We start from the raw sequence: 72,089 nt of genomic DNA, 5'->3' as shown, positions 1-72,089 counted from the left end.
TCTTGACTCCATCCTACAAGATCGTTCTTGAGATAAATAGAATGTTAGAAAACCATCTGATGGAATCTAAAGGGCTCTGCAAATGTTAACGTGTTAAAGATTATTATGACAGATGAAAACCAAGGCTAGAGGCAAGTCACACATAACCCTTGGGTTTTTAAAAATTATTATTCTTTCCTCTTCAAGCCTCCATCTGATTCTAATTTTAATCATTGTGCCCTATAAAGAACGAATGGAACATATGGTATGTTTGCTCTAGGCCCCACAGCTCTATACAAGGGTCCTCAGCTCTTGCAACAGTAGATAAATACCATCCTCCTCCTCCTGCTCAAACGAACCCTGATCCCAGCCATAAGATTGCATCCAGCTGTTTCTGCCTTGCTCTCTCAGATTTCTTGATCTGGGGGAAAACCACCCAACGTGTTCTGAGAACATTTGAGCGGCCCTGTGTAAAAGCCCAGGTGGCAAAATAGGGCCACCTGCCAAGTGCCAGCGCCAGCTTGCCCGCCACGTAGCCGAGCCACCTCGGAAATGGGTCTTCCAACACCGGTCAAGCCTTTAGGTGACCAAAGCCCAACCGACAGCTTGATTTCAACTTCATCAGAGACTCTGAGGCAGAACCACCAGCGAAGCCACTCCTAAAATCCAGATCCACGGTAACCGAGCAAGGTAACTGTGATTTAAGCTGCTGCATTTTGGGTAACTGGGCAATTCGTTATGCAGCCCACAACCTACTCCAAATTGTTGGCTGAGGCCGATTTGCGAAGCATTTCTGCCACTTTCCACCGAAGACATTTTGAATAATACATCCGAATCACTTGAGATGAGTCCCGGGCGTCTGTAGGTTTTAAAGCTCTGGTAGATGAATTTGAGGTGCAGTTGAAAACCTCTGTTTTATTGGGAAATATAAATATTTAACGTGTAATTATAACCCACTGGCTTTGCATCAGCTAAACTGCATTCTTCCCTCCGTGATGCACTGTAAGAGCCCTCGCTTTTAGGCCATTGGAAGTTCGGATGGGCATCCCCATCATTAGGAAAATCTGGTTTTCTTCTCCTAACATAGAAATGAGCAAGAAAGATTCATCTTCACTGCTTTCTCTTGAATTTTCCTCTTGGCTTCATTGCTCTGACTGAAGACCAAAACCGGTTCATATGAAACACTCCTTGGCCATGGGACAATTTGCAGTGGCTCCCATCACGCTCTGTTGCAAATCCTCCTTTGCCCCTGACTCAGACGCACTGACTCCTTCATTCCACAAATATTTGTCAAGTACATATGAAAATTCTATTTGGCCCAGAGAAAATGAGGGTCATGATGAGAGGCTGACACTCTGTCTCACTCAAACATACGCACCCAAGATGCTGAATTTCCAAACCTAAAAGTTGAAAACAAGAGTAAATGCATGGCTGAGCATCTCCTTCTTATTTCTGTGTCTTTTTTCACAGACACTCAAACATCCTCTTAGAGCTGCCACAGACTGGCAAAGTATTACTTTTTTTTTTATCTTCAGAAATCTGAATTGCAATGACCTTGGCCACCAACTGATCACAGAGTCAACCATCTACCTGTTATCCTAATATCCTAGTAATTATCCTCGGTTCCTCTCCTCACTTCATGAATGGAAATAGCCCCCACGTCCTGTTAGCTTCTCTTCAGGAATCCCATATTCAGACTTTGATCCCCACCCCTAAGAGCCACAGCCTTTGCTCAGATTACCTTCATCCCCAGTCTCTTCACGAGGGCCTTGAGCACAAGCTTCCTCCACTCCCAACGCATTCTGCACCCATCTGCCAGAGTTATCATTCCAAATTGTAAATTGTATCATGGCACCCTTTTGATTAAAAACACTCCGTGATCTCACGTAATCCCTAATATGATACACGGGGAAGCGCACATCACTTCTGTGGTATTCTTGCCAGAGATACAGAGCCCCACTCTAATTGTGAGAAAACACTAGATAAACCCGGCTCAGGGACATTCTATGAAACAAATGGTTAGTATTCTTCCACGGCGTCAAGGTTATGACAGAAAAAGACTAAGGAGCTGTCACACACTGGTGAAGACAAAGGAGACCCGATGACTAAATGCAATGCCAGATCCTGGATTGGTTTCTGGAACGATAAAAAGACATTAGTAGGAAAACTGGTGAAGTGCAAATAAATTTTGTCGTTAATGCGGTCATGTCAGCTTCTTAGTTTTGACCATTTTGCAAGATGTAGAAATTAGAGAAAGCTGAGTGAAAAGTATTTGAAATGTCTCTACCACTCCTGAAACCTTTCTGGAGTCTAAAATTATTTCAAAAGATAGACTAAAAGGATGGGGGGTGGGGGGGGGGGGGGGGAAGTGCCATTGCATCAAATTCCAATCACCTCTATAGGCTAAATGAAGGAGAGATTGGGATGGAGGTGATATCAATGCACATCAGGCTGGTACCATGGGATGAGATGTGAATCTATAAGAGCTCTCACAAGCCCTCCAAAGACACATATGGTTGGACCATCCCACGGGGCTAAATGTCATTTGACTCTTTAGAAAATGCAATCCCTAGGGGCGTCTGGGTGGCTCAGTTAGTTAAGCATCTGACTCTTGATTCCGGTTCAAGTCATGATCTCACAGTTCATGAGTTGGAGCCTGGCGTTCGGCTCTGTGCTGAGGGTGCAGAGCCTGCTTGGGATTTTCTCTCTCCCTCTCTCTACCTCTTCTCTGCTTGCATGGTCTACTCTCTCTCTCTCTCTGTCAAAATAAATGAACTTAAAAAAAAATTTTTTTAAAGAAAAAAAGAATATGCAGTCCCTAAATGCAAGCCAGTCACTTCATCTGGTGCTCAGCTGAAGAAACAGTGGTTTGCTCCAGTACTAGGAAAGACTGGCTGTGCTGTTTGATTGAATGTGGCAGAGAATGCCTCCCAGTTTCCATCTGCTCCTTCTTCTTCAATAAAATTCCTGGTCTTCCGGTTGGAACGTTGTCACCTGGCTAAAAGGAATTGAAGAGTTTCTCTGTTTATTTGGAAAAGAGCATAATGTGGTAATGAAAACCAGAGCTTTGGTGTCCATGATATAGAGCAGAACCACATCTAGCTGTGTGACCTCCAGCAAATTATTATCGTCTATCTTGAGGCTTGATCTCCTTGTCTGTGGAACAGAGAGATAATGTTAAACTTACTTTATAACATTGCTGTGAATATTAAATTTTTAACCCATGCAAGTGCTTCATATTTAGCGCAGTATTCTGGCACAGGATATGTGCTCATTAAATATTAGCTGTTATTCAAAGGCATAAGGAAAAAAATCTAAAATTTGCAGTAGCAGAAGGTCAGTGATGAGGCATTCAAGTATAACTCCGATTGTATGGCCCCGTTAATCCCGTACTCAGTATACTGTTTTGAAGTGGTGAACTTGTACTCGGCTTTCTTTTTCCATTTTAGACTTCGCTCCTGTGGGAATTCTCACATTCTCTGTATTCTGTTAACCGAATCACTGAATCTCTCCAGTTTCCCTCCATGAAGGAGAATCCAGCCTCTGATCTAGTGAGCAGGAAAAGGAACCTGGAGAGGAAAGATGGCTCCCATCGCCTGAGTGCTGCTGTCAGTCGGCTCCCTGTCCATGAGAGGACTCTACCTGAGGCACGTTTCATCTTTCCGCCTCCCTCTTCTTTTCCTCGTGTGTATGTATAATTGCTGCCTCTATCAAATAGCCTAAGATGAGATAGATACGCTTTTATTTTTGAACATTTGGAAATTATTGGGGCACCTGGGTGGCTCAGTCGGTTGAGTGTGGGAGTCTTGGTTTCAGCTCAGGTCATGATCTCGTGGTTCCTGAGATCGAGCCCCACGACGGGTTCTGCACTGACAGCACGGAGCCTGCTTGGGATTCTCTGTCTCCCTCTCTCTCTGCCCATCCTCACTCACACTCACTCACTCTCTCAAAATAAGTAAGATAAAATAAAATAACATGGTCAGAAATTATAAATAAGAATTTCAGAATTCACATATATATTCATGTGTATTTACAGGACTTTATATATATATATATATATTATTTTATATATAAATACAATTATATATATTATTTTATATATAAATACAAATATACATATATGTGTGTGTGTGTGTGTATATATATATATATATATATATATATATATATATAGATAGATAAAATTTTATCCATTCATCCATTGAAGCACATTTAGGTTGTTTTCTTATCTTTCTTGCTACAATGAACATAAGAGTGTAGATATCTCTTCAATATCCTGTTTTCATTTCCTTTGGGGAAAAAGAGGAATTTCAACTGTATTAGAGCACCACTATAAAAGTTGCCTTTGAAAAAAAATCCAAAGAACATGTAGTCTAAGAATATGCGTTTTCTTTTTTTTTTTTTTAATGTTTATTTTCATTTATCTCTTCAGAGAGAGACAGAGCGTGCGCACGCATGTAAGAGGGGGAGGAGCAGAGAGTGAGCGGGAGAGAGAGAATCCCAGGCAGGCTCCACACTCAGCCCAGAGCCTGATGTGGGGCTCGATCCCACAACCATGAGATCACAACCTGAGCCAAAATCGAGAGTCGGACGCTTAACTGACTGAGCCAGCCAGGCGCCCCTAAGAATGTGTGTTTTCAACCTGAGGTGAAGAGTAAGGACACTAAGAAGCAGTGCTGGCTTATATAAACTAAACATGAATTGGGGCCTCAGCAAGTCAAGTTCTAATGAGGAAAAATCGTAAAATGATATTTGTGATTGTAAACAAACATCACAGCAGCATCATGTGACAAATCATGCTGTTGGATTTCCTGTGCTTTTATTATTATTTATTATTATTATTATTATTATTATTTTGATATTCATTTTTGAGAGAGAGAGAGAGGGCGAGCAGGACAGGGGCAGAAAGACAGGGGGACGGAGGATCCGAAGTGGACCCTGCACTGACAGCAGAGACCCATATGGGAGGCTTGAACTCACAAACCTTGTGATCATGACCTGAGCCAAAGTCAGACGCTCAACTGACTGAGCCACCCAGGCGCCCCTGAACTTGTGCTTATTTTATCATTTATTGTTTCTACGTGGAATTGCATGTGATAGTGGAGGTGGGGCACCATGATCTTCCAGAACTTAGAATCTCTAGCAGTTTTTATCTAGCCTGCTGATAGAAATCACAGGATATGAGAGCAGGCTTGTGTGGCAGGGACACTGGGAGAAGGAGAAATCCACTCTCCTTATAAATTTCTATTAGTGATGTTTTTATAACACTAGCTACAAACATTGTCCTCCCTTTTGACTCTTCTCTTTATTCATCCCCTATATTCAACCCCACCTTTTTTTCCTTTGAAATTATGATCTGGATTTACCTTCATCTCTTTCCTTCACTATGACCGTCTAGCATAACTCTTTATCACATCATTTCAGGATTATTCGAACAATCTCATCTGGTCTTCTTGACGGCATTTTATCCCCTGGCTCTTGCCAGATTGATTAATCCTTCTATAATACTCCTTTCATCACATCACTCTATTGCTTCAGAACCTAAAATGAATCTCCGTTGCTAAGTGACTCGTCCAAACTCTTCTGTCGGACTTTGAAAGTTTCTAATAATTTTATACCGCCTGAATTATTGAAATTTATTTCCCTCTGTTTCTTTATATGGGTTATTATAGTAAGACTGGTCTTTGTCTTCCTCTCCACCTTGCTCATGCTGTTATTCCCCTGCCACACCAACGATTTTTATACATTCCCATCCAGAAGTGATCTTCCTTTTTGGGAACATCACCCAGAATTTCCTTTGGGAACCATCAAACCCATCAAGTCCACAGTTTTGGATGTAGCTGACTCCACAACCAGCTCTGGGGTGGACATGTGACACCGACTGATCAGAAAACTACAATCCCTTGGTCATAGCAGTTGATTCAGTATAGAACAGATGACCCAAGCTGTCCATTGAGACCCCTGCCCATATCTTTTGTCGGAAACTTTAAAAAGGAGTAGTGCTTGGCAAAGCCAAGAAACAACAAATGATAGATTCCTGAGGATATAATTTGAGCTTCTAGATCTACCTATGCCTGATCTTTTCAGTAATAAGAAATAATAAACCCCTTTATCCCTTTGGCTTAAACCTTCTTGAATTAGTTTGCAAAGAGTATTCCATCCTCTTTACCTCTTCAAGTTAAATTTATCCTTCGAGATGTAGCTCTCATACTACTTTTGAACTATTCTTCCCTTTCCTTAATTCCCATTACACCTTACCTCATCTATACTGCGTTAACACTAGATCACCTCAATTGTTCAATATTTGCTGGTGTTGCTTCCCTGCTGTACCATACGCTTCTTGAAAGCTTGGACCATTAATTACATTCCTCTTGTGCCCACGACACTTAAGAGTTTTTCACATGTAAGATGCAGATTGACTCATAAAGTCTTGGTTAGGTTACTTTTCTTTAAGAAGTCAATCAGTGGTCAGAATCTCAAGAGTAAATGAAAAAGTGGGCAAATTGTTGCTAATCAGAGCCCTGCTCTGTTGGATAATTCTGTTCCCACCTTCCTGATTAAAAACAAGTATGGGAGGAAAGAAGGGGAAATGAGATCAGTGACAGTGGTATAAAGTCGCACTTTGCATCACCTTCTGAAGCTATCTGTTCAGTTCAGGCCTTTGGAGGGGCCCAATGACAACTACCTGTTTAGAATGTAGAATTTATTAAAAAAAATTTTTTTTAATGTTTTATTTACTTGAGAGAGAGAATGAGAGGCAGAGTATGGGGAGGGAGGGGCAGAGAGAGAGGGAGACACAGAATCCGAAGCAGGCTCCAGGTTCTGAGCTGTCAGCACAGAGCCGACACAGGGCTTGAACCCACGAGCTATGAGATCATGACCTGAGCTGAAGTCGGATGCTTAACTGACTGAGCCACCCAGGTGCCCCAATGTAGGTGTTATTTTTATTCAGGTATGGTGAAGCCAATAAGTCAGGAGACGACTGCCATTGAAAAGATAGTTCTTTACTCACAGTCCGCAAGAGGAGAGGGCACACCACAGCCCGCAGGACCACGTGGGGAAGCACAGGGCTGTTCCGCAGATAGAAGGAACAAGGGGAAAGTCTTTATTATGGTTTCCACAGGAAAGGCCAGGCAAGGCAGAGTGAGCAGGTTTAGGATGGGCCAGTTTGAATAATTTCAGGAGGCTCTAGGGTGTAGGGGCTGTCCCAGATTGTCTGGTTCCTGAGCCTGGATTGATTAGAACAGGGGAATATTGGTGTAGTGTGTGAGAATTTGGTAAAGGAGGTGGTTGGGGGGACGTAGGTTCTGCATTGGTCAGTTTACATAGGAAAGGTTCTGGGGAGTTATTTGCTATCTCAGGAATTAGCTAGTCTGGGTCGGGGGGTGCGGGGAGGGCAGTCTATCCCCAGTCAGTGAGACTCTGGTGGCAGAGTATCACAAATAGCGAAAATAAGAACATACAGTTAACACGCTGTCCTCTTTCCCACCTGGGTTCAGAACAAATTGAACAATAAGACAAAGGAGAAGCAGATGGTGGACAAAATATCCCCTCTGTTACCGAGGAAGCCTACATTTGAGAATGTGTCTGAATGTGAGGTCTTCTAACTCCATCTGGAATTAGACGTACTCATGTTGTCATAGGCAGCATTGGACCAGGACAAGTTTCCCAGCTGGGAAGGACTTTTTAGTATGAGCAACAGACAAGAAATTGTGCTCACCGCAAGCACACTTACTTCCAAGAAGGGGGGAGAAAATAAGGTCGAGAGATGAGTCAAGCATGCCCAGTGTATTCTTCCCAAATGTATCAATCAGATAAGACATCTCACCTCCCCCCAGGCGGAGTGAGTGGAGTAGAGAATGTCAAGATGGTAATGCTTGAGTAAATTCCCTTTTCGTGGAAAGAAACATCAAGAGTGGGTAAGAAACATTACCTCCCACCAAAAACCCGATTTTCCTAGAGATTTTAGGAAGATAGTGAAATTCTGGCACCTGTCATGATTCCAGCTTCATGTTTTACATTTTATTTTAAATTTTATTTATTTATTTTGAGAGACACAGAGACTGCACGAGTGGGGGAGGGGCAGAGAAAGGGAGAAAAAGAATCCCAAGCAGTCTCCCGCACTGCCAGTGCAGAGCCTGACACAGGGCTCGAACTCATGAACTGTGAGATCATGACCTGAGCCAAAACCAAGTCAGCTGCTTAACTGACTGAGCCACCCAGGCACCCTCACGTTTTACACTTTAAATCCAGAATTTCAACTGATACTAAAAGGTTGATTCAATCCCCCCCACCTCCCACCCCAGGGGTTCCTGGGTGGCTAAATCTATAAAATATAGGGTCACCTCTCAGATGCCTGGTGTCTGAGAAATATCCTACTTACGGCTCTTGGTTGTATTCTGTCTCACCTATTTCTGCTCTTTATAATGGGACCAGGGAAAGGGCCAACAGGTCCAGACGCTTGGAAACTGTCATCTAGTAGATACAGCACTAAAGAAGGACAGAGAGATAATGTTTGAGGCCACCAAGGGCCTTCAAATGGTATGGAAAAAAAAAGGAAAAAGTCATTATGGCAACACAAATGTTTATTAACATTTATTCATCTATAACAGGGTCAGCAAATTATGTTCCACTTGCTAAATCCAGCTAGTCACCTGTTTTTTTTCTTTTAATAAAGTTTTATTAGAACACAGCAACACCCATCCCCTTAGGTACTGTGTGGTTGTGTGCATGCTATAACAGCAGAGCTGAGTAGTTGTGATAGACCCCATGGCCTGCAAAGTCAAAAATATTTACTATCTGGTTCTCTGTAGAAGTTTGCCAACCTTTGCTCCGTATCTGCTCATGGAGTGCTTATGGATTACCTACACGGTGCTACGAACAGGAACAGTCTGGGCCTTAAATGAGCTCACAGCCTGCTGGGGAACCAAATATTTTTTAACAACTACTTACAAAGCAGTGTGAGAAAGACAGACACAGAGGAAGGAGAACTCTGAAGTTGTAAAAGCAGGAGTGCCTTTTGGGAGTGATAAGGTGAGGGAGGGGAGGTCCCAGCTGGGACATGACAGGATAGGTGGCCTACTGCTCACTGGGAAGGGTGTAATGTTATGCTGTGTAACTTAGACTTTATCGAAGAGCAGCAAAACACCAGTAAGGGATTTGAATCAGAAGAGGAACGTTATCCATTTGCTTCCGAAAAAGAAAATTATTTCTTGAAAAGCAATCGTATGAAATCTCTCCTGTATCTGATACACAGGAAAGAAGTCTGAAATCAGATCTTTTACCTAGGCCAAGCTCTGCCCCAAATAATTTTTATGTAAGCCTGTTTACTAGCCAGTAAAACACATATCAGGGCTTCATTTGGCATGGAGCATAGAGTGCAATAAACTGAAGCCAAACATTAATTAGATGCACATAGTTATGCTTACAGCCTGGGTATATATTAAATCAGAGGGGATTCATTTCTTAAAGAGGATTTCTGTCATCCCTACTTTATTCTTTTTTTCTGTTTACACATGAAGGTAAAGTTATTATCAGTTACCGTCCCTGCAAGCTCACCCTCCCCCCTCATATCTACCCCACCCTTCTTCACTTTTCTTCTTGACAAGAGATAAGAGGCCTGGTTTTTGGATCAGGTATGTGTTTCAGGATTATGAAGAGGATATTAATGAATCTAAGACTGTCAAGGTAATCATATATACTCTGCCTTCCATTATCTTAGATGTGGGCCCCGTGTTGCAGAAAGGGGAAGTTGGCTGAGAGGCTTCCGGGAAAGGTGTACCTACTGAATAAAAGGAACACATATGGGAGGAAGTGGACTTTCTTCTTTGCTAGATTTGTTGGATCTGTTTGTGATGCTTGGACTGTAGCAACCATCTGCAATTTTGAGGGACTACACTAACACACTGAAAATAGCAGAGCCGAAGGCTGGGGGGCCTGGGTGGGTGATATGGATGACTCAACCTGAAGCTGCCTACCTTGGGGCTTCATGTTGCTTAAGATAGTAAATGTCCTTATTACTGAAGCTTGTGTCAGTTGGCTGTTCTGTTCTTTTTGACATAGGCTCTCAGAATGATACATGTGAGCTTTCAATCAGTGAAAGGATTCATGGATGTGTGTTCTGTGTTGCTTCTAAAGTAGTGCTTTTCAAATTTTAATGTGCCTATGAATCACCTGGGGACCTCCTTTAAATGCAGATTCAGATTCAGGTTCAGTAGGTGAGATACTGCATTTCTTAGAAATGCCCAGGAGATGTTGATGAGACCATGGATACAGCTCATTCAATTCAAGGTTTGACAATGCGGAGATCTCTCAAAAACTGATAGGACTTTTTTTTTTTTTTTTAATGTTTAACTTTTATTTATTTTTGAGAGACTTTTTTTCTAATGTTTATTTTTGAGAGACAGAGAGAGAGAGAGACAGAGTGCAAATGGGGGAGGGACAGAGAGAGAGGAAGACACAGAATCCTACGCAGGCTCCAGGCTCTGAGCTGTCAGCACAGAGCCCGACACAGGGCTCGAATTCACGAACTGGAGATCATGACGTGAGCTGAAGTTGGTCACTCAACTAACTGAGCCACCCAGGTGCCCTGATAGGACTTTTAAAGGGAAAGACAGGAGTCATGGTGGGGTGTAATGGTGATTCTGATCATTCAAATAGAATAGCCAATATTATGTCTTCTTTAAGTTAAAGGACAAATGGTGGAATATGGACAAGCTCTGCAGAAAGTGTCTTTTTTCCCTGTGTGAGATCCCCAGACAAAGCACAAATCCATGGTTCTTTCAGTGCTTTCAGATGACCATATAGACCTTTTGCCCTGAAAATCTGGTGGTATGCCTATCCTCGTCACTGTGGGTGATGTCAACCAACAGCAAAAAAGGAATCTGTAAAGTAAGGAAGCCCAAACAAATTCTGATTTTTTTCCTATGATTACTGCTTAGATGCTTTTTGCCCCCTAGGATTTTTTTTTAAGAGGTAATAGTTATATAATTCCTTCCAATTTTTTTTTTGCGGGGGGTACATTTGCTTGCCTGGTACCCTAATCATGGAAAAGCATGCTTATAGGGTAACTTGCCCTGGATTTCAGAATGGGAAGTCTTGGAATAATGTCAGTTCAAAGTATCTCTTTAATCTGAAATGTTCAACAATGACAACAACAAAAAAAGATTTAGAACTTACAGGATGTGAAGGTAACTTTGTAAGGACTATTTTAGTGTTCCTGTAAAGAAACAGTGATTCCTAGCAGTAGATAATCTATGATATATTTTGTAAACCAACTTCCACTTATAATTTACACAAAAATCCATTTTATTTCACTTTTTATTTTAAAAAATTAGTAATAGTAATAGAGTTTTCATCCCAGATTGGAGAATAACTATTGAGAACATTAAAACAATGTGCATACAAAGATTGCAAGTGGCTATTGTCTCCCACTGTGATTAAGACTATAAAGAATTGGGGCACCTGGGTGGCTCCGTCGGTTAAGTGGCCGACTTCGGCTCGGGTCATGATCTCACCGTTCGTGAGTTTGAGCCCCGCATCGGGCTCTGTGCTGACAGCTCAGAGCCTGGAGCCTGCTTCAGACTCTGTGTCTCCCTGTCTCTCTGCCCCTGCCCCACTCATGCTCTGTCTCTCTCTGTCTTTCAAAAATAAATAAACATTAAAAAAAATTAAAAGAAAAAAGAATATAAAGAGTCACAAAAAGTACACGGAAACCATTTCTAGGAGTCATATCTCTATTTTTATAGGGGAGAGCATGCTTGTTATCTTAAGACCAAATGATGGTCTCCTTCATCTAGATCCAGCTACTGCCAACAAAGAATACAAAGGCAAAACAAGCTAGTTCTAAGACAAACACTAGACTCATAAAGAGCAGAATTAGTAGAGGAATTCCAAGAATAAAATCATAAATCCTAGAACGATGATGATGATCATATAGGAACTCTGTTAGTGAGCCAAGGAAGTCCCAAGTGGCCTTTTCCCTTTTCTGTGAGATCCTTAGGTCAATAGCAGTTGGGGTCTGTGTTGACAGAAAATCAAGATATTTCACATAAAGCCTAAGAAGTAGTTTGTCTCTGCAGACCTATTATTTGAGCAATCTATTCTCTCAGTTTTGGTTAGCAAAATCTCTAGCCCTTCTTGTCCACCTGGAATGTTAAGTCTCTGTGAATAATAATTATTTGCAAGTTAATAAGGTTTCCCAAAGTAAAAGGACTTCATGAATCTTATTTAAGGGTAAACAAGACCAACTTCAATAGGCAGTAGATTCAGTGGTTAATAGTTTTTTTCTGGGTTTTGTAGACTTGCTTCCACTTCAGGGCTTTCCCATTTAATAGCTGTATGACTTTGACAGGGTCACTGAAAGTCTTCTTAGTGTTCTTATCTGTTAAAAAAAAAAACAGGATGACAATACTATTGTATTAAATTATATGCAATTATATATCTACAGTGTTTTGTACGGTGCCTGGCACTTATGGATTCACTTATTTATTTCACAAAATGGTTTTAGAAAATCTGTACGTGCGAGACACAGGGCTGGATGTTGGGGATATGGGCACGAACAAAACGAATACGCCTCCCACCCTCAAAGAAGTTTTACTTCAAAATGGGTAAAGCAGCCAATTAAAAGGCAAAGCAACATAATATGTAAATGTGAACTTCCAATGAGATGTCTTCTCATTGTATAAGTATAATCTGTAGATGAGCAGGCCCGCAGATTTCTAACATTTAATCATTATGAAACCAACTTGAGAATAATGAGGGAGTAACTTCGTTGGCACACTAAGAAAACCAAGGGATGCTTTTGTTAACCATTCTACCCAAAGCAAGAAAACAGGTTTGGACTTCTTGTTCAGACAATAAAACGTGGAGTTTCCTTCTTTCAATTCATCGTGTTTATCCAGTCTATACCTGAGTGAGAGATCAGCTTTGGAAATGGTATGCAGGAATCTCATCCTGGATACCAAGGTACATACATATGTGTGTATGTATGTATGTATTTATAAAGTTTATTTATGTATTTTTCAGAGAGAGAGAGAGAGCAGGTGGAGGAGAGGCAGAGAAAGAGGGAGAGAGAGAATCCTAAGCAGGCTCCTTGCTGTCAGCCTGGAAGCTGAAGCAAGGCTCGATCTCACAAACCTCAAGATCATGACCTGAGCCAAAATCAAGCGTTGGACACTAAATCGACTGAGCCACCCGGGCATCCCTGGATACCAAGGTATTTAAAAAAATAATAGGCAAACTGAGAGCAGGGGAAAAAAAACAAAAAACAAAAAACTAAACATAGAAAACTACAGATATAAAACTCACTGACCAACAGCATTTTTTTTTAAGAAGACTGCTTGAAATCGAAGGATTTTGCCTCTAAAATGATTTTTTAATCATAGAATGTTAGAGCTACAAAGATCTTTTAAGAACCGTTGTCCAGCGGTTTCATTTTATAGATGAGAACATAGTCCAGGGAGATTAGTTGACTTCCCTAAGGTCATATGCCTACTTGTATCAATGTCAACATCCTAGCCTAGACCTCCTAAGCCAGATCCGGTGTTGTTGCTCTGTACTGTTCTGTTCCTTGTCACCTGGACCCAGTCAACCAGTGTTGACGACAGTGCTCATTAGTAACACACAAATAGTCATCCTGGCAGTGACATAGATTAGCTCTCTGAATATCCCCTCCTTCCACTTTCCTGAATGCCTTCCTCTACTTTAGAGGTTAGAAAGCGAAAACACACATTCCTCACACTTCTTTGTAACTAAGGTTCTCACTTGGAAGGCAGAAGCGAGCGTGATAAAATGATGGCCACGTATGGGAAACCGTGATCTTATGGCAGAAGCATTTGGTGTTTTCAGGGTAGTTATAGCCCAGGTTTTATTATCTGGTCCTTAACATTATAAGTGATGAATGGTGGGCAGGGGTGGAATTGGTGTCCAATAAAACACTTTCCTTTGGAAAAACAGGCATTGAGCCACATTATTTCTGTGTAGCAGATCAAGCTCAATTCCCAAGGCTTCCTAAAAATTTTGTGTGCCAGCATTTCAATAAATTATTTTCTGCTTAAAGTAGCTAGAATGGATTCTCTTGTCTGCAGCTGAGAAATCTGACTTGGGTTGAGTGGTTTCCAAGTGAATCTTAGTGATGAAGGAAAGGCCCTTATGTCACTATTGAGAAGAAAATTGAAATTAGGCAACTTGAGTCTGAGGCCTGAGAATAGGGGGCTGAAGGTGTAAGTCCAGGTCTGAATCTGAAAGCTTGAGAACCCAAAGCTCTGCTGTCCAAGAGCAGAGGAAGCTGATTGTTTCAGCCCAAGCAAATTCACCCTTCCTCTGCTTTTTTTGTTCTACTCAGGCCCCCAGAGGATTGGATGGTGCCCACCTGCACTGATGAGAATGCTCTTTACTCAGTCTACTGACTCATATGGTAATCTCTTTTTGGAGACACGCTGACAGACACACCCAGAAATCGTGTTTTAACAGCTATCTGGGCATCTCTCAACTCAGTCAAGTTGACACATAAAATTAACCATTACAGGACTGCAATGTCAGGTAGTGCTAAGTGCTCTGAAGAAAAAAATGGATAAAGGAGCTGGGGTGTACGTGAAAAAAAGTAAGATGTCTTCTAATAAAAAATCAATTGTGCTATGTTCACCCAAGGAATACCTTATGGTGTGAAAACGAACAAACTATAGCTCTACACACAACGTAGATAAAACTTTGAAACATAGTATTGAGTAAAAGAAGCAAGAAATGATGCCATGAGAAAACAATCAGACTAAATCCAGAATATGGGATATTCTGCAGGTCCAACGATCCAGCTTTCTAAAAAAACAAAAACAAAAACAGAACAAAACAGAGCAAAAAAATGCCATGATAACAAGAAAGGAAGAGGGAAAGAAGCAGGGTCTTGAGGAATAGAAGAGATACAAGAGTCATGATGTTCTGAGTTGTAACAGCTAACCACAAAAAGACATCTTTGAGGCGATTAGGGAAATTTGAATAAGAACTGGGTATTAGAAGTTAATAAGATTGATTACTAATTTTTGTCGATAGACACAATAATGACATGATGGTTATCTTTTCAAAGTTCCTCTCAGACATGCACACTGAAGTTTGCATGGGGGAAAAACAATATAATGTCTGGGAACACCCTTGTAAAACAGCAAGAGGAGGTTAGGTAAAACAAGGTTACAAACTTTGGAGAATTGGTGACATTATTGGGTGAAGGATTGTAATAATATAGTAGATTGCTTATGTTATTGCCTCTACTTTTATTTTACTTTGAAAATGTCCATAATTCAAGTTTTTAAAATGAGAAACTTATTTAATTTACTTAGAAGCTTCTTCTGGGCTTATATGTAAAAATGTATCTAGAATTAAGTAGAAGTCACAGGTTTACGTGTGATTCTGAAGACCTTTTGTTTTGAGATTATTGTAGATTCGTATGCAGTTGCAAGAAATAAGTCAGAAAGATTTCATATACTCTCGACCCAATGGCATTATCTTGCATAACCATAGCACAATATCACAGTCTGGAAGTTGACATTGATACAACCAATTGACCTTATTCAATTTCACCAGTTTGGTACGTATCGATTTATGTATATATGGCATATATATTAATTTCTATGCAATTTTACCAAAGCATAGATTTGTGTGACCTCTACCACAGTCAAGATACAGAACAGTTCTATCACAAGATTCTTTTGTACTCCCTTTTATCACAACAGACACCCCTTTTACTCCTACCACCTCTGACCTCTGGCAGCCACGAATCTGTTTTCTAGCTCTATAGTTTTGTCACTTGAAGACAAAATATATAAATGGAATCATACAGTATGTGTAACCCTTTGTGATTTTCTTCTCACTCACCATAATTCTTTTGAGATTCACCTAAGTTATATTTTTAAGTTATTTGTTTTTAAAATAATCTCTACATCCATTGTGGGGCTCGAACTCACAACCCCAAGATCAAGAGTTGCATGCTCCACTGACTGAGCCAGCCAGGCGCCCCTCATCTAAGTTACCGAGTGTATAAATAGATGATTCCTTTTCTCATTGCTGAGTAAGGATCTCATGGTATGGATGTGCTCCACTGTGTTTAACCATTCATCTACTAACACTCATTTGGGTGGTTACTAAATTTTGGCTTCTACCATGAGCTTTCGTGTAAATTAGGTTTTTGTGTGAACACATTTTTTCATTTCTCTGGGATAAATGTCCAAGAGTGCAATGACTGGATTGTATAGTATGCACAGGTTCAGTTTTGTAAGAAAGTGCTATACTCTTTCCCACAGTGGCTTTTCTATTTCCCATTCCCATTAGCAATGTATGAACATATGAGTGTGTGAGCTTTAACTGCTTAACTAATAGTTCTTCAGAATAACCGAAGAAAGGATGATCTGATGAAAATATTTCTGCCCAAATGGCCCCATGGTTTGCGAAGATTTCTATAGGAGGTACTCGTTGTAAAGAAGTTAGGTCAAGGAAGTCCTAAAAGTGCTTTGAAACAAGGCCAAAAATGTATCCTAGATACATCTGAAAGGAAGAGAGGAAATTAACATTTACAGAGCAGAAATACCAGGCATTTCTCATTCTTTATCTCATTTATTCGTCAGATGACCCTGTAAGAAGGGTACTAGGCTCATTTTAGAAATAATGTAATCAAGGTCTCAAGTAACTTTTCAAACAGTCACGGTTACCAACCGGCAAAGTGAGACTAAAAAGCCCAGCTTCTAGCTGCCTTTAGCTCAGTGCAGGAAACATAGGAGGCAATCAACACATTTGTTGAGAAGACTGAATGAATAGATGAATGTCAGTTCTGCTATTTATGTACTCCTTGGCAAGACAATTAAATTCTCTGAGTCTTTCTTCTTTTGTTGAAGGAAGACAATAATAACACCTCCTTCACAATGTCGCAAACAAATGAGGTGATGTGAAAAAAAAATTGAAAAATGTTAAATGTTACATAATATTCTAAAAGTACAGTCAGAGTCATAACCAAATACCAATAAAATGCAGGCACAAGAGTTGGGTGGGTGGGTGGGTGTAGTGCCAGTAAGGTACTGCGCCCCATGGATTATTTAATATCGAGTTTCCTTATCTGTGAAATCACAAGTGAGATTAAGGTGGAGCGCCTTAATGACATAGACCCTAAGATTCTCACCGAATAATGAGACAGAACCAAGCAAACCTCTACATAGATTAATTTGAAAATGTTTATTATCCTTCCCAGGATGATGAAATGTTGCTGATTATCATTATCCATGGCATTCTGGCCAATATCAATTAGGTCATTGAGACCTATATCAGTGCATCAAAATTATTACACAGGTAATTTGCATATTTGTATGTGCAATTATATATGAAGACAGTATTGGTTAACAGTTAATAATATGAGAATATATATATAACTTCAAATACAAGTTTCTAAGAAAAATATGCACTGGATAGAAGTGGAAGAATGGGCAAGGAATTGATATATTGTGTCTGGGTAGGGGATAAGACTGGCTAGAAAGGTAAAGAAGCTTCACATTTGTAACTCTTTGTATTTTCCTTTTGAATTTTGGAGCATATATTACTGCATTACTATTCAATAAATACTTTAACCTTTTATAAAAATCTTGTATAAAAATGTAACATTAACATAGACTAACCACAGGACTTTTTATTTTTTTTTAATTTTTTTTAATGTTTTACTATTTTTGAGAGAGAAGAGCAAGCAGGAGGGGGACAGAGAGAGAGGGAGACATAGAATCAGAAGCAGGCCCCAAGCTCTGAGCTGTCGGCACAGAGCCCGACGTGGGGCTCGAACCCACGAAGGGTGGGATCGTGACCCGAGCCGAAGCTGGACGCTTAACCGACTGAGCCACCCGGGCGCCCCACCACAGGACTTTGTAAAGCATTGCTTTTAAATTATTAAATTCTGAAAATATGAAGCCACTTCCTTTTCAATATCATTATATGTTTTTACTGTATTTGTGGTCTCTGGGCATATTTAACTCTTCTGAAAAAAGCACTCTTTCCCCTTTAGCACTTTTTTGTAAGACTGACATGCTGAGTGACAGATAAAATTGAATAAAATCAGTTATTTTCTAAGAATAGTATTAAGTGTGAATGTGGGGGCACCTGTTTTAACTATGAGCTCAGAAGCAATGAGGCAAAAAACGTATAGAGACGAAAAAGAGAAAGAAGTTAAGGCTGGCATTGGTAAGGACCACGGTTGGAGGCTACTGGCACCAGCGCTGAGTCATTATGGCTCATGGGCACTTTGGGGGTCTTCCAAAGCGCGGGTACTGGACTGAGTTTGGGTCCAACATGTTCTTCATCGGCTACCACCACCAGTCCCGGCGGGATTAGGATTTTCGCAAACTCCTAAACAATGAAAAGGTGATGGTGAGTCTCTCCCCGCCCTCCCCGCCCCCCCGTAATTACAAATGGAAATGTATTTAGAAAATAAATTAAGATTTAAATTAGGGTGGACGCAAGACCTTCCCTCTAGATTTTCTTCAATAAAAATTCCCAATGAAGTCATCAAAGCTGACCAGTTTTTCTGTTTTCCCTTCCTATAGACTTAGTTCAACTGCCTGTCCCCAAATCCAGCACTCGCAGGCTCTTAAACCCAACCCACGCCGTGTCTCGCAGGTGCCAGCCCCACCCCACCAGGGATTCCCCCTCCTTCGCTCCTCCCACCTGACCCTTCGCCCCGCCCATCGGGCGCGCCGTCCTTACGGCAGCGCGCGGTCGCCGAGGCCCGGCAGCAAATGAGCGCAGGCGGCCGCGGCCCTCCGTCGTACCCTCGCATGCGCATGCGCGCTCGTGCCGGGCGCTCCTGAAGACCTGGCGGAGCCGGGCGCGGATGGAGGCCTGAGGGCGGCGGGGGCGGAGCGCACCGCGAGCTGGGGGCATGTCCGCGGCGGGCGCCGTCTAGAGGAAGGCCGAGCAGCCGCCACCACGCTCTCAGTCGCGGCGAGACGCAAGCGAGCCAGGCCTAGGGCCGCGGCGGCGATGCAGCGACGGCGGCGCCCTCCGCCGCCCGCTTCTCAGCTGCCCGAGGGCTGCGGGGGAGGCGGCGGCGGCCGCGGCGGGAGCGAGGAGGTGGAAGTGCAGTTCTCCGCCGGGCGTTTGGCCTCAGCCGCGGCGGTTTCGGCGGCGGCGGCGGCCGCGCGCAGCACCGAGGAGGAGGAGGAGCGGCTCGAGCGCGAGCACTTCTGGAAGATCATTAATGCCTTCCGCTACTACGGGTAAGAAGCCCGTGGCGGACCCCGGCGCAGCCCATCGAGGTGCCCGCTGGTTGCGGCGGACCCGCCGGAACGGGGGCGCCCGCCGCGCTCGCCCTCGGCCGCCACGCCTCCGGGGCACCCGGACCGGGCCGCCAGATCTGACCTCCGGGCCCCTGAGTCACCTCGTACCACGTTAGCCCTTCCCGGCCCTGCACAGCCGCGTGTCTGCCGCGCCGTCTGCTGCTCAGCCTCGTGTCTTCCAACCTCAGGATCAGATTAGCTCTCTTGCCTTTCATCCCTCGTTAAAGGTTTGGCTTTGAGGCCGGTGGGGGTGACCGGAAAAGTGCTGTTAACAATTGCAGATAGAAGATGATGGTGGTAAAATCGTCCAGTGCTGGGCATGATCTGTATGTGTTGTCGATGTCCTCCAAACTGAACACACGGAGAACCCAAGTTCACCTACACGTGGGATGCCGTAGGACGAATTTTCCCAAACTGTTGGCCAGTTCTTGTGAGAGCTGCGTAAGATTTCCACCCCAACCCCCTTGGCGCTTTGAATGTACAGGCACATTAGTGGTGAATGATGGCGCTCAATGTCTTTAACTGGTGGGTGAAATTAAGGTCGGAGGTGGTCCGGATGCTCTACAATTTAAGTATTAAAGAGGGAAATGAGAGAAGGCACAGCAAAGAACCGCTTTTACGATCTTTTCTTCGGCAAATATGTATCGAATTCTCACTGTGGGCTGGGCACGGTGGTAGGACTTTTAAACTCCCTAACTTCCACTTTTCTTTTTTAGATAGATGTTAAAATAGCTTAGTCGCAAAATTATAATTCCGAGATCTGAAAGGGACTTAGATTTTTTGGTAAATATAGCACTTTCATTCGTGTTAAGAGATGAGGCCACCGACGGCTGTGTTCTGAGTCTGCAGTTGGAAGGAGATACACGGACATGACCTGCACAAGTAAAACTTGTTCCCTTAGATGGGCTCCTGCTGTGCTTTATGCAGACTTCTTTTTTTTTTTTTTTTTTTTTTTTTTTTTTTTTTTTTTTTTTTTTTTTAATTGCTTGACTGTGACCTCTTCAAGGGCAGGGACTGATCCTTATTTATTTTTGTGTCACCAGAGCTTGGCATATGTTGTTGAAGCTCTATTTTTAACAAATAAGACAAGTAGTAGCAAAGAAATGCGTTTGTCATTCCCAAGTAGTCTGAATTTGTGACAGGTCGGTAGTTTGTTACTTTTTTGAATTGGGAAACTTGCTTAATAAAAACTTAAAGTTATTTAGAATCTGACTACATTTGTAACATGAAATTTTGAAATGCAAAGATCTTGGTGAAATAATTTACTGATTAAACCCAAGCACAGGAACCGTGGACTGCATTACTTATGGAGCCCAAAAGGGAAGTAACTCATATGGGTATTTTACTTAGTATCAACACAGGGAGGAAGGCAGAAAACCACAGAATTGAATTTGATGCAAGTATTGTGCCTTCAAGAATCACCACAGGGAGGGGAAACAACTGACCTTAGATTTAGATAGCTAGGAGAGGTAGGTACAGAAAAGTCTGGTACATTTTACTATGAAAATTCTAGAAAGAATATTGGAATATTTTCTGGAAATACAGTGAATCACAGTGGACCCAATTAGTTAAAATGTGTTTGTGCAGGTTCATATATAAAATTGATACTTATGATTAGGTATCAAATGGGCCTTTTTGTGAGAGCACAGAGACCTTTGATCTGGCACGAGGGCTCAAGTGTGGCAATATAGAGAAGAGTGCTTGTGTGAATGTTCTGGTGGTTGTGATAGATTCCTATACTCATCCCTCTTTAATGTGGGATTGAGGACAATTTCACTTTTTAAAAACAATCCTTTTTATTTGTGTGTACTTTTTTTTTTTTAAGTGTTTCTTTATTTGAGAGAGAGAGAAAGAGAGAGTCCCAAGCAGGCTCCTATCAGCGCAGAGCCCAATGCAGGGCTCTATCTCATGAAGAGTAAGATCATGATCTCAGCTGAAATCAAGAGGCTTAACTGAGCCACTCAGGTGCTCCTGGCATGTACGCTCTTGATGAAACATTGAAATAGACTGAAAATAGTATTTAAAAAATGTGTTTTAAAACATCACTTGAAGGTCTAGGGGGTATGGAAAGCATTTTGTAGCAGAAAATACTCTGAGTTGTTACAGTCCAACATTTTATGATCTTCTAGACCTCCACTGTGGTACCGTAGTTATTAATCACATCTCGCTAAATTTAAGCTTAAATTAATTAAAACTGAATAAAATGTAAAATTCATTTTCTCAGCCTCACTAGCCACATTTCAAGTGCTTTTCAAATGTGGCTGGTGGCTGCCATATTGGACAGTACAGATGTAAGCCTTTCCATCACTGCAGTACGTTCTGATGGGTGATCCTATTCTGAAGCTTTAACAAGTACTTCTAAATTGTGGAGTTTACTTTTATTGCTAAATGTCTTTTAGTTATTATATAGGGGACTTAGATTAAAAATCACAAGGCAAGAATTGTCTTGATTAATGTTTTTCCAATGGCTTCCAACTTTGTGTTTCCTATAGATTATGCATAGATCATATATTTTGATTAAGGCAAAAACGATTCGAGTATTGTAGCAAATAGCAAAAAAAAAAAAAAAAAAAAAAAAAAAAAAAAAAAATTTGTCAGTCCTAAAATGAGTGAAGATACTTGGTCATGGAGAAGATACTACAGTTAAAAAATCAAAGGTCTCATCAGAAACATCCTGCTTTTAGAAATAGTAATTAGGTGAGATTTAAAACATGGAGAGGTAAAGTTCTTTTGTACAGGTAAAGGAATAGCCATATAAAGAGGCAAACAGCTTGCCCAGGCTTACACAACCAAGTTGTGGTAGAGTCTGGCCTGAAATCCAGAATTGTTCACTAAGATTTTACCCTGCATTAGTAAGCAGTGATACTTAGTAAGACAGTTTTAACTGTGAGGTTTTTTTTTTTTTTTTTTTTTAATGTTTATTTATTTTTGAGAGAGAGACAGAGACAGAGTGTGAGCTGGGGAAGGGGCAGAGAGAGGGAGACACAGAATCCGAAGCAGGCTCCAGGCTCTGAGCTGTCCTCACAGAGCCTGACGTGGGGCTCGAACCCATGAACCACAAGATCATGACCCGAGCTGAAATCGGACACTTAACCGACTGAGCCACCCAGACGCCCCTAACTGTGAGTTTTTAATAAATATTTAAAATGGATTGAGACAGACTTTCCTTCTGAAAAGATAATGCTTTCCCGTTTGGAATTCTAGAGTAATTCAACAGGTGCAGAGGAATGGGTCTATGACCTTGGCCCTTGGCTCAGACCCAGCAGTATCAGACCCACGCTGATGAAAGGAGACTAAATCAGAGTTGGGGTCACTGCCGAGACCAGCCTTCCCGAGAGAGCTGAAGGAAATAATATCCCAGAGCTATCCCAGGAAATAATGGCTGCTCACTCTCCTTTCTCCCCTTAGCCACCAGAGGATATGGCCTCTTGCCACTGAGTTCAGAACCAAGGAGAGCCTGAAGGTTATAAAAAATTCCTTAAAAGCCGTTTGGGAAACTTTGTTTAAAGGGCCAGGCAATGAATGTTTTTAAGGTTGAAAGGCTAGGTAGTCTCTTACAGCTATTTAACTCTGCCCTGTGTGGAAACAACTGTCGGCAGTATGTGAACAATTGGGCATGGCTATGTTCCAGTAAAACTCCTTGTAAAATGGGCCTAGTAGCCAGTGGGCCATAGTTTGCCCACCCCTTTCTTAAAGTACATTGGTAGGGTAAGCATCTTTAAAACAGTAAAGCTAGCCCCGTTTAAAATAATATAGTAAGGGGGCTCCCTGGGTGGCCAAGTCAGTTGGGCGTCTGACCTGGGCTCAGGTCATGATCTCTCGGTTTGTTGGTTCGAGCCCTGCATTAGGCTCTGTGTTGACAGCTCGGAGCTGGAGGCTGCTTCAGATTCTGTGTCTCCCTCTCTCTGCTTCTCCCCCACTTATGCTCTCTCTCTCTCAAAAATAAAGCTTAAAAAAATTTAAAATAATGTAGTAAGGAGTAGACTCTTCTCAACTTCTAAGACCTCCCTTATTTCAAGAGAGACACTGTGGGTGTATGTTATGGATAGTTTGGCACACCATAGAGTAATCAAGGGTTGAAAGATATGCAGCCTCTCATCCTGTTCTGTGTTGTTAACATCACTTCTGTATCAGTAATTGACAGCAAATACGTGTGGGCTCTTCTGACCAATCTATAACTTACCTCGACTACCCTGCAAACGTGGAAATTAAGTAGTCTTCATCGAGCATCAAAAATGGCACTTAGGGAACATAACTGAACGTGTATTCACTGCTCTTTGCATATGCTGAAATCTGGAGATTCAGTGGGGACAAGACTGTATTTTAGAATTCATAGGGAGTGGTAGACTTAGGCCAGGTACAGCATTCCCAGGGAGCAGGCCTCTTAGGAATCTTTGGGAGACCTAATGAGGGCCTGGGAGAGGTAGTGATTTGCAGACAGTTTACGAAGTAGAATCAAAAGGATCTGGGGCTTGTGATTGTGGGATCTGTGAGAAGAGGCATTTTAGGATGACTCATTTGTTTCTGACCTGAGTGGATGTATGGTGTGCCATTCATCAGCCATATGGGAAGAAGTGCCAGGTTTTTTGGGGGGATGATCGTGTGCTACGTTCAGTGTGTCTGTGTTGAATTTTGAGGTGTGCTGAGAGGAATGTTGAGCGGCATCCAGTGGCCAAGAATACTAGAAATGAAGTACTGTAAGACCGTTTTCACCATTTGACTGTGAGCTGTAAACCTTCACAACTCCACTGTTTGCCTAATACAGTGTGGTCACTTTTAATTATTCTTTAGTGTCATAATCTATTTTATAGGAATGCAAACATGCAGTCCTTCTGAAAATCAGTTTGTGTTAACCTGAAAAATACTTATTCTTTTTTTTTTTTTTTTACTTTTTTTGAGTTTATTGATTTTTGAGACAGATAAGAGCATGAGTAGGGAAGGGGCAGAGAGAGAGAATCCCAAGCAGACTCCGAGCTGTCATCGCAGAGCCTCATATGGGGCTGCAACTCACAAAACTGTGAGATCATGACCTGAGCCGAAACCAAGAGTCAGATCCTTAACCGGCTGAATCACCCAGGGGCCCCTACTTACTCTTTCTAACTTGGTAATTCTTCTTTAGGGAATTTGTAGTATTTTTTTTTCCTAAAATATAGACCAATTTAGAACAGAAAGTTTATCATATAGACAAGTGAAAGTATCTAGATGTCCAGTGTTTGGGAAATATGTAAATTTTGGTTGCATAGATGGGATAATGAACAGTCATTATATAGTCTTTTGTGCTGTAGTCATTAGAGAACTTTTTTTCTGATCTGGGAAAATTCCTTTGATAAAGATGAAGGATTACAAGTGCTTCTGAAAACTTGGTGTACATGTGAATCATTTGGAGATCTCGTTAAAAGGCAGATTACATTTCGGTAGGTCTTCGGTGGGGCGTCAGATTCTTCATTTCTAGTTACCTCCAAGTGATCTGCTGTTCTGTGTATCACGTTTTGACTAGAAAAGCACTTAAGTGACTTTGTCTTAACGACAAGGAGAACTATGTCAAAAAGTTAGAAGTGATTGCCTCTAGAAGAGGAATTATTAGTAGCTTTTTTTCCTGGAGGACTTTTACTTATCTACATTTTTTTTTTTTTGCATTTTCATTATGTAAATTAGATATACCCACCATATTTGAGCTATGTTTCAGGCCCTGGGCTAAGTGATATGTGTGCATTATTTTGTTACATTTTCAGTAAAATCCATTGGGTTGGCAGAGGAGTATTACGGTAGCCACCTCATGGAATTTTATGGAGATTTTCCAGAATAATCCATGTTTAGTGACTTTTGATGTAGGGCCTGGCTTTTATTAAATCTCAATAAATGACAGCTTCTGTCATCATCATCATCATCATCATCATCATCATCACTGTTATGTATTACCTTGTTTTGTGTATGAGACAATTGGGGCGCAGAGGAAGGAAGTAGCTCTCCAAGGGTTGCACAGCAAATAGGTGGCATAACCTGAATTTCAATTCATATATGTGTTTTGACTCCAGAGCTCACTATTACACTGTCTCCAGGGGGAAGAAAGCAAACATGCATGCAGCCACTGCCAATTTCATCTATTCACGTTACCTCACCATTCTCCCCTCGCCCCTAACTACCATAGCCACCACATTAAGCTTCTAAAAGCATGGTCAGGTTATTGCTTTAGTCAAGAGCTTCCTCAGAACGTCTTTATTACTATTCAGAAATTAGTGATGTGGCATAAAAATGAGAATTATTTGGATGAATAAAAAGGTTCAGTCAATCAAATGAAAAAGTGCTTTTCATTTTTATTTAGTATGGAGTAAATGCCAAAGAGTGTTTAGAAGAAACATAAACATTGACTTACTTGTTTGTGTGTATAAAATGTAAAGAACGATACAGTGAATACCCAGAAATCTAACACCTGGGTTAAAAAAAAAAAACCAAAAAAACATCCTTTCCCTTTCCCTTCAAAGAACATCACTTTATTGAATTTTCATTTACTTGCTTTCCTTATAGTTTTTCTACTTGTATTCAGTCCCTGTAATGTATTGTTTATTTTTATAAAAGGTGGAATTGTACATTACGCATTTTTCTGCAACTTGCTTTTTTCGACAAATACTTACATTCGTGAGTTTTATCCATATTATTGTGTCTAGTTGTAGTTTATTAATTTAATTACCTTCCATTGTATGATTATACGGTACTTTCTTCATTCATTTTACTGGTGATGGACCTTTAGGTTGTTTGTTGTTTATAACAGTGCTATTAAGAAGATAGTTTCTTGGTGCCCATTTGCGAGAGTTTCTTGAGTATGTGTCTAGGACTATAATTGCTACGACATAGGGAGTGTGTGTATTAAGATTTACTGCGAAATGCTAAATTATTTTCCAGAGTGGTTGTACCAATTTATGCACCTACCATCAATCAGTATATATATGTATACATATTTATATATTCCTATAGTCAGGCTTTTAGATTTTGCCCATCTGATTGATATAAAATGGCACTCATTGCAAATGTAATATTTTACTTTTTTAAATGATGGTTTGTTTTTTTTTTTTTCAGATTTTATAAATAGATAATCCCCAAAGTGACCTTTAGAGTTATCTGGAAACTTCTGGATTGCAAATTATGAATAATATCATGTAAATTTCATTTTTTTTTTTTGTTTACTACTTTTGTAGTGCATAAGATCTTTTGTGATTTTTAAAAATTTAGCTTGGTTGGCTGTTAGTTAATTTCAAAACACATTTTGTGTATTCTAAAGTAATTTCAGAGCAGAACTGATAGATTTAAAGCATTCAACTAGTTTGCTGAAAATTTTAAGCTTGGAAATTAAAATCATAAAAATAAACTCATTGTACGTTAATCCTCTTCATGTTTTCTTTTACCCCCCAAATGGTGCAGATGTTTACTTTGCTACTTATAAACTCTTTGTCTTTTGTTTGTCTAAAGAATTTGTAATAAGGTGAAAATATAAAATTTCTAAGTTGGTATCCTTTAAGAAACCAAAAGATTGTAAATAACAGGACAGTATCCAACATTATAAGGAATAATTGTACAGAAAGACAGCCTTAAAATAAGATTGGCCCTGGTGAGAATTCTTTCGCCAATTTAAAAAACACCTTTTATGTTTTAGCACCAGTATGCATGAGCGAGTGAACCGAACAGAAAGACAATTTCGATCACTTCCAGATAACCAACAGAAACTACTTCCTCAGTTTATTCTTCACTTGGACAAGATTCGGAAATGCATTGACCATAATCAAGAAATACTACTGACCATTGTGAATGATTGCATACATATGTTTGAAAATAAAGAATATGGAGAAGATGTATGTGAAAGTTTGTTCTATTTTTATTTTAGGGTTTAACCTCTGTCTTTTGAGGTCTTTATCTTTCTGGATTTCATTTTTATATTTTGCATGAGTCATTTGCTCTACTCAGAGAGTGTTTTCACTTACATGTTCAGGCATTTGATCAGGCTTAATAGGATAGTACGCCAGAAACTGGATTTGTTCACTGATTTTTTTCCCTAAAAATAGTAAGATAATTGTTGCCATATGGATATACATTTCACATAGTATTCTGACTGTTCTAGCATGTAGAGTTAGTGACTTAAATTTTTGTAAACAACTTTAGTAGCCGTGTAAAATTAATTTCCCTTGCTAAACTCATTGTCAGTATCTTGTATCTATTGATATTTATCTTTTACTTTAAGAAATTATTTTCACTTCTAAATCTCAAGGGACTGGCAGTAATAGAACCTGAAGTCCTCTTTTTGTATCCACAGGATAGATACAGTTGGGCCACTCCAGTGTGAGCCTCTCCATGCTGCCCCATCAATGACCCGGAGGGACTTTCTTCCCTCTCTTAGAGAGAGATGTTCCGTCTCCATAGGAGCTCAGTTCTGGTCCTCTCCTGAGTAAAGACTGCTTAATTATATGGTGGTTTCATGATTAGTGGACTTTAATCTATTGAGGGTAGAAGTGAGACCACCAAGCTCTTTTCATTTAGGATCTCAAGCTGCACTTGAATCCCGGTTGAGGTGAGAGGCTAGTGATTTATCCACTAGACCATCTATATGGCCCCTGAGTAGCATGTCTGTGTGACCACATCCAAAATTGATTACTTTGTCAGAAGCTAATTGATTTCTGTTTTTTAAACAGGGGAATGGAAAGATTATGCCAGCATCTACATTTGACATGGATAAATTAAAATCCACACTGAAACAGTTTGTGAGAGACTGGAGTGAAACCGGGAAAGCAGAAAGGGAAGCCTGCTACCAGCCAATCATTAAAGAAATTTTAAAAAATTTTCCAAAAGAGAGATGGTAAATAGCATCTTATTTTTAACCCATTTCTTTAAAGATAAGCACTAAGTTTTTCTGTAAGAAATGTCGCAGTCTTGATTCATTTTTATAGTTGCTGTGTGCCTGTATTTTTTCATAAATGGATGTGTGGTCTTGTGTGTGTTTTTAGATGCTTTGTGTGAAGCTGTGGTTAATATTTTGAATACTCTTTGCCGTAGCACTTAATCACTCTAGAAATTTGTAAGGTTAGATGTTCATTATCAGTGATGTTTTCCTTTTATAATTTGCTTATGGCAAAGCAAAAAGCTTCAGACTAATTTAATTTTCCTTTTACGACAAACTTGTAAGTAAATAGGGGATTTATAGCTTAGAGCAGAGATTCGTCACTTTTTTGTGCCATGAAAACCCTACGCAGGCCACTTTTCTGAATAACATTTCTGAATGGATCGGATAGAAGGCATAAGATTACCAAGAAGCCAATTTTGAAGCACAGCTATAAAAACATTTAAAAAGCTAATGTGTGCTAGAACATGCTTTGTATCCTGTATTGCACTAAATCAGATCTAGCAGCAAGTATAATTACTGTACTTTAAAAATGCCAGTGTATGTGTTATTTTGAGAATCTCAACAGCTTCAAAATAACAGATAAGTTGCGTACATTTTACACTTCTTATATATTCTCCCTAATCACCAGTTCTTAACATTTTACATTTACTTCATTATTTCTTCTTCCTACTTCCCTCCCTCCTTCCCCTGCTTTATAAGTATGTCTAAAACCACCTATATGCACAGCTACTATTTAAACCATTTGAGAGATCAATTTGTGTGTACATTACGTTTTGTTTTGTTTTGTTTTACCTCTTAATACGTCAGAGTTAATTTCTGAAGAACAAGAATATACATAAATACAGTGCAGTTATCAGGTGGAGGAAAATTTAATACTGTCTTCTAATCTACAGTCTGTATTCAATTTTTATAAATTATCCTGAAAATATTCTTAATAACATTTCTTTCTAGTCTAGATCCAGCCCTGGATATCGTATTACATTTCATTATAATATTTTAGTTTTTAATCTGGAACAGTTCCTTGGCCTTTTTCTTTCATGACATTGACATTTGTGAAGAATACAAGGAAGTTATTTTATACACTGTTCCTCAGTATGAGATTATCTGTTTCTTCATGATTGAATCTGGATTATATGTCCTTTTGAAAATAATGCATAATTGATACATAATTGACGTGTTCTTTTCAGGATGTCACGTTTGGAGTAGTGCAATGTCTGTTAGTCCATCAGTAATAATTTTAATTTTGATTACCCATTCAGAATGTCATTCAGTTTCTCTACTGTTCACTTACTGTTTCTCCTCTTACAACTCATAAGCAGTTTCTGGGGAGACACTTTGACACCATGCAATTAATTTCCTGCTCCTCCTCAAACTTTCTCTGCCTTAGAATTGTCAGCCAGTGAGGATTTTTGCATGAACTAATCCATCCTGTGATGGTTATGGAATGGTGATTTTCTTTTTTTTTAAGATTTTTTTTCTTAACATTTATTCATTTTTGAGAGACAGAGCATGAGTGGAGTAGGGGCAGAGAGAGGGAGACCCAGAATCCGAAGCAGGCTCCAGGCTCCGAGCTGTCAGCACAGAGCCTGACGTGGGGTTCGAACTCACAAACTGTGAGATCATGACCTGAGCTGAAGTCGGATGCTCAACCGACTGAGCCACCCACGTGCCCTGGAATGGTGATTTTCTAACTTTGCAATTATCAGCATTCTATTATATCTGTAAACTATTCCCTGAAAGGACTGATGGTTCCTATTTTATTTAGTGAGTAATGATCCATTACTGTTGGTTTGTTGTTCAAATTGCCTCAGCTTTAGCCAGCAGGAGTGCCTTCAAGTTGGCCCCTTTGTCCTTTCAGCATGGCCCAATTGTTTTTTAGCACTTCCTTATTTCTCTGGCACAGTAAAATATTTTAGTCCCATTGTGTATCTTCCCGGCTTTAGCCTTGGAATTGGATGTTTTTCCAAGGACCCAGTTCCTTTAATGTGGAATGGTGTATAGAAACCAAGATTGGGCCATAGGCATTTTTGTTGTTACTAAGATGTCACTGCTTTTGAGCCTTTTAGTGGATAGAACACACACACACATATTAGAAATCATTAGTTCATACTAATCCCTTCATTTCCAGTCTAACCCCAAAGGTTTCCTTCTTGGCCTCCCTGTTCCCTATATCTGTCTGCCTTTTTCCACGGTAAGAACCCTGGCTTCTGACAACATCAATACATTTACTCATTCACTCAGTCCTACAGTACTCACATAAGGCTTTCAGAATTGCTGCCTCCATACCACTATGAAAAACAAACTACCCACATGACTTTAGGATTTGCTAGCAATTATTTTTTCCCCTAAACTAAGGTTATTCACAAAAATATTCTTTACAGGTTACTCAGATTCACTTCCTTTCAACCCCCTACCCTCAGTGTGGTTGTGTGTTTAATTTGAAATTCAGTGCATCATGGTTTATTTCTGTTTGCTTTCAGTTTTTAGGGTTGTTCTGTCCTCCCCCCATTCTCCATCCTTGCTGATATATATTTATTTTTTTGATTCATGAGCTGTCAGCTATCAACTTGTGATAATCAGAAAAAGTGTCATTCCCTCTCCTATTCCTTCGATAGCCATCTCTTCAATCCTCATTCTCAATCACACACCCCATGTAGGTAATCAGTATCATTGATTTCTTGTTTGTCCTTGTTTTTATTTTTTGTTTCCTATGAATGTAAGCAGATACAGGTTTTCTTCTAAATCGCCTCCTTTTTTCAAACACAAAATGTAGCAGCCTGTATATTTTATGTTGCATTCTGCTTTTTTCACTTAACAGTTTATCTTAGAAATAGCCAATTGTTGGGGCTCCTGGCTGGCTCAGTCGGTAGAGCATTGACTCTTGATCTCAGGGTTGTGAGTTTGGGCCCCACGTTGGGTGTCGAGATTACATAGTGTTACAATTAATGACCATATGCATGTGTATTTTTGTACTGTTGGAAGTGTATCTTTTTTTTTTTTTTTTTTTTTTTTTTTTTCAACGTTTTTTATTTATTTTTGGGACAGAGAGAGACAGAGCATGAATGGGGGAGGGGCAGAGAGAGAGGGAGACACAGAATCAGAAACAGGCTCCAGGCTCCGAGCCATCAGCCCAGAGCCTGACGCGGGGCTCGAACTCACGGACCGTGAGATCGTGACCTGGCTGAAGTCGGACGCTTAACCGACTGCGCCACCCAGGCGCCCCTGGAAGTGTATCTTTAGTGTAAATTCTTAGACATGGGATTACTGAATCTGAAAGGTAAATGCACGTGGGACATAAGTGTATTGGTTACCTGTTGCTATAAAAGAAATTACCACAAGTTTAAATGCCTGTTGCTGTAAAAGAAATTACCACAAATTTAACTGCTTAAAACAGACACATTTACCATTTCACGGTTTCTGTGAGTCAGAAGTCTGGACATAGCTTAATTGAGTCCTTGGTGTAGGATCTTTAAAAGGTTGCGTCAGGATGTCTGGTGGGCTGTGTTCTCATCTGGTGGCTCGACTGTGGAAATATCTGCTTCCACACACACTCATGTTGTTGGCAGAATTCATTTCATTGGGGTTGCAGGACTGAGGGCCCTAGCTTCCTGTTGCCTGCCGTGGGAGTCTGCCTCAGCGGTTTTGTCTTGTGAGCTTTCCCTAACTGGTCACTTACTTCGCCAGGCTGGCAAGGAGTCTTTAGAAGCCTTCAGTGGAGTTTTTATGATGTGATGTTATCACACGGTGACTGTTGGTTAGAAGAAGCAAGTCATAAATCCCTGCACACACTAAAGGGAGCAGATTATAAAAAGGTGTGAACACCAGTAGGTGGGGCCCTTTAGGCTCTGTGCCACAGTTATTGCCACATATCCCTATAAGGGCTGTACTGTTTCGCCTTCTTGTCAGCAATGTACAAAAGGCTGTTTCACAGCCTTGCCACACACTGTGTGTTCACAATCATTACCAAGCTTGTGAACTTTTGCCAATCTGACGGGTGGAGAATCGTATTTTGGCCTGCTTCTTATTTGCAGTTCTCTTGCTATGAAAGAAATTGACTAGTCTCGTATGTTTAAGGGCCATTCTATACCTTGTTTTGAGAAATACATATTGGTGTTTTTCCCCTCCTTTTAAAAAGTTGAGGTGAAATGCATATAAAAAATGTGACAGTTTTAAAGTGAACACTTTGATGGTAGTTAGTAAATTAACAGTATTGTGTATCCGTCGTCTCTTACAGAGTTGGAAAACGTTTCCACAACCCACAATAAATCCCATACCCATGAAGCGGTTACTCCGCATTCTCCTTACTCCACCCCTGACTTCTGTTTGTCAGAAGTTTGACGACGAGTTGCCTCGATGTGGTTTTCTTTGTATTTATCCAGTGTGGGCTTTGTTTCGCTTTGGGAGGCTTGGGTAGATATGTATCGCCAAATCAAAAATCAAAAATTGTTTGCTCTTATCTCTTTCCCTTCTGGGACTGAATCGTATGTTTATGAAACTGCTTGACATGGTCTGTAACGTGTCAGATGGCTCTTTTGCCACTAATTCTTTCTATATTTTAGTTTGGGTAGTTTCTATTGACCTTACTCGAATTTCACGAATTCTTTATTATGCCAATCTGTTGATAAACCCATTGAAAGACTTCTTTAATTCTGATACAGAATTTTTTAAAAATTTCTAGTACTTCCATATACACATACCTTTCTCTGTGTGTTCTCTCTGTGCAGACATTTCCTGTTTGTGCATGTGATCTACCTTTTCCACCTGATGTTTTAATGTATTTTTTATGTTTAGGTTTTAAATTTTTTTATTTTTTTTAGTGTTTATTTTTCACACACACACACACACACACACACACACACACACACACACAGAGTGTGAGCGGGGAGGGGCAGAGAGAGAGGGAGACACAGAATCCAAAGCAGGCTCCAGGCTCTGAGCTGTCAGCACAGAGCCCGACGCGGGGCTCAAACTCCTGAACCGCGAGATCGTGACCTGAGCTCAAGTTGGATGCTCAACCAACTGAACCACCCAGGCGCTCCTATTATGTTTATTTTTAAATCCCTGTCTGATAATTCCAACATATGTGCTGTTTGTGGGTCAGTTCTGATAATCGTTTCCTCTCATAGAGATGGGGTACATTTTCTTGCTGTTTTGCACGTCCCATAATTTTTTGATAGAATGCCAGACAGTGTATGTAAAAGAACAGTAGGAACTGAAGTATATTGACAACCAGAAAAAAGGCATTCTCCTTATTCTGGCAAGCCATGAACTTGGGAGGTTGACTGAACCTCTTAAATGTTTTTAATACTTGATATTATTGCATGTATTAGCTGCTTCAATCACTTAAGAAAAAAGGGTCTAAACCTTGCATCTAGAAATGTGGCAATGTAACCATTGTCAATTTCTAGATTGAAATACTTTCTAAGTTTTCATCTGCATCTCACCTTTTACTTCATTCTTGTACATTGATTTGTGTACATTGATTTCACGATCTTTCCTGAATTAATTGATAGGAAGGTGTTTGCAATATTAAGCACTCAGACTCTCAAGGCATGAAAATATAGTTATTTCTTCAGCAGTAAATGACCTAGTAGGTCCACAGGAAGCCATTCGTATATTGGAACTGTCCTCTGCCAAAGATAAGATTGAGGCTCTCTCATTTAGTCAGCCTTTGACATGTAATGACAGCTAATCCACCTTGTTTGAATATCTACACGTCTGTGCCATGCAGATTGTAGCTCAGTACCCTGAAAATCACCCACTGTATTTCTCCTTGTGGTCAGTTAATTTTTGACCCGCTGTGTTCTTAACATCCAGTTGAGGGGATAATAGATTGATTATATACTTGTGATTCCTGTGTCACTTAAAGCTTTCATTCTTTTATTCTATTGTTGATGACAGTTATGACACTTCACTGATTTTCAGTTCTGTAAATATTTCTTCAATCAGATTTATAGTGTTCTGGGTCTGAAACCCAGATATAGCTCAGTAAGTGAGTAACGTTGGAAGCACAGTTGAAATTATTATTCCAGCCATATTATCGCTCCTGGGGAAAAAAAAAAAAAAAAAAAAAAAAGACCAGGGCTTATTTCTACATGTTCAAATAGCCAATCTATAAGATTCAGAAGTAATATAGGTAATAATTCACTGATTGTGCCCTGCAGATATAATTTAGGAAGAAGTTTTCTAATGACATGTTTTTGTAGAAAGAAGTTTATCCATAGGCTTCAAAGCTAGGCAGATTCTGAATACTTCAACTACTAGAAATGCTTGACATGTATCCTACTCACTCACATTTTTAGTGTCCGCAGACTTGTTAATACATTTTATATTCCAAGTTTTATCAACGAGGATACAGTATACTTGGGGTGTCTAATTTTTTATAGCACTGACTCTTCATGCTTTTATATATAGTCTTTATTATGTTTGGGTTGAAGATGATTTGTCATAGATGAAATTGTGTGATCTTTGTGATACGTGGAAACCGCCCCCCCCCCTTTTTTTTCCTGCATGTATTGTTTCCTTGTTGGATCTATGACTTGCAAATATTTTCTCCAACTCTATAGGTTGTCTCTGCACTTTGTGATGTCCTTTGACATACAAAATTTTATAATTTTGGTGAAGTCCAGTTTATCTGTTTTTTTCCTTTTGCACTAGTGCTTTTCATGTCATGTTTATGAAATCACTGCCAAATCCAACGTCCTGAATACTTTCTTCTTGTTTTGTTTTTAAGTTTATTTATTTATTTTGAGAGAGAGAGAGAGAGAACGAGCAGGGGCGGGGCAGAGAGAACGGGAGATAGAATCCCAAGTAGGCTCCGTCCTGTCAGCACAGAGCCTGACGCAGTGCTCCGACTCAAGAATGGAGTCGAAACCAGGAGTCGGATGCTCAGCTGATTGAGCCACCCAGGCGCCCCTCCTCAATGCTTTCTTCTAAGAGTTTTATAGTTTTAATTCTTAAGTTTAGATCTTTGATCCGTTTTGAATTCATTTTGCATATGGTATAAGGTAAGGGTCTAACTTCATTTTTTTTTTTACATAGGGATATCCAGTTTTCCCAGCACCATTTCTTTCTTTCTTTTTTTTTTTTTTTTTAATTTTTTTTTTAACGTTTTATTTATTTTTGAGACAGAGCATGAACGGGGGAGGGTCAGAGAGAGGGAGACACAGAATCTGAAACAGGCTCCAGGCTCCGAGCTGTCAGCACAGAGCCCGACGCGGGGCTCGAACCCACGGACCGCGAGATCATGACCTGAGCCGAAGTCGGCCGCCCAACCGACTGAGCCACCCAGGCGCCCCCCCCAGCACCATTTCTTAAAAGACTAGCCTTTCTGCATCGAATTGTCTTGGTTCTGTTGTTGAAAATCAACTGACCGTATGTGTGAGGGTTTATTTCTGGGCTCTCTATTCTCTTCTATTCTGTTGGTCTATACATTGGACCTTATGTCAATGCCACAGTATTTTAATCTCTGTAGCTTTGTAAATTTTGAAGTCAGGAAGCTTAAGTCCTTCAGTTTATTATTTTTCAAGGTAGTTTTGGCTTTTTGGGACCCCTTGCAATTCCATATGAATTTCAGAATCAGCGTTTCCATTCTTGTGAAAAAAAGGTGTTGGAATTTTCTTAGGGACTGTTAAGCATGTAGATTGGTTTGGATAGTATTGACATCTTAACGGTGTTAAATCTTCCTATCCATGAACACGGGATGTCTTTCTATTTATTTAGATCTTTAATTTCTTTCAGCAGTGTTTTGTAGTTTTCAGTGTAGAAGTCTTTTTTCTTCCCCCCCTTGGTTGGATTCCTTCCTTAAGTATTTAGTTCTTTTGGATGCTATTATTATAAATGGAATTAACTTTCTTAATTTTTTCTTTTGGATTGGTCGTTGCTGGTGTATAGAAACACAGCTGATTTTTATGTGTTGATTGTGTGACCCTGCAACTTTGCTTAACTTATTAGCTCTAGGAGCTTTCTTGTGGATTGTTTGCAATTTTCTAATATACAGGCTCGTGACATCTGCAAGTAGAGATGGATTTTTACCTCTTCCTTTCCCATTTGAATAGCTCTGGCCACAACTTCTGGTACAGCATTGAATAGCAGTGATAAAAGGGAGCATCCTTATCATGTTCCGGGTCTTTCTTTCACTATTGAATTTGATGTTTTTAGCTGTAGGTTTTTCATAAATACCCCTTATCATTATGAGGAATTTTCTCTCTATTCCTAGCGTTCTGAGCGTTTTTATCAAGAAAAAGTGTTGCATTTTTCTGTGCCAAGTGAAAAAATCCTCCCTCTTTCCTTTGTTCTATTAATGGTATGTTACATTGACTGATTGTCTTATATTGAACCACTCTTGCGTTCCTGACATAAATTTGCATTTGTTCATGGTGAACAATCCTTTTAATAGTTGTTGGGTTCAATTTGCTAATATTTTGTTGAGGATTTTTACATTTATAAAAAGGGTATTCTTGATCTGTTCTCTTTTTCTTTTGTGAAAACTCTTGTGAATTTTCTTTTCCTGTGATGTTGTTACCTGATTTTGGTATCAGGATAATGTTGGTGTCGTAGAATGAGTTAGGAAGTGTTCTTTACTTCTTTGGGAGTTTGAGAGGAAACGGTGTTCATTTGTCATTAAATATTTAATGGAATTCACCTCTAAAACCATCTGGTCCATGGCTTTTCTTTATTGGGAGACATCTTTACGTCTTTGACTAGGGAATATTGAGGTGGCAATGTTGAAATATGCTTTTAATTTTTCTTTAAGATATGAAGTCTTCTTCCTCAATAACGTTTGTTTTGAAAACTGAGGGCTCAAGTTGGAATAAATAGCTAAAAATCACACAGTTGTTAAAGGCTATCTTTGTTTACTTTAATACATGCTACAGATTTTCTTATCCTACATTAGGATAACAGTCAGTTAAGCATCCAACTCTTGATTTCAGCTCAGGTCGTGATCTTGCAGTTCGTGAGTTTGAGCCCTGCATCAGGCTTCATGCTGATAGTACAGATCCGCTTGGGATTCTCTCTCTCTCCCTCTGTCTCTCTGCCTCTCCCACATGCATTCTCTCTCTCTCTCTCTCTCTCTCTCTCTCTCTCTCTCTCAAAATAAGTAAACTTAAAAAAGAATTATGATATAATCTCTCATTTCCTTATTTTTCATAAACAAGTGTTTTCAATTTTATGGACTTTTATAAACATTGATATATTGTAGATTATATTGTAGGATGTTATACTCATAGTTTCTAGTTGGTGCTGTCAGTGTATATATTCAGTGCTCTGCTCTAAAAATAATACATAATAGCTGAATAGCTTCTATAAACATAAAATCCAGGTATTTCTCAAAATTCAAATTATTTCTGTTTTTGAAAAGTAGGTTATGAAGTGAGACTCTTTATAATTGGAATGTACCAAATTTGGGGTATTTTTGGAAAGCTAAATGCCAAATGCTTATGTCAGCATCATTTCTAGCACTTTCGACATGACTTTGTTCATACTCATTTAGTCACGATCAATGAATCATGTATATTACCATGCTGTCCAGTCAGTATAACAATGTCAGCTATCAGGCGCCTGGGTGGCTCAGTTGGTTAAGCCTCCAGCTTCGGCTCAGGTCATGATCTCATGGTTTGTGGGTTCGAGCCCCGCGTCGTGCTCTGTGCCGACAGCTTAGAGCCTGGAGCCGGCTTCAGATTCTGTATCTCCCTCTCTCTCTACCCCTCCCTCGCTCATGCTCTGTCTCTCTCTCTCTGTCAAAAATAAATAAAACGGTAAAAAAAAAAAAAAAGCTTTACGATAGGGCTTGCCATTGTTAAATTTCCTGGTGAACTATACAGAACATTATTTTGCTGTTATCTATCTACTATTATTATTACTATTCCTACTGAAAGATAGAATGTGGACTGGTGAGAAAAGGATGGATTAACTCTTAATGATTGTAATCATTTATTTTAAAAATAATAATTAAATGATTTTGATTTGTTAAAACATATCACAGTATTCAAAAATTTAAAAACTTAACAGGATTTAAAGTCTCTTTCCCATAACTGTTACCCAGCCACCCATTTCCCTTCCCTGAAAGTAAATAATATTATAAAAGTAGACTGGTGTATTTAAACTTTGAATGGAGTGTGCCAAAGTATCTGTCAGCCTTCTTTTTTTTGTGCCATTCTTGGACCTGGTGAGAACCTTTCATTATCTTTTCCTATGTCATTTGTTTTTCTTTAATGTAGGTTGGTTTCCTTATAGTTGGTAAGATGAGCTGTCATAGAACCTTAAAAACATGAAGCTAATAAAACACTAAAGTCAATATCTGTATTAAAGTCATAACTTTGCCATAAAAAAGTAAACCCCTCGTCCTTGGAAGGGACATTAATACAGCCCTTCAGAATCCAGGTTGATTCTTAGCTCAGTCCTGGTCAGCGTTGAGTCTCGGATAAATTTCCAGGCCCCTATTTATGCCACAGCAAGCACATGGGAATTTGATGTCTTCATATTTCAGGCTGGATTTGACTCGAATTTACGTCTGCTTGGGTTCTTTCTTTTTTTTTTTTTACATTTCATTTCAGATATTCTACTTTTATTCAGTCTAAACAAAACTAGTATTGGTCAATAGCAAATTTATCAAGGCAAAAAATTTAGTTTTAGGTAACAAGTCTGGAGGGAAAAAAGCTCTTGTACTTCACTCTATACACTCACTATTGGTTTTACTCATGATTAAGTAATTATCACTCATGAAGAAAAACAATTTTACTGCCTCAAAGTAAAGACTAAAAGTACACTTCTTCCTCTTTTTCAATTAAAAAAAATTATTGTGGGACAACAAAGTCAAATTTGTATTTTATAGAACATAAATTACCAACAAGGTCCTGACCTAGTAATCAAAAATTAAATCTCAAAATTTAAAACCAAGAAAGAGGCTAAATTACACACATATTTTGACCAAACAAATTCTGGAACATTTCCTAAATAAAAAGTAAGCACAATTATTACATTCCAGGTTTCAGAGAAGAGGCATTAAGGATTCATGCCATAAGTTTATTTACAAACATATTGAGTATGTTGAATTCAAGAGTTTGATCCATTTTTCAGAGAGACTGCACTTCTTAAAATGCTCCTTTTCACATCTGTTTAATGGATTAATTAAAACATCCTTATTTCTTTTTTTTTTCATTTTTTTTTTTTTAACCTTTATTTATTTTTGAGACAGAGACAGAGCTTGAATGGGGGAGGGTCAGAGAGAGACGCAGAATCTGAAACAGGCTCTGGGCTCTGAGCTGTCAGCACAGAGCCCGACGCGGGGCTCGAACTCACGGACCGCAAGATCATGACCTGAGCCAAAGTCGGATGCTTAACCGACTGAGCCACCCAGGCGCCCCAGACATCCTTCTTTCTTAAGCAATTGGTGTCTTACTATAAAAAAAAAAAAAAGGCGCAGCAAATCCAGGTCCAAAGTCCGTAGTCATCATAACAAATAACCACCACTTGTTTTCCACTGAAAACGGCAAATTCTTTCCTGGGCCCTCCTCATAGTGGCTCCTACGGACCACAGAGGTGGTGAATCCCCGATGCTCTGTCCCAACATAGCGCTGTTGGAAGTTCTGCGAAAAGCACAGCACCCCCAGAGATAGAAACGACAGCACCAAACCAGGTCCTCCTCTTTTCACCACCTGGTTCCCGGTGTGTCGGGTTCTTTCTGAAATTTTAGTGGAGGCTTTTTCTAACTGAGCCGTCTCTAAAAGAGAATATATTTAAATATGTATAGAATTAACTATGCCTGTGATCATTAAAGTATTTTTTTCCTATGAAAACACACTTGTCATGAGTTGGTCCAGTTTGTCTCTGTTTAGAGTTTTTATTTTTATTTGTTTGCTTAGAGTTTTTAAATGCCTGAATTTACAAGCACAAGCAGCTTTGAAGCCACAGATTGACACATGTATTGGGGTCTCTGTTAAGGAAATGCTGTTTAATTGTGCCGGATGCCAACCATTTCAGTAATTACTAGCTTCTAGTCTGTTTAGGGTTTAAATAGACTTGGACTCTGCTTTAGTGAGCAGTTGCTCATTGAAATTAGCAATGTAATTTTAAAGCTTTTTCTTAAATACGAACATAAGCACAGTAACATTTCAGTTGGTGGTCTGAACTGAATGGATGGAGAGTTTTAATTTTTCAGGTGACTATCTAATCATTTAATCATTTGAATTTAAGAATTTTATGCTATAAAGTTTATAGCTGCTAAGGAAAGAGAGTCTTGAGTCCTGAGATGAAAAAGCACAGCCATGTGAAACTGTATTCTCTTATGAATTCTGAAAACTGTCAGACTGTATATTTAGGTCCTAATTTCATTAGCCCATCCTAGTTTAGAAGAATTTGAAGTGGTATTTTGTGTGTGTGTGGGAGAAATCTATCATGTCTTTGCAGTTCACTCCAAAGAGATAACAGGTACACAGTTGCCTAGTTGAATATATTTTTGTCTCATATAGTCGGGCATTAGGATGAGCTTTAAAGAAGCATTTTTTCTACTTAGATTAAAATAAGGACTATATAATTTATGAAAGGATTCTTTTAGCTAAAAGAAACCATTTAAAACGAGAAAATAGAGGAAATGTAGACTGCCAAATAATGCAAGAGTAGAGCCTGAAAATTTAGATATACCCCTCATGCTGAAAGCCCTCTTAGGCCAAAGACAAATATTTCAGATGTCTTTCAAACAAGATCTCAAGCTCTTAAAATTCAGGATTTCAAGTGCTTACAAATCTAGAGTAATATCTCAGTGGGAGAACAATGTATACTAATAACCCAGTAGAAAAATAGTGTAAATAGACAGTACACAGAACACGAAATACAAGGAACTCCCATCTCCTAAGAATATGCAAATGTGAAAAACACACTAAGATGCCATTTTTCACCTGTTACACTGCAAAGTTTAAAAATTACACAACTTACTGAAGACCTGAAGAAGCCTATAGCTTGCTGATGGAAGAATAAATCAGTACAGTCTTATGGAGGGCAACTTGGTAATATTTAACAAAATTTTAATGTTTATCTTTTGACTCTTGAAATTCAATTTTGGGGAAGCTTTCTACAGATATATTTATTCCTGAATGTGAAAGATCATTTATGCCAAGGGTATTAATTTTAACATTATACTAACAAAAGATGAGAAAGAATGGAAATGTCCTTAGTAGATTTTGGTACATTATGTTACAGTCATGTAGTAGAATACTTATTCAATCATAAAACAGGTTAAGGAAGCTCTGTGTAGGAGTAGGAGAGAGGTTCCAGACGTGTAGTGTTGGGATGGCAAACTTCTTAAAGGGCCAGCTAGTAAATATTTTAGGTTTTTCTCTGTTGTTGGGGGACACAGCCACAGACCATATGTCTATGTGTATGGACTGTGTTGCAATGAAGTCTTATTTACAGAAACAGGTGACTGGTCTGTGGGGCATAGAAGAACTTGGAATATAAACTATAACAGAGGTATGAAGTGCTGAGAGCACTGGGTAGTGAGTTCAAGCTTTGCCTGGGATATTTGGGAACGACTTCATCGATGAATGAGGTAGGTGATCATTTAAACTGAGTTTCTGTGGGTGTGTAGAAGCTCTGAAGATTAAGGTGAGGAGGAGGTGTTTTCTGGAATTGGTGAGGAGTTGTTTGATACGTGGAGTTCTGTGTTAAGAGTGGATGAAGAGGTAAACTGGGATCATATTTTTGAAGGGGTTAGACAGTAATGGGGTTTCTAACCCATTTTCTACTTCGAATAAAAAATATTTGAATGCCTATCTCTGTTAGACCTTTAAATTTTGCATATGTACTTCAGGGCTTTGTTTTTTTTTTTTTTTTTTTTTTTTATTTGCGTGGGTTTTTTGGCATATATTTTGTAAAAGAAACATTATAGACACAATTGAAACCATGCCCTGCAAACCATGCTGAGTATATATTCTTATCTCTTTCCAGAGATAATAGCTAATATGAATTTGTTACTGTAGCCTTCCGACATTAACTACGTGTTCATATACCTTTATAAACAATATATTTTATTGTTCTTTTTATTGTAAAAGTTCAAAGAATGGTTTGTGGTGTCATTTCACAATTGGCTTTTGCTCAAAATTGTGTTTTTACTATTTCTGTGTGTGGATCAGCCCTGGTCAATAGAAATAAAATGCAAGCTGTATATGTTATTTTAGCTTCTGTAATAGCCACATAAAAAGTCACAGGTGAAATTAATAATATACTTTAATAGCCCAGTGTATCTGAAATATTATTTCAGCATATAATCAGTATGTGAGATTATTAATGAGGTATTTTACATTCCTTTTTTATACTAGATCTTTGAAATCTGGCATCTGTTTCACACTTGCAACACCTCTCAACTTGGACTAGCCATGTTTTAAGTGTTCAGTAGTCGCAAGTGGTTAGTGGCTTTTACTGTATTGAACAGAGAACTGCTACAGTTCAAGCAGGACGGAACACTCCCAAGTGCTTGAAAGTTGCGCGCGCTCCTGACCTCCAGGGGTCATGTTGACCCAAGAGAAAGTCTTTTGTGTTTTGGAACTTGCTAATCCTGCAGCCGCAGCACAGAAATCATTCTGTGTGCGATAAAGGAAACCTCTCTCAAGAAGAGCAATTACTGCTGATGATGGTTGGAACACGGAGCGTGGGACAGGCATGATGCACGGCCTCTTTAGACACGCAGGGGCCCCTGCCCTGTCCTTACAGGAGTACGCTCTTCATTCTTGCTTGTCTGGGGTAAACTGTTGAAACTTTTCCTGCTCTTCTCAGGGGTGCCACATTGGTAGCAAACATACTGCTTGTCCATAGTCGGACCTTAATAAGTAGGTAGACCTGTTAGCTTACATTTCTTTGCGAAGAATCTCCAGCAGCATCATTTGATTGTTGAGCCCCATGTAATATGCCTCTATGCCTGGTTTTCTAAGTTTTAGGCAAGGTTAAAGTCACCTCACCCCAAAGTCTATATGTAGACTTCTAGTTCTCTTATTTTCCGCAGAAATATCTTCATTGAAATGCTGTAGAGTTGACCTGGAGTCCTAGCGGAAACTGCCTTTTAGCATGTTTTAGTTTCATACACATTAAATTAGAGACGCTTTCCATTATGCTGTTAGTATCCCTCTATAATAACCCAATGAAAAACAAATCTAGCTAAGGACAAAAATTTAGGGAAAAATTCTCGCCATGGCATTCATTCATTGCTTGATTTTTGACTGTTTTTTCAATTCTGTGGCATTTATTTTAATGTGTCTTTTATATACCCACAGAAATATATATTATATAATAGATAGATCTATCATGATCTCTGCTCTTAGTCTGGGGCCTTGATATAGTCTGCATTCCATGGCTTGATAGCTTTTTAGTAGTTTTATATGGCACTTTCTGCCACAAGGTGGGGGTAGAGAGTTCTATAGGCCTTTTTAGGTAAGGAGAATTTGGTCATAAAGTTTAGCTTTCCATAAGTTAACAAAATAATTGTCCAGCACCATTGTTAACACAACTGCCCCCTTAGGGTTAGCAGGATTTCTAATTTCTTCATGGTAATATTTTACTCAGCTCATCAGCCATTCAGAAATTATTAGTGATTATTTTTATAACAGTTTAAATACTCTATGAATTTACTTCCATATCATTTACTTTTTGTTGCATTACTTTGCTTTTTTTTTTTTTTTTTTTAATCTAAGGTGAGAACGGTCACTTGGGAAAAATGCATGTTTTGATTGGGCAAATAGGAACTGAGAAAAATAAAGAGGTAATTCTGGGAGACTAAGGGTTTTGGTGGATCTGATAGGGAGTGGAAATGAGAGAGGCAGGCCTGGGTGAGGTGTCACAGTGGCATGTCCTTTAAACAAAGGGTAGCACAGAGTTCTATGGCTTGTAGTTTTACAAATTCTGATACTAAAAATATGTATATGCTTGTTAGATACTGGTACAGGTAGGTCTACACCAAGCGAGAGGACGGTACCCATTCTCTTCATTAGAAATGTAATCAGGGGCGCCTGGGTCAGTCAGTTGAGCATCGGACTTCGGCTCAGGTCATGATCTCACGGTCTGTGAGTTCGAGCCCCGCGTCGGGCTCTGTGCTGACAACTTGGAGCCCAGAGCCTGCTTCGGATTCTGTGTCTCCCTCTCTCTCTGACCCTCCACCATTCATGCTCTCTCTCTGTCTCAAAAATAAATAAACATTAAAAAAAAAAAAAAAAAAAAAGAAATGTAATCAGAGGCACCTGGCTGGCTCAGTCAGAAGAACGTCTGACTCTTGATCTTGGGGTTGTAAGTTCGAGCCCCACATTGGATGTACAGATTACTTAAAAATTAAAAAAAAAATTTAAAGTTTAATCTATAAAGTCAATTAAAAATTAAAGTGTTGGGGCGCCTGGGAGGGTCAGTTAGTTGAGTGTCCGATTCTTGATTTCAGTTCAGGTCACAATCCCAGGACCATGGGATTGAGCTGCACATCGGGCTCCGTGCTGAGCATGGAGCCTGCTTGGGTCAGTCAGTCTCTCTCTCTCTCTCTCTGTCTTTCTCTCTCTCTCCCTCCCTCTGCCCTTCTCTCCCACTTGCATTCTCTATTTCTCTAAAAACAAAACAAAAAAAGAAAAAATATTAAAGTGTTCACACGTAGAGACATTGTGTGTAATCTGAAATAAAGCATTTTATTTTAGTGAAAACTGTTCTATGACCACTTGGCATCAGTTTGCTCATATCAAATATTAAAGAATGTCTATATCAGAATAAGCCTACTTGTCAGAAATGATTTTTAACAAATCTTGGTTGTGCCTTATTGTATATATAAAATTAAACAGTGAAACTAAAGAGACTTTGTTAAGGTTTTTATGCAAATACATACGTAATATGTTTCAGACTGGATGACCGTGGACAAATTCCCACGTTACTGTATTTATCGACTGAATTGTCAAAAGCCCCATGGTTCTGTTTGTTTCTTCTTCATTTCAGAATGGGAAATGCTGAGGTTACCATATGGGCCACTAGTGAAAAGACCTGTTGCTATTTGGTGGCGCACACCAAACTTAAAGACCATGTGGTATAAAGATTTAAAAAAGAGTTCTACATGGGAGTAGATTTGGAAATTGGATTTGTTTTTTTTTATAAAATTTTTTAACGTTCATTTATTTTTGAGAGAGACTGAGCATGAGCGGCGTAGGGGCAGAGAGAAGAGGGAGACACAGAATCCGAAGCGGGCTCCAGGCTCTGAGATGCTTAACCCCCTGAGCCACCCTGGCGCCCCTGGATTTGATTTATGAGCCAAATTTGGAGAATGCAGATAATAATGAAATTCCTTCTTAATTGACGTGATGGCAGCTGATTTCTGTAAGAATGCCATTTTAGTTCCCCTAGAGTTCTATCGGACTGGAATTTCTGAGAAAGTCCCTTGCTTTGCTAAGGCTGTTAGCCATTTGAAAGTGGATGGTGGATCTTATGGTGAAGAGAAGTTGTGACTGTAGTGGGATGCTCATCGGTGGAGAGCCAGTGGTTTGGTGTGACCTGCTTGCCACTGTCTGTGCTCAGTTAGGAGGCGCTTCCTCACTTCGCCCATGAGGACACCCTCCCTCCAGGTTCTTGTGCCGGCAAAATCCGTAGACTCTTACAGATACACCTAACACGTTAAAATCTACATACGTTTTATCTTAGTCACACAAACCATTGTATTTGCTACAGGCTTTAGAAATAATGTTTTGGTTTACTGTTCCATGATAAAATAATTTTGTTCAGTCTTTGTGTGTATCGGGATCCCTTCCCTGGGGATGATTTGTCTTCTTGAGGTAGTTGTTGTTCAAGTGACAGCTACTTGGGAATATGAGTGTCTTTGTAAGTTTAGGTATAAGGTGACTCCTTTTTTTCCTGAAAAATATTTAGAGCATGAAACCTTCACCCGATATCTGCACATGTGATAATTCCTCATACTCTTATTTTTCATTTATGTTTAGAAGTACTTCTCAATTTTAAGAAGTCAGAGTCTTGAGTGAACTTACTGAATATCTAAGTTTTTAGTTAATGTGGATTTTGTCTTTTTTTTTTTTTTTTTCTTTGAGGGGTTGGACATAATTGCCTTATTTCATTTCAGGGATCCTTCTAAAGTAAATATTCTGGTACCTGGTGCTGGACTAGGAAGACTGGCCTGGGAGATAGCTATGCTAGGTTATGCTTGTCAAGGAAATGAATGGAGTTTTTTTATGCTCTTTTCTTCCAACTTTGTACTCAACAGGTATTTAATTTACTTTTTGCTAGAAATAGTAATTTCTCAGAATCAGATTGACTTACCTATTTTTGAGCAATTCTGAATTTGAAGATAAATACATAGTGTTTGATTATATGTGTCATAATTGTTTCTTATATTAACATCAAGTTGCTTATACAAAATACCACTTTTAATCAGTTCCTAGTTAGCAGAATGTTGAAACAGGATGGATAAGTGACTTTTTAGAAAATGATGAGATATCCCACAAAACAGAAATGCTTCCTGTGCAGAATTGCAAGACTGTATGTATGATCCGGGAAGGAGTGTTTTCTCTCTGTTCCCTAAACTTCTCCACCCATTGGTTTCTTTAATGGAATCAGAGTTCGGTGTAGCAGTCGTAACTTCTTCCCTTAATCAGATTCTTATAAAGTGGCCAAGTATGCTCCTATGACTGAGTTGGAAACATCTCTCAGAATTTCTGTGGCCTCTTTTAGAAAATAGTGGAAAAGGGTTGTTATTTTTAAAGCCAGAAGAGGTGCATTGGGAAAAAAGAACTAGCTGCCTTGTTTAAGTTAAATACAATGTTTTCTTGGTGGCAGTATGAGTTAGGGAGGGGTGAGAAGGTTAAAAGGAGACAATTAGAATAGTTGAGTAGCAAACGAAACCCATACCACTTTTTTGAGAAAATAGTGGACTGTGTTTTTACTTGAGTCTGAAGTTTGGAAATACATTTTTTAAAATGTGAGTGAACGACACATTTATATTTCTGAATTTACTTTAATTTTTTTTCCTGTCTTTTAATTCATGATTGGTTGCTCATCTACATGTGTATGTGCATTTTCAGATAATTGGGGAGGGGTACAGTGGTAGCACTTTTAAGTATTAATGAGTTTTATAAGTAAATCTTCAATCAGATTATATTTTAGTGTTTAAAGTAGATTTTTTTGGTGAAGTTTTTAGTTAACACTGAATTTTATGCTCCTATTTTGCAGATGTTCTGAAGTTAATAAATATAAGCTTTATCCTTGGATTCATCAGTTTAGCAATAACCGGAGGTCAGCGGATCAGATTCGACCCATCTTTTTCCCTGATGTTGATCCCCACAGTCTTCCTCCCGGTTCTAACTTTTCGATGACAGCAGGAGATTTTCAGGAGATTTACTCAGAATGCAGTAAGTCCAAAACAAGCATTTAAACGGTCTGGTCCTTTGCTCTAAATTTAATGAGCCAATTTTATACTAAGGCAAAATTTTGGTCATTCACTCTGATAGTAGAATGTAAGGTATACTTCAGTGACAATTTAGGATATTCAAAGACATATGTAAGGTAATGATGGGAAATACAAAGAAGGGTAAGATTCCACAATTCAGAAATGTAGACTCTGTTGGGTCTATTAATATAAGATGACATGTAAACAAATTTCATTGAGTAATGAGTACAGTAAAGATAAAAGTAGATGAGTGTGGGAAAGAAGTTCTTTGTAGAGAGAAGGCTGTGACTTCAAGAATAGGGAGAGAGAGGTAGTACAAAGAGATGAATGAATAAGGTCATAGGAGATGGTGACACAGCCTGACTGGAAGGAAAAGAGAGGTTGGTTTGGGAGTTTAATGGCGGATGTGGCTAGAAAAGTAGGTTGGTTCCAGATTGTGGAAGACCTTTATAATCAGGTTATGAAGTTTGGACTTCACTTGGGCAAACTGTCGAAGTTTGAGCCAGCATTAGAGAAAAGGAGACGGTAATGGAGAGAGGGGCAAGGGGAAGTGGATTGGCAGTAAAAGCAAGAGGAAAAGTAGAATGCTGAGAGGTCGGTAAGGTCATTAATTCAACAGGTACTTTTCTGAGCACCTGCTAAGTCCCAGGTGTGTTGTAGGCATTGGAAAGAGAGCAGTGAGCAAAGCACAGTCCCTGTACGGGGGTTTCTATTCTGATAGGGAGTGAGGGGCAGTGACATGAACATTGTGAGGAAGAATACTAAGGCAGGGTGACAAGGATATAGAGTGGCGGGGGAGGGGCTGCTGTTCATCGAGTTCTCAGGGAAGTCCTTTCCAAGCCAAACTTTAAAAAAATGTTGAGCAGAGAACCTCGAAAAAGTGAAGAGGCAACCCATTAGATACTTGGGGGGGAATGTTGCAGAGAGAAAGAATGGCGAGAGAAGGAGGATTCGCGGTGGGGAGGGCGCTTGTTCTGCTCAAGGAAGAGTGAGAGGCCACTCGGGCTGGGGTGTGGTGGTTAGTGGGCACCGCGGTGGGAGGCCAGGTTGGGGAGGGTTTGATTGTACTCAGAGAGGTGGGAAGCCATTAGAGGGATTGAGGTAGGTTTTTGTCGCTTTTTCCCTGAACTCTGACATTGGGAAAACCTGTACTTTGAAGGTGGAAAGAGTGAGATGGAAGATGTTGGGTGCTGGGGATAGAGAGCGAGGGCTCAGAATAGAGCTGAAATAATGGGAAACATCAGTTAGGCGAGTCCAGGGGACATTGTTCTGCAGCAGGATTTGGGAGAGCAGATGGTGACACAGGCCTCCTCGGTTGGATGCGTGCCTTTGTCGTGCCAGCATTTGTACAGAGGCCTGCCTTAGTTCAGCTTCTGTTCCTGTCCTGGGCCACAGCCTCCAAGGACACTGCTGTCCAGGGGGTTCACTTGGCTACCTGGCCCCCCTTTTACACCGGCCGGTATCTGGAGCACTGGCGGGTAGTTTGAGTATTTTGATGCCATTCATTTCTTACTTGGCAACAAGTGCCTACAGTCTTTCTGAAACTTGCCAGAATTGATGGTTAACATTGGCTTAAATCACAGTTTAAAGTTCAAATAACTATTTATCTTAATTGATTTGAAATGAAGGGTAGACATTGAGTAGATTATAAACAAAACTCTTATGAGTACCTTTTGGTAAAGATACTAGTAATATAGGCTATCAAAAATGGTTTCCAAGCTGATCATCAAATTCTTCCTTTTTTTAAAAAACCTTTTTTAATGTTTATTTATTTTTGAGAGAGAGAGAGAGAGAGAGAGAGTGAGCATGAGCGAGAGAGAGGGAGAGGGGCACAGAATCCGAAGCAGGCTCCAGGCTCCAAGCTGCCAGCACAGAGCCCGATGCGGGGCTCAAATCTGAGAACTGTGAGATCATGACCTGAGCTGAAGTCAGACGCTTAACTGACTGAGCCACCCAGGCACCCCGACTATCAAATTCTTAATAAAAACTTTTATGAATTGCAAAGTATCTCATAAATGATTGTTTGGTTACCGTAATTACACAGTTGATTGGAAGAGTTTAGCTTCTGTATTCCTCCAGTTAAATTAAATATTCATAGTCTCTTAAGACATAGCTGGTACATTTATGGAATTAATTAAAAGAAAAGGCAGAATAACATAATTAAATGTAGTAACTTGGTTTTCCTTCACTAGATACCTGGGACTGCATTGCTACCTGTTTCTTCATAGACACAGCTCACAATGTAATCGATTATATTGACACAATATGGAAAATACTCAAGCCAGGTGGAATTTGGATAAATCTAGGTAAGTTCCTCAGTATTTATTAGAATCTCATACAGTTATCTGAGTACTTAGAGCAATTCTCTGTTTGGTAATTTCACAGTAACCGATGTTCACAAAGGTTATAGTTAGTTAAATTGTACAGTATCCTTTAGATACTATCCTAGTCAGTCATGCAGTTCCTCTGAAAGCAGTGGAAACCCCAGAAGTTGTGTATTCTCCTAGGTCATTCTCACAGCAGTCCTCATTTCAGAGAGTACAGTTATTACCCTGATAATCCTTCTCTCATCATCCCCACCCTCCCCTCCAGTGACAGCAATCTGTCAAGAAGGAAGTGCTCTTTTTTTCTTTCAAATGACACATTTGAAAGAAAGCCCTTAAACCGCCCCCCCCCCCAACTTTCTCCGAGGTACAAATACATAGTGGGAAAAGAGTAGATACGGTGATTTTCAGGACTGCCTTGAGTTTAAGAGAGAATATCATTTCATTTATGCAAAAACCTTTTTACTGCATCCTACCACTAGGTGATGAATATTCCCATCCAGCATCTAGAGGAAGTTACCAGTTTTATCTTCCTCCTTTAAAATAAAGGGAGAATAATAATACCAAGGTAAATATACTTGTGTTTTTTAGTTAGATGTATAATCCATGTTAAGAAAGACATAATGGCTAGGGGCGCCTGTGGGCTCAGTCGGTTCGGCGTCCGACTCCTCATTTCAGCTCAGTTCATGATCTTACAGTTTGTGGGACTAAGCTGTGTGCTGACAGTGGGGAGCCTGCTTGGGATTCTCTCTCACTCCCTCTGTCTCTGTCCCTCCCCTGTTCCTGCTCTCTCTCTCTCTCTCTCTCTCTCAAAATAAGTAAATAAACTTAAAAAAAAAATAGACGTAATGACTAGAATATAAAGATTTTCAAGATGAGGGTTATTATGTAACATAAGAGGACAGATACACCTTGTTTGAATCCATGGCCTTCAGGATTGGTCTAGTTTTGTTGTTGGTTCTGTCATGTGCTCTCTTTAAAAAAAAAAAAAAAAAAAATTTTTTTTTTAACATTTACTCATTTTTTGAGAGACAGAGACAGAGTGTGAGTGGGGGAGGGACAGAGAGAAAGGGAGACATCAAATCTGAAGCAGGCTCCAAGCTCCAAGCTGTCTGCACAGAGTCTGATGTGGGTCTCGAACTCATGGACCATGAGATCGTGACCTGAGCTGAAGTCGGACACTTAACTGATTGAGCCACCCAGGCACCTCTGTGCTCTCTTTTTAGTGATTGGACTTGACCACAGATTTTCCCATTAGGACGAAGACTAGAGGCAGTATTAGGTCTTTTCAAATTTCTCTTTAGAATTTCATGGGGGCAAATGAGAGTAGTTGTAAAATGTAACCATCATATGAAGCAATTATCTCAAACCTTAGATCCTCTTTAAAAGTAGTCACTTCTTTAAAGCAGATTTCTTTAAAAATTTCCCAAGAAATGATTGAACTGTAATACAGTTGACCCTTGAACAATGTGGGCATTAGAGGGATGCTGATCCCTTGCACAATAAAAAATCTGCATATAACTTTTGACTCCCCAGAAACTTAACTACTAATGCCTGTTGACCAGAAGCCTACTGATAACATAGTTAACACATATTTTGTATATTACATGTATTATATATTGTATTCTTACAGTAAAGGAAGCTAGAGGAAAGAAAATGTTATTAAGAAAATTATAAGGAAGGTGGGGTCTGTGGGTGGCTCAGGTGGTTAAGCGTCTGACTTCGGCTCAGGTCATCATCTAGCAGTTAGTGAGTTCTAGTCCCGCATCGGGCTCTGTGCTGACAGCTCAGAGCCTGGAACCTGCTTCAGATGCTGTGTCTCCCTCTTTCTCTGCCTCTCCCCTTTTTATGCTCGCTCTCTCTCTCTCTCTCAAAAATAAATTAAAAAATATTTAAAAAGTTAAAAAAAATTATAAGGAAGAAAAAATACACTGAGTACATTAAGTTTCACTGGCATGTATTTATCAACACAAAACGTGTGTAAGTGGATCGGTGCGGCTCACACCTGTGATTTTCAAGGGTCAGATGTATTACCTACTGGATATTTGCTCACTGGGGGTTAGACGGTGTGTGAGCCACTTGTAAATACATTATTTAATCTGAAAACAGCCCTATGTTGAAATGGTGTGTCTGCTGTCTTACAGTTGAAGAAACTGAGTCTTGCTTTTAAGTAACTAGCCGTGGGATCCTTGGGGTCCTTGGGGTCCTGGAGCTTATATATGGCAGAGACAGGCTCACAGCCCAGATCTAATACCTCGAATGCCTAACCAGCTAGCCTTCCGGCTCACCCTGGGTCAGTTTGTGACTTAGCAGTAGCAGTCATGTTATGTAATTAATACTTTTGACCCCAATTACTGAGACATGGTAAGGATTTGTGTATTTCCAAAGCATTGGGTTAAGTTTCACAGAAACCACTTTTCTGTTTGAACTTTTAATTGGTTTATTAATATTGTATTAAGTTATATAATAACAATAATTGTTTACAACTGCCTGGAATAAATAAAATTGGCCCTGCCTAAGCATACTGTTTGATAAGAATGGATGTGCTGGGCTCTATTGTGATCTGTCCCAGGCACCAGAGGGAATAGGGCACATTGGTTAGTGGGAGGTCAATGAGGAGATCTTCTACTCTTCTTACCAGAGTTTCAAAACGATTCTGAGAATTCTCAGAAGTAGTGGAGTACTCAGAGTAGTGGAGAAGCATAGTCCTTAAAAATACTTGTTCGGAAGGTTAGTATTTTCCAAGTAAAATTCTTTTAATGTATAAGCTGAGGGGCGCCTGGGTGGCTCAGTCGGTTGGCGGCCAACTTCGCCTCAGGTCATGATCTCACAGTCCGTGAGTTCAAGCCCCATGTCAGGGGCTTGACAGCTCGAGGCTGGAGCCTGCTTCAGATTCTGTGTCCCACCCACCGTCTGCCCCAACCCCACTTGTGCTCTGTCTCGCTCTCTCAAAAAGAAATGTTAAAAAAACATTAAATGTATAAGCTGAAGAATTGTAAAAATAATAATTATGTCAGGGTGCCTGAGTGGCTCAGTCAGTTGAGTGACTCTTGATTCCGGCTCCAGTCTCGATCACAGGGTTGTGGAATCCATTGAGCCCCATGTCAGGCTCTGCGGCCAGCATCGAGCCTGCTTAAGATTCTCTCTCTCTCCCTCTGCCCTTCACCACCCCCCCCCCCCGGTTGTGCGCTGTCTCTAAAAAACGAATTGAAAGATAAAAATAAAAATAATTGGCTCAGTGAATATACCAGTAATACTGTTGTGCTCCAGGTATCTGTGCAGAACAGTGTTGTTCGCTTCTTAGGCCACGTGCTCGTCTTTTACTAAGCGTAACTCTTACTGCTGCTTCTCCTATTCTTTCATCTCTCTGGTCCACATACCTCTGTTATGTGCCACGCCACTCGGTACCAACTTGGGTTCTTCGGAATCGAAGAGAACCCCATGTCTTTTTCAATCCGTCATCTGTGCAGATTTCCCCCACCTGGAAAACCGTGTGTCCTCCTTAGCCCTCTTCTTCCTTACCATCGACACCTAGTCCACAAGTTGTGTCTCCTAAAGCTTCCTAATAGGTCTTGAACCTCTTTCTATCTCAGGGTTTCTCAGTGGCAGCGCCCTTGATATTTGGGTCAAGATCATTCTTCATTTGGACGGGCGGAGAGGGAGGGCTGTCCTATACAGCGCAGGGGGGTGGGGGGGGGTTGTGCTGTACTCCGCAGGGGGGCGGAGAGGGAGGGCTGTCCTATACAGCGCAGGGGGGCGGAGAGGGAGGGCTGTCCTATACAGCGCAGGGGGGTGGGGGGGGGTTGTGCTGTACTCCGCAGGGGGGCGGAGAGGGAGGGCTGTCCTATACAGCGCAGGGGGGCGGAGAGGGAGGGCTGTCCTATACAGCGCAGGGGGGTGGAGAGGGAGGGCTGTCCTGTACAGTGCCGAGTGGTGAGCCGCGTTCCTGGCTTCTGCTTACTCAGCCGCAGTGACACCTCCTCAGCTGTGACGACAGAAATGCAAAATCACCCTAGTTGAGAAGCGCTGCCCCAGTCCCCTGCTAGTTGAGGGCTCAGGCCCTCATCATTGCTTGCCTGGGTTACGCAGCACTTCCCGGAGTGTCCCCCACGTCCAGGTTGTCTCCAGCCTCGTGCCTCTTCTGGTTCTCTGTGCGACCCCTGGAGTGATCTTCCCCGCAAGCCGATCTCTTGCTGTCCCACTCCTCACATAGAATTCCAGCTTTCTGGATGACCTAAGCTCTTCAGGATTGTGCATAGTGCCCTTTGTGATCTTTGCGGTCTTGTGTCTTAGCTTCATTTTTTTTTTTTTTTTTTTTTTTTTTTTTTTTTTTACCTCCCCAGCCTTGACCTCAAGTGCCAGCCCTCTGACTAGAAAGCCTTTTCTGTTTTCCCTCTGTTCTCACGTTGGCTGTTTGCTGTGTGCGCTCAACACTCAGCTCAGGTGATCCTTCAAGATGGAGTAAATTTTTGTTGTCTTCCTCTTTTATGTTCTCACAGAATCTGTGAGCATTTAACACAGCGTCGTGTTGCCACCTGTGTTTCTGTTTTCCCCGTTGGTCTCTGAGCTCAGGGAGGGCCAGAAGCTGTGCTTGCTGTTTGACCTCCCTCAGAGCCGGACAGTTCGTGGCCGTTTAGTGACTGTTCTGTGTGTGAGTATATTGTTTCAGTATTTGAAAGCGGAAACAAAGTAATGGTAGAAGACCGGCTGCCAGGAGACATGACAAACTGGCATTTATATGGGTAAATTTGTAACATTCCCATGGTTTTGGCTTCAGTCGTGTGGGCCTGGAAAATTAATTTTACGTATAAGCCGAGAGCGTATCAGCCCCTGGGGGGTGATTTCACACTCACCATGCTGCCCTAGACCAGAACATTCATATGGAAGGAGTGCTGGGTGCATAACTAAAAAGCCATATTGGAAGTTAAATTATAACAAAGATATTGTCTACATTCTATGAAATCAGAGTTGGGAATATGGTTAATTTGTAAACTGCTTTAAGGGGGATTTGAAGTTCTCTGATCTTCCTCAGGTGAGGGAAAGCTAGTGAGCTTTTTAAGGGAACTGTTTACATGTGTCCTTGGGGAAACCTTTTGTTCAGTTTTTCATGCTGACCAGTGCTCCCTAAACGCATGATGGGTAATGTATTTTAAACCGTGTGCACGGGTGTGCGTGTCTGCACTGACACTTAGGTCCAGCACTGGAGGGCAGGCGATTAGTGAAGTGAACCTAAACTTCATCTGGAAGAATAAACAGGTGAAAGTTCTCAAAAGAAAGACCCGCAGTCTTTTCCTTCCTATTGAGATAAACCCATTTCTTCCTAAACACTTCTGACACATCTGGACACCAAATGAGGTGTTTTCCTCCACAGTAAGGGATTCTCTTGGACACCAGCTGGGTGTCCTCAGTTTAAGTACTTCCTATGTTGTCTTCCTGGACATAGTGTAAGATACCATGGGTTAAGGGTTTAGCCTCCAAGACCTCCGCCCCCACCCCTCCACACACTCAAATGCTAGTCACAAACTGTCCCCTGTGCTTCTGACCAGCTGTTGGTCTATAGGCTGTAGATTGGAGGTTCTCTGCCAGAGACCAATATGTATATTTTCTATTATCTTACAAGCACCAAAGGAGAACTTTATAAAGTGTAATGAGAGATGAGTCCTATATTTTAAAGCATTATAAAGCTTGATATTTTATAAACGTGGGAAACTTCCTATAAAAGGTGGGTATTTGACCCATTGCCTCCTTTACTCACTGAGACTTTGTTACAGTGATTATAAAAATAGAAAAAAGTCTAAAACAATGACAGAGAATGGCAGGGATGTCATTAAGGGACAACAGAATGTAACAGTTTTTCAGAAGATACGGTAGGTGGATAAGTTTTGCAAAAACCAACCAACAAATAAACAAAAAACAAAACACCAATGTGAACAGAGCTGGTTGACCTGGGATAACCCTGGAAAATGACTATCTGTGTGGAAGATCTGGTATGATCCTGGAACATGAGTGGCCATATGGGGAAAAACGGGAATTGAAGGTCAGCGCATAGGGACCAGTTCATCCCTATGTAACCAAGTAACCAAGATGCCTCCCTTATGCCCATTCCAGTCCATGCTCAGGCAGAGACCAGAAATTTAATTTACTGGAAAAAGTGACTGGAAAAGAAGAAAATTTAGGAAGACGTGACCTAGTAGAGAGTAAGCGTGAGACACAGGACAGAAAAGAAGGAGATTGATTAAAAGTCCGTGACTAGCACCCACCCTCGCCCACAGTACCTCCCTCCTTTCCTGCCTATAAAACTTTCTGTTGAGGTTTGAGTGCCAGCTCTTTTGTTCTGGGCAATTGCAAACCATGTTTCTGTAAGTGGGCATGTCAACAAAGCTACCACAAGCTTTCTTCTAGTTAATGTATAGGATATCTTTTTCTAGATCTTAAGTCCTTTCTTTGTTTCAGAAATGTCTTATAAACAGCACACTTACATTTTGTTACCCAATCTGACTGTCTCTGTCTTTTAACTGGAACTTTTAGAACCTTAAAAATACAAATGGTTTAAATTAACTTGTCCCAGATTGGGCAGGTGGGTACCCCCTTCTCCTGTGTCCTTTGGACATATCCCTTTTGATATGTTCCTCCTTTGTGGAAAAGCCAGGCATTCTAAGCACATGTTGTACTTTCTCTGCCAGGCCCTGAGATAAGCCATTTTACCCCCAAAGATTCCTGGTTCTTTTTAATAGAGAACGGTATGTAGAAATGCTACATTAATTATATTTGTAAACGTCTGAAATCTGCCCAGAGATATTTGTCGAATTACTATCTGTAATAGACTGTAAAAAATACAAAACTATAGGGGCGCCTGGGTGGCTCAGTCGGGTAAGTGTCCACCTTTTGATTTTGGCTCAGGTCATATCTCATGGTCTGTGGGATTGATCCCCACCTTGGGCTTTACTCTGACTTTGCAGAGCCTGCATGGGATTCTCTCTCCCCCTTCTCTCTAACCCTCCCCTCCTTTCTCTCAAAATAAGTAAATAAACTTTTAAAAAATTAAACACAACTATAGTAGTTATCTTTAGGTGGTAAAATTACAGATGCTTACCTGTACATTCACTGCTACGCTGGGCATCATTGTGAAACTGAAAACATGTTCCTTTACTCATGTAGCTTGCAATTTGGTTAAAAAAGGCACTGATTACATGAAAAATAATCAGTGAGCAATGCAACACTACATAAAATGAGTTTTACAGTGTGGTGTATTGAGAGAGTGAGCAGTAGGGCTGGGAACTTGGAGGGATTATACTAAAACTTGATTCCAGCAAGGTTTTGGAGCATGGTTAAAGCTTGAGTTGGAAAGTTGGAGCTCTCTAAGTGGCACACAGCATGAGTAGAGGTACCATATGACCTGAGGGTGTAAGAATCATTGGAGTGGGTTCATTTAGATACAATAAAACAATATTGTTGGAGGCTCTTAAAATAATGGCGCAGAAACATCGTACACTTTAGAGCAGGACAGACTACAGTGCTCTGTGTGTTTATAAAAAGGCTTCCAAGGGTTCAGATGGTCTAGGACACACAGCAGGTACTCAGTAAATGGTAGCTCCTGTCATTTTTATTAGTACTAATGAAACTAACAGGAAGTTAAGCTTGACAGAATAGTTTGATAGGGAACCGTTGTTGTCTTCTGAAAAAGAGTAATAACATACATGTTCGTCGTCATTTTTTTAGTGTTTCATGTAAGGTTAAAAAGAGGAGCGGAAGAAAAACATTTTAAGTCTTAGTAAGTATGTTCCACAGAGTGATGAGCCGTTTGGGAGGAGAAACCGTCCTGTTATTCTTATTTCCTGTGATGAGCACATTGTGTGAGGCTTAGGGGTGGTGAGTTGGACCTGGCATCTATAGTTAACCCAATGAACTGGTAAAAAAAAACAAAACCAAAAACAAAAAAACCCAAGATTGTTTAGTTTAGTCCTGAAGCATAACTGTTGAATGGTAGCGTTGCCTGGACGAGGCTGATGCATTGGGCAAAATGTGAGAGGTTGAAAGACTGAAGAATCTGGTTTGAATCAGATGATAGTTCCTTGGACATGTGGAATGAGAGGATAGTAAAAGGAGAGTGTCATTTTAAAAAGTTGGGATTGCTGTCATTTGCTCAGTGCCTTCGCTACACTGGGTGTACTGGATGTTACCCGTTAGATGGAGCGAGCCAGTGGCTTGCCCACAGGCACACAAGAAGTAAGTGTTGGAGCTGGGATATGAGCTGAGCACTTCAAAAAGCCAGCCCCAGTGTCACCTCCTCCTTCCAGAAAGCCTTGCCTAGAACCTCCCATCGTACCCACACTGTCTCTCACCCAGGCTAGCTGGAGGACCCTTGTGTTTTCATGGGACGTCCAGTTTGTGGCTGCCGTTGGGCATTTACTTAAGGCATTATAATCACAGTGTACCTTTGGAAGTTAGGGACCTGGCATTCCCTGATGCAGTTGCTCCTTCCGTAACAGGTGGAGAATCACTGGGCAGCCCTGGTATACCAGAGGGACTCACTCCCCGGGAGTGCAGCCCCCGCACTCGAATGTCAGCTACGGGGCCAAAGTCTCAGGGGTCTGGACACGTGCCCTTGGCAGACGTAAACGTTCTTTACGTTTCCTTTTTATGTTCCGTCTACTGCCCGACTTCTTTTATTTTTTAAATTTTTTTTTTTTTTTTTTTTTTTACGTTTATTTTTGAGACAGGGAGAGACAGAGCATGAACGGGGGAGGGACAGACAGGGAGACACAGAATCGGAAGCAGGCTCCAGGCTCCGAGCCGTCAGCCCAGAGCCCGACGCGGGGCTCGAACTCACGGCCCGTGAGATCGTGACCCGAGCCGAAGTCGGACGCTCAACCGACCGAGCCACCCAGGCGCCCCTCTACTGCCCAACTTCTAATTCAGCTTGGAGTTGTATCTAACACAGCAACTGGTGCGTGTTTATATTTAAGTAATTCATTCATGATATCTTTAAACCATAGGTCCTCTGCTGTACCACTTTGAAAATTTGGCAAACGAACTTTCCATAGAATTGAGCTATGAAGATATAAAAAACGTTGTTCTGCAGTATGGATTCCAGGTGGAGGTAAGGCTGGAATGAAGTACGGCCACGGTTTCACTTCCAAAGCTTTAATCTTAGGACAGTTACGGGCTTTCACCTCTTCACCTGTGTTTTCATCCCTGAAGTGAAAATAATACGCACTCAGCTTTTAGAATGATAAAGATTTGGCATAATGTATGTGTAAGGAGAAAACTATAATCCTCAATGTGATCGGTCACCTTTCCGTAGTACGTGGTAGCTGCCCATGGTCATGGCGTCAGCTCCTGTAGACTCACAGATACCAAGTACGCTAGGGTCTGGACAAGCAGAGGTGGGGGGACAGGGGGTATCGTTCACCGTATGTACTTTTGTAGTCTTCGTTTCTTATGTGGGATTGTAAGACTTTATGATACTTTGACTTATGTTTTAATTGTGTGTTTTTTTAAAAGTATTTCATTGATTTTAAAAATCAACAACAGATTCGTTCTTCAAAATAAGGAGAAGTTGGGGTGCCTGGGTGGATCAGTCGGTTAAGTGTCTGACTCTTGATCTCATGGTCATGGGATCGTGGGGCTCCACACTGGGCATGGAGCCTGCTTAAGATTCTCTCTTTTCCTCTCCTGCCTCTCCCCCACTTGTTCTGTCTGTCTGTCTGTCTCTCTCAAAAAAAAAAAAAAAAAGAGAGAAAGAGGAGTAACGTATCAGTGATGTAGAGCTCAAGCTCTGGAGTTAGACCGCCTGAGTTGGAATCCCAGTTCTCCCACTTACTGGTGGCATGACCTTGAGCAGTCTGTTCTTTGTAAAGTTAGGATTACTAATAATGCCAGTATTGGGGTATCTGTATGTAGTAAATGAGTTAATATGAGCTCCCGTCACTCACAAGCACTCAGGATCTGTGTCATCGTCATGCTCATCACCATTCTGGTTGTTGTTTGCATTCCAGGTTGAAAAGGAATCTGTCTTGTCAACATATACTGTGAATGACCTCTCCATGATGAAATACTACTATGAATGTGTCTTGTTTGTGGTCCGTAAACCACAGTAACGTTCTCAAGTGGTATCAGCAGGAAAAAAGCTTAATAAGAGCAAATGCTGAAATAAACAACTCAAAGTCAACTATCCCATCGACAGGACACAACCTCAAATCAGTGGTGCCTTCTTATTCCTAACAAAATTTAGAAATAGCGTCTATTTTCTTAATACGTCTATTGCTTTTTCAGAAATATACTATGCTGTGCATATTTGTACTACAAAAGTAAAAAAAGGAGGAAATGTCTTCAAGTATACTTTTTCCTTGAAGCCCAGAATTGTCTTTCAGTAGAAAAACCCATCTCCAGTGGTCTTCATGAAGCTGTCTATTGCCAAGTCCGCCATGTTCATGACTACTAGTATTGAAGCCCCCCCCCCAAGTCTTTCTGTTCTGTGTGCATTGCACATGGTACTTTTAGAAGAGTCTGAGGATCCTCTCTCACATTCAGCATCTGGAATTGGGACTTCTGTTTGCTTTGGACCGAAGCGATCCCTACAGAAAATGTGCGCCCTTTTATCATTCAGATTATTTTTTTGCCAGCTCAGCTGAACTTGGGCATCAGACGTTTCATTTTTATGAAATGCTAAATTTAATAAGATCACAGGCCGGTAAAATGCATTCAAGTAACTGAGAAAGTGGTCTTTTGGGCACACTGACCTGAACATTATTTGAAAGCATACTCATCATGAATCGCTCTGAAATGTAGAAGGTCTCAGCACTCTTAAGTGAGGCACAAAAGCCTTTATTAAAGGTACTGCTAGGAAAATGGGGAAATAAGAATAAAATCTGCCCATTGGAAATGTCTGATTTTAAACTAGAAGTGAATACAGTCTGTCAGTGAGATGTTTACAATAATGTCTTTTCTTTAAATTACCTGGATTACAAAAGCACGCACTTTTTTTCGTTAAAAAATCAGATACGAGTAAAACTGTCATGACGGTATTACCGTGGGGAAATTCTGAATACGAAATTCAGGGATAAATTACTGCCCGTGGTCTGTCTTCAGTATTGTCAGCAGCAGCCGTTAATGTAATTTCAGATAACGCCAGTTTTGTTCCCTGATAGCTGGAGTTAAAAGAATATATGCTGCTTTAAATTTCTACCTCTAGCAGAATCTTTATTGGAGAGAGTTTTCCTTTGTATTTTTTTATGTTTATTGTTTTGTTTCCAGTAGCTTGGAAAGCAGAAATGACTATTAACCTTTTCTTGGAAAAAGGAAGTACTCACGTTGAATATTTTCACAGGTGATTATGATGGCGTTAAATGACCTCTGTGGCAATTTGAATTAGATAGACTTAATCTCAATAATGTGCTGTAGGATTCACGTCATGTTTTAATCGGAAAACCTCCTGGTGAATTTTTAGACCTCTTTTTGTCAGTTGGGCTGGGGGAGTCGACACAGTCTGGCATGTTACCGTTGGGAGCTTTTCTGTGTGCAGTAAGGGAGCTCTTGTTCCTGGAAAGGACTCCAGGAAAGCTATTTGACTTGCTAAATTATAGAAGCCTGTAGCCTGTTGAGTTTAAAAAAAAAAAAAGGAACAAAACACAACTATTTCTCTTTGTTGCCCCATCCCCATACTTGGCAGATGTCCAGTTAATTAGAATTCTCATTGACTACCACCTGAATGAATTTGAAATTAATTTTTAGGGGAAACCACCCCCAAATTTTTGTTTATTTGTTTAAGAAAGAAAAAAGCTAAAAGGATCCTAAGTATTTAAAAAATGCATTGAAAGGAAAGGAATGCATGCTATTTTTGAGTAATGTAGAAAGGCTTTTTATTCACTGACTAGTATTCACTTTTTTACTTGTATCCGAACACATGATCTTGTTTTTCTCATAGAGGCAAAAATGTGTTGACAGCAATGGGTTGGCTTTATTACTTAAAAGTTTTGGCTATCAGGTTTTATTCTTTAATAATGTTACTTACATTTCTAAATCAGAGCTTCATTTTAGTTAATTCTGAAATCAATTATTTCATTTGTTTTTAATCTCTCATATCATGACTACTGTTTTTCAAATGTTCTGCACAAATTTGCATCACTTGTTTTTTCCTACTGCTTTTGTAGTTAATATATTCTAAACTTGAAAATTGTGTCAATCGGTAATAGAAGTGTCACTGGAGGATTTAATTTTATATTATATGTAGTCCTAGCTACTAAAGTGTGTAAGCCTTAAAGTTTTGTGTTCTTTTTCCTTGCATTAGCCCTATACACGGATGTTTCCATTCATTGCCATAAAGCAGGAGGAGATAGGTCATTGTGCTTGCTTTCCAACCCTCTCCCCCCTCCCCCCCTTTCCATATTCCGAAGTAGTGCAGGTTAGGGTCTGTTAATCAAGTGAGCAAGACGGGAAATGTGAAGTATAAAGAGGAGCTGTATAAATCACAGTATAAAATTATGAAGTTTGGGAACTGTAAGATGTACTGTATTTATATGTAATTCTCATTCTAAAAGTTGCCACAAAGGCTGAATTGGAAGCTTCATGTCTGCATGAAATTTCCTATATTTTTAACGTGTATGATGGACTTAATTTTTCTTGAATATTAAAGTCTGCCAATTGCTACGAAACCGCATTTGCTTGGTTGTTTCCATCTAGGTTAGTAGTAACTGTAGATGTAGGCATTTTAATTAATCGAATGCATGCTTTTGAATCTTTAGATGAGCCTATTCTTGTATGCTTCTAGAAAATCAATAGTAAGAGCACTTGGTCTTAGAGTATGTTAGGCTTCATACTGATTAATCTTGATCTTTGGTTTTGTTAAATAATAGACAAATAACTATAAAGAAAACCAGTACCAGAGAGTTCCAGGACCAGCCATTAGTTGGATAAGCACTGGGCATGGCACTGAAATACTCTGGGTTTGTTTTCCTGAACTTCTGTTTGTGATCTCAGGCACAGCGCTTGAAGTGTGTCTCCTCATCTGTAAGAGAAGACTGACACCACCGACTTCAGGGGGTTTTGATAAAGTCACGCGCGACTGTGTGCAGTCTTCTGTGTGAACACGTGAAAGCACCTGGTAGACAATGCAGTTTCAATCTGTGTTGACGCTGTACAGTGATACAAAAAGGTGAAGATTAGTAACAGGACATCAGTTTTAATAATGCTATGGCGGAAAAAAGTTTCAGTGGAATCCTGGGGCTGGGGGGAGACCAAGAGGACAGGTATGTGTGGATAGATTCTTGAATGTTCAAGTCTGGTGGGAATTGTAAAGAAATAAAATGGTAGGTAATGGGAGAGAGGGCACAAGTAAAACTTCATGGTTATTCCCACTTTTAGAAACATGTCAGTACATGCCTCTTGTGTGTTTATTTCTCTTCAGTAGATACATAGAAGCAGAGTCATTGAGCCAGTGTGTATGTGCCTCTTCAGTCAAGTTGCCTTTCAAAAAGATGAACGATTTACATGCCATTGACAGTGTTTTGGAATAACTTTGTTTTCATTCTCTGCTCAATACTGGATTTTGCTAAGCTTGTCATTTTTGTCAATATGATAGGGAAAAGTATCTAAATTTAATATTCATTTCTTGAACGATTAGGGGAGCTGAGCAGTCGTGTAAGCGTAACGCCCAAAGAGAGGGGTCTTTGATCGGCCAGTCGGTCGGTTTTCACCCGGCATAGCGGACAGGTCGTTGGCAGCACTCCAAAAGTTGGTAAAAATGTGTCGAGCTTCATCAAGAGGCGGACTGGCCAATCTCGAGGACTGCTTGAGTTCTCTCCTCTGATAGCAGTGACCATATCTGCTTCTGGTTTTACAGAGCTGGCACTGAGGCTGAACAGCTGCAGCCCGATGGACCCCACTAGGTGTCCACTTGGCCAGCCAGTGCTCTGGGTCCAGGAGTTCAGGGAACGCCGGTGAGTCGAGAGCCCCACTGAACCAGCGGCTTTGCTTTAGGTGGCAGAGTGGGGCATAAAGTTGACTCCCAAAGAAACAGCTCCCATCTTATCATGGCACCAAAAAGCTGCTAGGGCCAGGCTAGCTGCACTCTTGAATATGCTATTTATTTGCCTTGTTATTCCCATTGGGTATTTTTCACCTTGTTAGTCAGTAAGTCCGAACCGACCCACCTGCAGATGAGAATGTGAAACCGAAGAGGGCTAGGGCCACCACACGCCACGCGTTCAGTTCCAAAAGCTTAGTAGCAGGTTAATAGCTTCCTTCTTTTGTACCAAGGCATGTCTGGTGATGGTCAGGCACTTAATCCTGTTGTAGTGCCTGGCTACGGCCTGTGAGAATTTGGGCAGCCGTTAGATCTTTGAAGCTGTGGCTTCTGTCTTGGAGTTTAGTATTATTTCTGTGGGACCACCCAGGAGGGGACAGTCCATGCAGTAGTCCTTGAACGTGCCACTTACTGCAGGCATGTGATACATCAGATCCATTATACGGGTTATTGAATTGGTCCAAAGCGCCTCAGTGAGAGGTTATTTTTGAGATCTCTGACTCCAGGTAAAAAAAAAAAAACAAAAAAACTAAGATTTTTTTTTTTTCCAGGCCTGAACATAGGTAATTACCTGGCAGGCTCACAGAAGAAAGCTGCCCTCCACTTACCAGACTTGGTGCACAGCTAACGCACTGCAGTCTCCAGTGGGACCTGCAGTCAAGGACACGGGCTTTTATTTTATTTTATTTTTTATTTTTTTAAACGTTTATCTATTGAGAGACAGACAGAGACAGGGCGAGAACAGGGGAGGGGCAGAGAGAAGGGGAGACACAGAATCCGAAGCAGGGTCCGGGCTCCAATGTGGGGCTCGAACTCACGAACTGCAAGATCATGACCTGAGCTGACGTCGGACGCTTAACCAACTGAGTCCCCCAGGCGCCCCAAGGACACAGGCTTTTATTCACAGCCGCAGTCGTATGTAGCCCAGTGCCTCTATTCAGAGCCTCTTTGTCACGGGCTTCAGCAGAAGCATTCCTCAGATTAACCGACTGAGCCACCCAGGCGCCCCTCATCTTAATTATTGATAGGAGTGAATTTAAACCTACCATTTTGCTAGTTTTCTACTTGTTCCATTTCTTCCCTGTTGCCCCTCTTTTCTCATCTATTTCTGGACTATTTACTTGATTTCATCTCCACTACTGGCTTTTATTAGTTATAGCTCTTTACCAAAAAAAAGTTTCAGTGGTTTCTCTTAGGGCTTCCAATATATATTGCTAGCTTGTTACAGTCTGCCTTCAAAGTCTTACACCACTAGATGTATAGTTGTTAGTAACAATTACAACTCTTAAAATATACTTACAATTCTTCTCTTCCATTATTCATGGTATTGTCATGCATTTTAATGTGCATAATAAACCCCAGAATACATTGTTACTATTTTTGCTTTAACTGAATTCTTTTAAAGCAATAAAAACAACAAATATATTTTATGTTTATCTTCATTTTTATAGCTTCTAATGGGTGGTGCTTTAAAAATCTCTCCACAGACTCTTTGACACTCCTCCCTTTGGTGCAGCCTCATTCCTCTCCCTCTTCAAGTATGGACTGTAGTGACACAGTTCTAATGAACAGACTGAGGTAGAGACGTGAGATTTATGTCAGCTCCCCTCAGCAGCAGCAGCTATGCTGTGTGTGTGTGTGTGTGTGTGTGTGTGTGTGTGTGGTATAAGTCCCCTGCTCCAAGTTCTTATTTTGAGCCCCCAATGGAAGGCCATGAAAAAACCCTTGTGTCTGAGACTCCCAGCTCTTCGGAACTGAGATGGTAACCACAACTGCCAAGAATGTGAAACATTTTGCAGGTCACAAAAGACATTGTAGCTTCCGTTTTTCTCTCTGATCACTTGCATTAGGGGAGGTAAGACAGGTCATGAGGACATTCAAATAGCCCTGTGGAGAATCCCACGAGGTGAGTAACTGAGGCCTTCTCGAAACAGTCACATGTACTGGTGGTGGCTCATCCAGCTCCAGTCAGGCCTTCTAACGACTGCAGCCCCAGCCAACATCTTGACTGCAGCCACACGGGCAACCCTGGTCGGCAACCCTAAACTCCCCAGCTAAGCTGATGTTAGAACTCCTGACCCACGACCGAGAAAATGTTTGTTGGCTTGAGCCACGGAGTTTTGGGGTAATTTGTGACAAAATGCTCATTTCTTAGTGTGTACCAAGTTTTCACCTGGAACCTGAAGAACTTCCTTTAATATTTCTCATATCAGGTCTGCTGGCACTGAATTCTTAGATTTTTTTCTGAAAAGTCCTTTATTTTAGTTTCATTTTTTAAAAGATTTGCTGAATACAGAATTCTGGATTGACATTTATTCTCTAAAGACGTCACTCCTTGGGCCACCGGAGTGGCTCAGTCAGTTGAGCGTCTGACCGGCTCAGGTTACGATCTCACAGTTCACAAGTTCAAGCCCCGCACTGGGCTGTGTGCTGATAGCATGGAACCTGCTTGGGATCCTCTCTCCCTCTCTCTGCCCCTCCCCTGCTCATGCTCTGTCTCTCTCTCAAAAATAAACATTAAAAAAAATTTTTTTAAGATGTCACTCCAAAAAAAAAAAAAAAAAGTCATTCCATTGTTTTGATGAGTACTCTGCTAGAATTCTTATTTTTGTCTCTCTGAATGTGTTTTTTTTTTTTTCCTCTGGCTTTCAATATTCCCTCTTCAATTTTCAGTCCTTTGACTATGATGTGTCTAAGCATGTGTGGTTTTTCTGGTTTGTTTTTGGAATTTATCCTGTTTGTCATATCTGTGGTTGATGTTACTATTTCTGGAAAATTCTTACCTTTTCAAATATTTCTTCTTCCCTCTTCTCTTCCTGGGACCGCTTTTGCAGGTACATTAGGTTGCTTGTTATTGTCCCGCAATTCCTGGAGCCGCTGTTGTGGTAGTTTCTTGTTTTTAGTTTTTACTCTTTATTTTTTCCTTCATATTTCAGACACAGTATTTCTTCTACTTCAAGTTCCTTAAAACTTCCTTCGTCCATGTCCATTCTAATAATAAGCCTGTTAAGAATTTTCAAGTTATGCTTTTTTATTTCAAGCATTTCCATTTATCTTTAATTTCCATCTCTCTGCTGAAATTCCCTGTGGCTCAACACATGGTGTCTGCTTTTTCCACTGTATCCTTAATATAAGAATTTGACTAATAAAGAGCGATAACCCCAATATCCTGGTCACCTCTGAGTCTAGTTCTGTTAATTGCTTTGCTTCATCTCTTGACAAGGTTTTTGTTTGCTTATTTTCTCCTATTGCTTTCTTTCTGAGTCTTATAGTATTGAATTCCATTTGCTGTGTAGAAAACGACAAACCAAGATAAACAGTATTTATGCGTGGGTATGACTATATGCCTGGTAGGCTGGTGTGGGAGGCCAAATCAGTGTCACAAGAAGTTGAGTTGGGTTTGCATTATATCTGCACTGCATCACAGGCTTCAACCTCTGCTAGCGGTCACCTGTTGTTACCTTGCGTTTAGAGTGGAGGACAGGATACCAGAGGGTTTTCCCAGTGTTCTTGCATGCTCTCTAGCATTCAGCTGTGTCTGCATGCCTGTGCCATAAAGGAATTTTCACTACATGCTCCAGCCTCTTCCCCAGGGGTAGACTACTGGTCCTTGTGAGTCTGTGCTCAGTTCATGGTAGGGAAAACAGGAATTCTTGTCGTAGTGTTGCCTCATTCTTAGGCAGGCTCTGTCACCCAGGCCTCATCAGTGGGTTTTTCCTCAGCATTCCCATCCTCTTCCTGTGTGTTTGTGGTTTGTCTTAAGCAGGAATATCCTGATTTTTGCTTCTACTTTTCCTCCGAGGATCTTTGCTCTTGTCCTAAGGATGAGAGACTTCTTCCTATCCCTCCCCTGAGGCGGGGGGTTTGCTTCTACTCTTCCCCACAAAGAAATAACGTCTGTCCCTTCCAGCCTCCTGCCCTGTCCCAAGTCTTTGTCTGGAGCATCCAATGGAAGGCCATGAAAAAAAAATCTTATGTGCGCAAACATCCTTTGTGTAAGAGACTCCCAATTCTTCCAAACTGAGAGGCTAATCCACAATCGCCAAGAATGAAAACTTTTTGCAGATTTCTTAGCAGCTTATAAAGCAGCCACTTTTGACACAAAACTCCTACATCAAAGTCAAAGGAGAGTTTATAACTCACAGCAATAGCACTAGCCAGAGTATTAATTTTGCACAGTACTCTGAGACCCAAATCACATAGAGGGACACAAGAGAGTTCTAGGTGACACCTGCACAAGCGTTGGGTTGCATCAGAGAACTCTGAGCTTAAGAAACCTTATTCTTTTAGGGTGGGCTAGCAGTAAGTGTGACTGACTTTTTGCCCTAGGAGAAGATACTATGCTAGACAGTAAACAAAACCTGCCCTTTGTTCTAGAAGGAGACACTGTCTCTCTCTTCCAAGCCTGTTCCCTGTACACGTATCCAAGAAAAGACAATCAGGAATACAGTTAGCCAGTACTTCTGCTTGTGAAATATGCTGAAATGGAAGAAAAAAAAAAAAAACCAAACATGGAAAATTGACTCCCAACAGAAGATTACAGAAGTCACAAGCTTTTAACTGTTGGCATAAAGGAACTTGTAACCCATACAAGTATCATTGACACTAAAATAATCTGAGGTGGCCCAAAGATGTGTCTCATATGCCCTCTGCCCATGTTTCCTAATATCCCACCCAACTGACTATTAACAATCTTGTCCCAGGAACATTTTGTGTAATACCAAAAAAATGCAAATATACACGTGTGCACATATATGTACATCCTCTACTGTTTTCTTGGTTTTGGCCTATATACATATACATATATATTTTTTGACTTAATACATTTTGCCAATTGTTCTATATCCATACGTATAAATTTACTCCATTTAATAAAATCTGCATGTCTGTATGTATAATACATACACACACACTTACATGCAATGCTACCAAGTAACATTTAGTTTGTTTTTAAATTTTTTTTTTTTTCAACGTTTTTTATTTATTTTTGGGACAGAGAGAGACAGAGCATGAACGGGGGAGGGGCAGAGAGAGAGGGAGACACAGAATCGGAAACAGGCTCCAGGCTCCGAGCCATCAGCCCAGAGCCCGACGCGGGGCTCGAACTCACGGACCGCGAGATCGTGACCTGGCTGAAGTCGGACGCTTAACCGACTGCGCCACCCAGGCGCCCCACATTTAGTTTGTTTTTAACTTTTTGCTACTCAGCACTATATTACAAGGAATAGCTTAGTACATACCGGCTTTGTGTCTATTCTCTGGACACATTTATACATCTGGTGTAAATTCCTGAAGGTGGCAGTGCATTTTTAAATTTTCACAGATGTCAGATGGCTCTCTTAAAAGGTTACACTTGAAAACAAGGAGCGTATCTGTTTCTCAATATCTTCACCAATACAACCTATTATTAAACATTTAAATGAATAACCTGATGTTGAAAACTGCATTAAAATCCTTTGAAACATGCAATGTTTTTTTGTGGGCTTTTTGTTTTTTTGCTTTCTCGTTTGATTTTTCTGTTTTTGCTCTTCACTATCACAGGCTGCCCAGTAAGGAAGAAATAGAGTGGAGATAGATAGACCTGGTCAGTATCCCAGCCTCACTATTTACTGTGTGGTCTTTAAGTTTTTCATTCACCTCACGTTTATTGAGAACCTGTATTGTGTCTGGAATGGTTTGATCCTGGGGATTCAGAGGTCAAAAGATAGTTTCTCCCACCGGAGCTTCCATAACAGAAAAAGATGTCAAACAAGTAATTACAAAACCGAAACCGAAACTAAAAACCCAAGTAATTACATAATTGTAAGAACTGAGCAGTAGGGACGTGCTGACTTAGAGAAGACTTCCCTAAAGAAATGATATTTGAGCTGAGACCTGAAGGAAAACCAGAACTTCTCAAACACAACGTACAGATACAATCAAGGATCCACATTTCATTTTTCAAGTGTTCCTGCCATCATCTTCATTTTCTTATACCCTAATTAATACAAAGAGGGAAACTGGTATTTTTCTAGTCTCTGAGAAAATTTATACAATTGTCTTTACACTGGTTGAGTTCTTGCTTGAATAAAATCAGGTATGTCGTAGTCAGTGGTTTGCATATTACAAGGTTGATGACTCTCCTTTCATACATTATAAATATGTTAATTATGTATTAATACACATTAATATATAAGATGCTAATATATAATGAGTAAATACAATCTACAACAAATGAGGAAACAGGCATATCTCCAAGTTAAAAGTCACCCACAATATGACCTTAAAGTCAAAGTGAACTCTTATAGTAAGGAAGGCATTTTCGGCTTCCGGGCAAGATGGAATAATGGACTACATTTATCCTCCCACCTAAAACAACCCCAAACCTGGACACAACATGTAAGACAACTGCCAACAAAGGACAGTGATTTCTGAGAGACAGGAAGCAAGCCTGGCAGTGTGCCTGAACTGAGGGCATGCAGTTGACGGTCCAGGGAAATCAAGACGGCTAGAGTTTGCGGGACTGAGTACCCGACAGGAGAAAACCACACACAGAGAACCTCTGAAGATCTGAGCACAGTCCCCTAGAGTACTGATCAGTACATGTGTGTGAGATAACTACCCAAGGCCAGAGAAAGAAGCACCAGGGAAGTAAACTCGTAATACCTGGTATCCAATTAAGAATTATCACGTATACAGGGGCGCCTGGGTGGCTCCGTGGGTTGAGCGTCCGACTTTGGCTCAGGTCATGATCTCACATTGGTGAGTTCGAGCCCCGCGTCGGGCTCCGTGCTGACAGCTCAGAGCCTGGAGCCTGCTTCACATTCTGTGTGTGCCTCTCTCTCTGCTCCTACCCTGCTTGCGCTCTATCAAAAATAAATAAAAATATTAAAAAAAAAAAAAAAAGAATCACCACATATACAAAGAACAAGACAACACCCATAGAGAAAAGATCAACCAATGGAGACCAACCCAGAACCGACACAGGTGTCAGAATGAACAGAGAAGGACATCAAAACAGTATAACTGTTCTATGTGTTCAAAGTTACCGAGATGTGTGTGAGGCTTACACTGAACTTCTGGAGATGCTAAGTGCATTGGAATGAAAAATACAGTGTATGAGATTAACAGCAGAAAAGGCATGAGAGGAGAAAAGGTTAGCTCGAAATCCTAGCAATGGAAACTAGAATGAAACACTACGGGAGAAAAGGCCACGCTGGCTTTTTTTTTTTTTTTTTTTTTTTTGCTGTCCCAAGCTCACGCCAGGCATGCTCTTGCTTTAGCACATTTGCATTTGTTACTACCTCTGCCTACACTCAGTCGCCATACATACTCAGCTCACCCCGATTTTCCTCAGGTCCCTGCTCAGAAGTCTTATCCGAGACACCCTCCTTGACAACCTAATATAACCTCCCCCATCCTTCTTAATCTGCTGCTTTTCCTCAGCACTTGACATATGCACTTGTTTATCGCCTATCTCCCTCGACGCAAGTGTCGGTGGGGGAGTCACAGGACAGGGATGTTTTGTTTACTGTTGTAACTCTAGAATTTTCCCTGCTATAGCAGATGCTAGTTTTCAAAGAATAAGTTAATGAGTGAGCATAAGTTTGCGAAGGGGTACAGTTATACTTCTGATACGAGTTCCTGGTTGGATGAATGATGGGATACAGGGCACACGAGGATGGACTAGGAGATGCCTGTGAAACATCCAAGTGAAAACGGAGCATAGTCATTTGTTCCACAAAGAAGTACTGAGCACCTGATACATGCCAGGCACTGTGCCAAGCACTTGAGTATATCAGAAGTGAAAAAAAACCCCAAAGAATCCTACCCTCAAGGAGCTTACTTTCTAGAGAGGGACACAATGAGAATAGTAAATAAGTGAATTATGTAATAGATTGAAAGGCGCTATGTGCTATGGGAAAATAAGACTCAGGCAAAGGGAACCTCAAGAGTCTCGGGCAGTGCTGAGCCAGCTCCACTTTCAAATAGGGTGGTCAGGGCTGGAGTCATTGGGAAGTGGCCAAGGGTCTAATGCTCTGGGGTGAGGTTTATCTGTTAAATTGGCAATAATATTTGCCACAGAGTTTTAGATGAGATCTGTTGTTAGGAGGTCTGGCAAATACATAGCTGCTAAAAAATCTTAAACCACTTCCCCACCCTAAACCACTGTAAGGCTTCAATCAGTCTGAAACAG

The 72,089-nt window shown here is 40.4% G+C and overlaps 1 protein-coding gene across 2 annotated transcripts; it reads left to right on the top strand.

The window, feature by feature from the left end:
• The first annotated feature begins 18,702 nt into the window (after positions 1-18,702).
• On the top strand, positions 18,703-62,543 carry CARNMT1 (carnosine N-methyltransferase 1). 2 transcript variants are annotated; one of them, XM_049633955.1, is made up of 9 exons: positions 19,144-19,214; positions 26,349-26,428; positions 26,923-27,118; positions 27,953-28,116; positions 46,244-46,384; positions 47,350-47,528; positions 49,759-49,872; positions 58,887-58,990; positions 59,889-62,543. In XM_049633955.1, the coding sequence occupies exons 2-9, from the start codon at positions 26,415-26,417 to the stop codon at positions 59,988-59,990; spliced, it is 1,014 nt and encodes a 337-aa protein (XP_049489912.1). In that variant the 5' UTR covers positions 19,144-19,214; positions 26,349-26,414; the 3' UTR covers positions 59,991-62,543. The 2 variants fall into 2 exon arrangements, with proteins under 2 accessions (XP_049489902.1, XP_049489912.1); XM_049633945.1 differs by lacking the exon at positions 26,349-26,428 and having other exon boundaries at positions 18,703-19,214.
• The last annotated feature ends 9,546 nt before the right edge of the window (positions 62,544-72,089 follow it).

Source organism: Panthera uncia, chromosome D4 (assembly GCF_023721935.1).
Source record: "Panthera uncia isolate 11264 chromosome D4, Puncia_PCG_1.0, whole genome shotgun sequence".
Taxonomy (NCBI): Eukaryota; Metazoa; Chordata; class Mammalia; order Carnivora; family Felidae; genus Panthera; species Panthera uncia.
Note: the sequence above shows the minus strand (reverse complement) of the source record. Positions and strands in the feature narration are given on the sequence as shown.

What these genes read in the sequence shown, in the direction of transcription:
- CARNMT1 (XM_049633945.1), top strand. Translation starts at nt 18,979, where the DNA reads ATGCAGCGACGGCGGCGCCCTCCGCCGCCCGCTTCTCAGCTGCCCGAG. An exon ending in TGGAATTTGGATAAATCTAG is followed by an intron (nt 49,873 to 58,886) that starts GTAAGTTCCTCA and finishes TTTAAACCATAG; the next exon opens with GTCCTCTGCTGTACCACTTT. An exon ending in AGTATGGATTCCAGGTGGAG is followed by an intron (nt 58,991 to 59,888) that starts GTAAGGCTGGAA and finishes TTTGCATTCCAG; the next exon opens with GTTGAAAAGGAATCTGTCTT.